General features: G+C 36.9%; 2 protein-coding genes and 3 pseudogenes across 2 annotated transcripts; 2 read left to right on the top strand and 3 right to left on the bottom strand.

The window, feature by feature from the left end:
• The window catches only part of LOC122147517, a 3,907-nt pseudogene extending 636 nt beyond the window's left edge, over positions 1–3,271 (top strand).
• A 23,527-nt stretch (positions 3,272–26,798) lies between these two features.
• On the top strand, positions 26,799–36,254 carry LOC109066221 (E3 ubiquitin-protein ligase RMND5A-like). Its single transcript, XM_042770001.1, has 10 exons — positions 26,799–26,903; positions 28,001–28,174; positions 28,893–29,035; positions 30,239–30,372; positions 30,544–30,648; positions 31,171–31,337; positions 31,541–31,706; positions 32,552–32,654; positions 33,058–33,212; positions 34,416–36,254. Exons 5-10 carry the CDS (start codon positions 30,569–30,571, stop codon positions 34,477–34,479), a joined length of 735 nt encoding a protein of 244 aa, XP_042625935.1. The 5' UTR covers positions 26,799–26,903; positions 28,001–28,174; positions 28,893–29,035; positions 30,239–30,372; positions 30,544–30,568; the 3' UTR covers positions 34,480–36,254.
• A 2,389-nt stretch (positions 36,255–38,643) lies between these two features.
• On the bottom strand, positions 38,644–54,539 carry LOC109066276 (NEDD4-binding protein 3-A-like). Its single transcript, XM_042770000.1, has 5 exons — positions 53,848–54,539; positions 43,612–44,055; positions 41,712–42,326; positions 40,880–41,143; positions 38,644–40,458 (listed from the first exon to the last, which is right to left on the bottom strand). Exons 2-5 carry the CDS (start codon positions 44,020–44,022, stop codon positions 39,886–39,888), a joined length of 1,863 nt encoding a protein of 620 aa, XP_042625934.1. The 5' UTR covers positions 44,023–44,055; positions 53,848–54,539; the 3' UTR covers positions 38,644–39,885.
• A 6,826-nt stretch (positions 54,540–61,365) lies between these two features.
• On the bottom strand, positions 61,366–64,182 carry LOC109066220 (annotated as a pseudogene).
• A 1,460-nt stretch (positions 64,183–65,642) lies between these two features.
• Positions 65,643–70,182, bottom strand: LOC122147516 (annotated as a pseudogene).
• Between the last annotated feature and the right edge of the window lie 1,907 nt (positions 70,183–72,089).

The following is a 72,089-nucleotide window of genomic DNA, read 5'->3' as shown; positions in this document are numbered from 1 at the left end:
TGCGATCCTCATTGGATGCTCAGTTTCTTTCGTGCAATTACCTTCCTCGTCCATTACGCGTTAAGTTCCTCAAATGCATTCAAGTAACGGATAATGCCCTAGAAAAAAATGTAAATAAATGACTCACAAAAACTAGGTTGCTTTAGGTGTTTTGCGCCGTCTGGGGGTTTGGCGTATCATGCCGTCCAAAGTACGTTTCTCATCAGTCCCAGTGTTAATATTAGCAGCCTGTTGACCGGTCCTATTACCTTGAAATACTTTAGGGCCAGCCAAAATAAACTAAAGCACGCCTGCCTTACTTTTTACTGCCCTCGAGAATAAATCGATGTAGTTACTGTTCTCTGCTAAGCAGTAAACGATTAAAAACGTACAGCCACTGAAAGCTCCTTGATTTCGACTCAGAGTCTGCGTTATATGATGATAGCGCAGCCCAGAGACGAAGAATCCGCCTCATGTAGGTTGACTGTCACCTAATCCGCATTCCCAAAAAATAACGGAATCCTACTACCGTGAAGGAGCCGGGCCCACTCCGCTGCGATAGGACGATCACACTTGAATGCTTTATGTCCTAATTAAGTATTTATACACACCAGGCGTCGCAGTGGGGCATGGCCCTGAGTCAATGAAACGCTCAAGCGTGACCTTATTAATATTGACATCCAGTTAAGTACTCTTCGCTAATAGTGAGCACTTTTCGCCAGATATTGTGCTTTGTCTCTTCTGAGAGCGTTTAGCTGCCGACCCAACTGAATGTACAAGGATGAATAACAGTTTTCATTTGTGAAACAGCCTACAGTGACCTTATTAGGTTTTAATAAATTAATTATATGAAATCAGATAATGATGATATTATATATCATTGGATAGTACTACTTACTTAATAATACTGATGATGATAATAATGACATTGATTAATGCATAATAATAATAATATTAACAATTGATTATTCATTAATTATGCCTCTGTTTTGCTGGTGAACTGTGATGCGCTCGGTTGTTCCCCTCGTGTGTTTCGTGTGATTTTGAATGTGAAGGAGTCAGAATTTATTTAACAGTGTTGTTTATTTAATATTGCCCTTATTCATATACTGCTTTAGCATATTTACCACTACATGCATTCCCCCCCCCCCCCCCAGTTATCCCAATAATTGTTTTCATGTTTCAAATAACATTATTTACTTTCCAAACGTGAAATATTATCCTAATTTTGCTAAGTCGACTTTGGTATAAAAGCTGTTTCTGTCTATTCAAACAATAAAAAATTAAATAACAAGATAAAGTTATTTCATTATTATTATTTATCATATCATGTTTACGATAATCCTAACTGAATGCCTTTTTTTCCCCCTGCGAAAGCTCTCATAATAAATAAGCTAATCATTTTAAACACGGTCCTCGGAAAATGTTACATAAATGGAAGAGCAATAATAATTTTAAAAGTCCAGAACATATACACATTCACGTACATGCGACATATTAATGGCATGGCTGTTTTCAAATAGTTCAAGCCAGCCCAACACTGAAATATATATTTAAAATGAATACATATGGAGGACAAAAGTAGGCGCGTGAGCTCGGAAACAAGGCCCCTTCTGGAGATTTGTGCTAAAGAATAGTATAAATTCCACCCACCCAGCTGACGCCATGCGTATTACAGGCCTATTCTTACTCCATTTTATTATTTTTTCTAGTGCGAAATGGCTGCCTGTGGTATCAGCTTTAAACCACAGCGACGTATCAGGGAAAAAAAAATATCCATCCCAGTAAACCAGAATTAGCACGCTCCAGTTTAGCGAACGAACAATCTTGACGGTTTCAAGGAACAGTGTCCATATGGACCTGCTGCTAAATAACATTATGCCTTTTGCTTTCAAGAATGGAAGATTAGAGCTGTGTTCCTATGTTTAACCCCATTATTATTTTCCGTGAAATCGCGTTCCTAGATGCAGGGTAAAGATAAATCACTACTTTCTTCATTGCCCATCGTTTAACGTAAAATTACATCTGCTTTCATATTAAAGTTAATTTTATCTCCATTAATTAAAAGAGATAATCTATTCTTACCCCCCGATGCGCAAATAAGAGCTGGGTCGGACAATGACTACAGAATATATAAGGACAAAGACGGACTTGCCATAAGTGATATTCCGCGACGTCGTTAGTACATTTTGTTTTGGTAACCAGACATTCTTTATTCAACTGTAAAAGTGATTGCCTGACGTACGTTAAGAGGTGTCAGATATTTACCATAGTTTATATTAGCAACGCCCTATCCTCTGCGTAACGTAACTTTCAGGTGGTTAATTGCACAGGCGCTGTTGTTTTCTTTTGATTGACGTCAGTCAATCAATCACTTTCGATGCAGTCGCGGGGTCGATGTAAGATGGTTTGAAAAGATTGCCTATGCCTCATATTCAGATTGTTTATTCCACAATACAAGAATATTCCTTTTTATATATCCACTTTATCTCATTCTGCTATAAAATTGTTTTTTTTACATATAGTTTATTTGAACAGAAAATCGATGCACCAAGATAGCAGCAACAGCACACGACCATCATGGTCCCGGCGTAGCATATGACGGGCATGATGGGCATAACACAACCATGCCAGTCACTTTGAAGTTGATGCAGTTCACAGTCCAACAAATTTTACCCCAACTCGCCCCCTGCAACTCGTCATTACAATAGCACCCTCCAAAATTGACCACCCTGCCACAGAGACCATGGATCAAGGCCCATGTCCTGTCAGATGCAGGACTCTCGAGAGAATGAATTTCACTCACAAACGTACCGAATGAGGGCTGCAGGATGCCAGAAGGCTCCAAGGAAAAAGAAAAGGGCCTCGCGAAAGTCGGGACGACGAGGCAAGCATAGCCCTCAGAGTACCACTCAAGTCTGCAGGCTACAGGACATGGCATCGGGACGACCACCTGGCACCACAGCAGAGCAAGCGGGTTTTAAAACCAGGTCCAGGACGGCCTACTGGCGCCACCTGCAAAGCTGCAGGCTACAAGGTAGAGCCCCAGGTAGGCCTCCAGGCAGCATTAAAAGGATCTGGCAAGCTTAACAAACTGGACTATGGCACATGCAATGGCCAAGTGCACCATTCCCTTACACCATGATGCAGAAGAGGGAGGGCCTTGTGTGAAGCCACTGTGGCAAAGAGGAAAGCATACTTACTACCACAGAGTGAAGAAAACAGTTTTTTATTTATTGCAAAAGGAGAACTCACTCGGGATGTGACGGTGCATGTCCCAAAGTCACAGTAGAATTGTGTTTGAGACGTCAAACTCTTGCAAGGAAAAGAAAAAAAAGATGGATTTTGATACTTCAACTCATGTGTGTATGTGCCAGTGTTCATCCTTTTGTGTATCTTTTCCAAAGACCATAGGCATTACCTATATCTCGGCTTTTGATGTTTGTTAACATACTGTATAGATGTGCATGATGGTGGTATTGTGAAATAAAGTTACAGATATTGAACGCATATTAATCTTTTCAGTCTCTTAGACTTTTTAGCTCTTTCAATTTGCTCTGTGGAATTGTAGAAAGAACTGCAATTGTGTTGTTCTTCTTACATTTAACTTTACCTTTACTTATAACTTTTGATGCATATAAATTTACTGCTGGGAACAGTCTTCTACCACTCATAGTTTGTCTCACTCTAGATTTTTAGGTACATTGCATTTGATCATCAACAAAAATCTGATACACCAGTAACAACAACTCTGTTCTTCCCTGATGTGTATGTGAATGTGCTCTGTAGTGGTTAATGTCCAAATGATATGTTTATCTTTTTTGTTGTTATTGTATTTATGAAATGTCTGCGTGCCCCTTTTCAGACAGAGGTGATGATGTTGAATTTTTGATAAAATGTCAAGTCACAGATTCTTGTGCAATGGTGCATAATCTTTACAAGCCATGCTCTTGTAAATATAACTGTGGAGTTTATACCAGCCTTGTTGTGCCTTTCTGGTTCAACACAGAATTGTTTTGCTGATAAATGATCCCCTCTAAAAATACCTTTGTTTTTAATCTCCCTGGCCACTAAAATCAAGTCTCAGTTTTGTGTAATTGAATACACTCTGATCTGATAAAATAAAAAGAAAAGAAAAAGAAACAGTTATGACTCCTCAAAAAGTAAAACTGTGTGGGCAGAAACTGCTAAAACCTTTTTTTTTTTGTTCAAATTTATTTATAAATGTATATTTTTTCTTTACAGATCCATTAACGTTGGATAAGGAAGATGGGCGTGGTCCAGTATATCAAGCATTAACATATTGAATCTGTTAATTGCTCTTAAATAAAAATAATGTATCCCCCCTCCCTCCCCCGCAAAATATGTAACAAACTCTTTTCCCCCTCCCTGCCCTCCCTGCCCGATAGGGCCCCCTCACATATACAAAATACATTATTTTATATGCTGTAACCTACTGCCACGATAAAAATCAAGTTTTAAGCCTCTGCGCCATTCCCCTCATCACTTTAGGAATCGCTCATTACACTTGTGTGATGAATAAATTAAATCAATTCTAAATAATTGAATGCAGATACGGCAAATATGGTCAAATTCCCTCAAAAAGGGAAAAGAGATGATGATTTAGAATAGCTTTAATTGCAAATGTAATTAAAATTCTATATTTATTTACAGTGTAATCTGAAAGAGATGATAAAAAAAAGTTAAGATTTTATCTCTTGACACAATGGAAGTTTTCGCATGCACATTGTGGTGCAAGCCATCTTAACATTTAATCTAACTGCCATCCGCTTCATATAGCAGTACATATTAGTGTTTTTAATGCTGCAGTCCATACAAAATCTTTTGCTTAAAACTTATCCAAATTTTGAGGTTAAAAATACAAGTTGCTTTTTTGGAAATCTTTGCTTTGAGGGCTAAAAGGTTTCTTTTTTTTCTATGATACTGAAATGGTATGATAATTAGAGATTGAACTGTACAGAAACTTGGATATGTGCATAGATAAAGCCAAAAGACTACATACGTGTAGTCATGACAAATGTTGATGTTCTTAACATTACTTAATTTAAGAAACAAAGGAATATAAATAAATAGTAATTTCCGGTATATTTGACGTGATCTGTTTCTCACCTTATATCATTAGATTTAATCAGCATTGTAGCGAATTTATTGCAAAATTCATTGGTCAGAACAAACTGGTAGACATACTTGTTCAGGTGGACATTTTCTCTCAAAGAAACTTAAAGAATATTCACACTGGTGTACTGACTGACAGGAGCTTATTAATACAATCCTTGCTAAAATCCATTAGATTCATCTCAGCTACGGAGGAGCTTGGCGTTGATGCACAAACTACGAAGAAGATAATCACAAATATCTGCAATTGCAGGTTTCAAAGCCAGAGATGCATGCAGCAAAGAAGCAAAAAATCTATGGACTGCAGCTTTAATTAATATTAACTACTCCTATAATGAAGAAGTATTTAATTTGATTTCTAATGTATTTTTTATTTAAGCATTTTAATTTTACCATTTACATGAATTTTTTAAAACTTATCCATTGAATATTAGCATTTATTTTCTGCCACTATCCCAATGACAATTAGTATTCCATACTATTCATTTCAGTTACAGAAATAAATTTAAAAAAAAAATCCCACCATTGCATTTTATGGTTAATATGTCAACCATTCACTAATATGCTTTGCAGTATCTATTCTAAGTTTAATAGTTAAGTAATAAACTTAATTATGTAGACAGGCCTACTAGTACCTATTTGAGACACTAGCTTCTATCAAATTTGTAATATTTCTTATCTCACTGGTTTTCTTGCTTTTTTACTTGTAATGTCACTGTCAGTGTGATTGATTTATAGGAATTAAAAAATCTTACTAGTAAGAATAAACATGTTAACCATTGGAGTACAGCCTAATGTCTAATAACAATAAATATGAGTAACATAAAAGGTACCACTAAAGCCTTCTACACACTGCACGATTTTAGCAATCCTATAAGATCATTGCTGGTCACACTGTGCAACATGGATCTAATAAACTTGGGTACAACATGCATGTAGATTGTATAACAATGACACCTATTGACTTGTAGCTACGGCACGTTCTTTAGAAGAATAAAATGTCATTAGCATGCGCTAGTGGTAAATAAAAGAGCATAATGAATCACATTTTGACAGTTGTAGTTTTTATGTGTGCTGAAAAAAAGTGGGAGTGGCAAAAGTGGAAGAAATAAGAGCCCGAGGTAAGCAGTTATATGTTTTAGCCATGTGCCATTGATTTCATGTCGCATTTTTACTGGTTGGTCAGCAAACGTGGGTCATAAATGCAAACACACTGTTCGATAAAGATGGTGAATTCTGACCTGATCTTTGGTTGCAAGACTGTGACAACAGCCATCTTTGAACCTCTCTCACTGTACAACATAGGACCACCAATTAGGAGCCCGTCACAGAAATCCCACGATTGTTTCACGCGTGCCAATCTTTTGTCTGGGACAGCCATAAATCGTGCAGTGTGTTTCGGGCTTAAGGCAGGGCTGGGCAACTTCAGTCCTGGAGACATTGATTCGCTTGTTCAGGTGTGTTTGATTAGGGTTTGAGCTAAACTCTGCAATACAGTGGCCCTCCAGAACCGAAGTTGCCTAGCCCTGTACTAAGGTTAATGTTAAACCCGCTTGCCATAATAGTCTGACATATTACACTTATGCGTGGCATGGCCTAATTTCCAACCCCCGCAAAACGCGCAAGAAAACAAACAAATCAAGCATATCGGAGCACGTGCCTGTTAACCCAGACCAATAAATTGTGTTTTCTGCTTCATACGACTTACTGTGGTCGGCTACCTTGCAAAGCTGAGCGGTCTCTCTAAAATGGAGGAAGTTAACGTTACGCCCTTTGTTAGGACAAGGGAAACAAATGGCGTGAGGGTTAAAAAGCAAATGCTCACTGTTGTGTCTTACATGCGCCCAAAAACGCACCACGTCAAGTGTACTGTATGCACGACGCGTTTGGGACAAAGTTAAACTTGCGCTTGCACATTGCCACTTGGATTTTGCGTAAGTGAGAGATGTACCTGGGAAACAGTGAATCGGGTTAAGTGGATGTATACTGGGGGTTGGGTGTGCTGTGCCGATTGGTCGCTCTCACCAGCATACACATAACAGGCAGGCAGTCAGGCTTGTTTTAATACACATATGAAACCAGGGGCACTCGGCAAGCGGGGCAAACAATCATGTATTTCAGTAGAATTCGTGGCCGCTGAAAACGTGCTTTCGATGCATTGACTTGGTGCTTCGAGGGAAAAATGACAGGCGCTCAGTTTCATTCTCGTTTATTATTACTCTCCATTTTTGATGTTGGAGAGAGAAATGAGTGCCGAGGCGGGCCTACTGGTGCAAATGCTGCTGGGATTTTGCAGATCCGCTTTCACAAATTGACAAAAAGTAACGCTACATGCTCGAATTTGAAGGGCTTTCCGGTGGTTTTGTCTTGACCGAGTCGTAAATGGTAAAAAAACCGGCGATTTCTCTCATGTACCTTTTGTATTTGGTGCGTTTTCATTTCCCCGTCGTGGGTGACTGTGTGTGAACTGTTGATGCCATGATGATAATGTAACATACTTTGCCAGCGTTTTCACACTGAAATCGCGGCAGAGGTCATTTTAAACAGCCCAGTAGGAGCATATCGAAGTGTCTTTGACATAGCGATTTACGTGAGTTTTTCAAGCTCTCTTATCTTTGTCTTGATGGATTCTTGACAAGACGGCCTACGAGGGTTGCGACTTAGACCCGAGTAGCCACTCTGTTTCAAAAACCAGTTTAAGATGCTAGCTATGTTTTGGAACACGGTAGCTGGTTTCTAGCCGGTTTGAGATGGTCATTAGTTGGTCGACCGGCTTTCCAGTCCAAAAACATTTGCCCACTTTAAGCGGGGCATTTTTTAGCGGTAAGATGGTTTTCCACTTGCCCCAAAAAACGCTAGCTTTTAAAGCTGTGTTCTCAGCGGGAACATACTCTGTGCATGTTGGTATTTTGCACATTTTTGCTGTTAAAAATGTCATGTTAAGTGGAATCAATGGGGTCTGCTTTTAAATTTTTTTAAATTTGATTGAAAGTGGCAAAATACACAACTCTTAGTGTTTTGGGGCCATTGCAAAAAAACCCCTTAGGATTAAGAAAAGCCTGAGTTTAATTCTTGGTTTCTCATAAAAAAATTTTCTAAAGCATTTCCATGTATTTTGTCGCAGGATGGAGCCATGAAACAAAATCATCCTACAAAGTGGCTGGCAGGGAGGGCTCGGAGGTGTGGCGTCACAGGAGCCCAAAGGCATTGAACCCTCAGTCCTGTGGATCCCAAAGCACAAAGCGGGGGGAACCCGGGGTCGCATGCTTTTTTTAAATTGGTAAAACCTCCCGAATGCCGTTCGGACAATCCGAGAAAATCCACCCCCAACTACAGCCCGCTGAGGAGACTTCGGCCCCTATACATGGTGAACCATGCTAAAATGATTTGCAGGACAAGGATTTTCACGGGGAAAAAAAATTTGGCCACACAACCCCCTGGGGAAGTATTGGGAAATGGCTTATCACTCCAATTCAAGGAAAACCTGACGGAGCTTTTCGGGATCGGCAAAAAGGGTTTTTTTCCCCAGTAACTCTGATAGTTTAAAACTTTTCCCCCATCCCAAATGAATTTTGCTTTTCGACCCCCGTTTGAAGTGGGGGACAGCAAGGATAATGATGGGGAGGACGTGATAGGGGGAGTGGTCAGTTTAAAGAACGCAAAGAATCCCAGAAACGAAATCTGGAAAAACACAAGGCCCCTAGCACCACAGGGGGCCTAAGAAAACAAACATGGAATTGTAACCCTTTGTTTCTAAAAATACGTGAATTGACCCCTGGTTTTATCCATTTGCCTTCGAGCATGAGGGAGGATTTTGACGATGGGTTTATTCCGTGACTTATCTGCCGCACTGAACCAGTGCTAAATATTAACCCCGGCTCTCAAAAAAGAAAAAATTTCCCCCAGTGCTCCCATTAAAACCTGTAGATGTTTTTGTGTTCATCAGTTTTTTTTCTTTGCGATTTTTTTTTTTGTGAATTTTATATTATTATGCCAAAAAACCATGGGGCCAAAAGGTTAAAAAACCACACAAAAATCTGTAATTAAAACCTGAAATAAGCTATTAAATAAAAAAAAAAAAAATGTTATGCCCTTCGATAAGATTTTGAAAAATTTTAAGTCACTAATCGGTAAACAAATTTGTGAAATTAATCATGTGAAGTCATATGTTTTGTTTCCAGAAGACAAGGGCTTTGGGATTTTTAAAATCTGGGGGAACAAAGATCAGGATTTACTCAAATTGTGGGCAGTAAAGGGCTTTTTTGATTAAAGCAAAAAAAATTTTTGTTTTTTTTTGGGAAATGGAGAATCAAAAATGTAAATATAAGCTTTCCCTAGAGATTTTGGCCCCACTGGGGTTTTTTTTTAAAATATTTTAGATGCATTTTTTTTAAACAAAATAAAAAATATCTGAAAGTCAAATGCGGTGAAAAAAGTTTTGGGTACATTTTTTTTTAAATTTACCCCAAATTTAGAATGTTTCGTCATTTTTGCCACGAAAAGGCTGAGCGGGAATTCCCCAAAATGAAATTTTTGGGTCCTCATAAAAAAGACTTTTTGTTTTTTTGAAAAGTGCTTAATAGAATAAGGGCTATAAGTGACTTATTTATTCCCCCGTAATGTGGTACCTTTTAGAAATTAAAAGGATTTTTTTTAATATCAAAAACCAAAAACACGGGCACTATAAAAACAGCTTCCACAACAACTTGGGAAAACCGTTTAGGGATGCCAATACAAACATTCAAAGTGGAATTTAATCTTTAAAAAGTCCATTTATGTTTTTCTGATCTTATTAAAAAATTATAATCTAGTTTCCTTTTTTATTTTTAAAAAAAAAACCAAACCCAAATGTTGTTGCCTTTAGGTTTAAAAAAGAAAAGCTATAAAGTTTTTCGCAAGGTTTTAGGTTTTTTATTTTCATCTAAAAAATTTGGATGGGGTTATTTAAAAAATGGTATTAACAATTCAATGTGAATTGTGAAAATTTGTAATAAAAACGCAAAACAATTAAAGGAAAAATCGCAATTATGTTTTTTTTTTTTTTTTTTTTTTTATCGGCACCCCCTAAGTTAGATTGTCACACACCCAAAACACTTTTTGGCAAGGGAAGTATCAATTTTAAATGGTAGCCTAAAAAAACAACTCCTGTCTTGCCCTTTTAAATGGTTTAAAGAATAGTAAACTGACAACTTTTTTTTTAAACCTACAGCCAACCCCCAAAGAAAAAGCAGCCCAGGTAAAAAGTCTCGCGAAGTGCGTGGGGGCCAAAATTAAACCCCGCAGCCCTGGTGGCCCGTATGTAACCATGACCAATTAATCCACACCAAATGAAAGGTAATAATTTTTTTTTGGGCCCTTTTGTATGATATTTTAGGGGTGCCTAACTTATGTGGCAGATGAATTCATGGGACATTCTTTTGAAATTGGTTTATCGATTTAGATTTTTTTTTATGCACCTTTAATTTTATTTAGATTTGAGTGTCTGAAAACCACCTTTTCCTAAAAGAAATGAAGTTTTTCCAATGTATTTTGCAAGACGATGACACACATTGGATTTTCTTTTTGCTGGTTCAGAAAGTAATGCCATTTTCAATTTATATTTTGTTTGACGTAACAAGATATTTTGCATTTTTATCATGGAAACCAAATGTTTATAAGTTAAAAACCCTTCTTGAAACTCTTGTTGTCATTTTTAAAGAAAATGGCTTTTTTTGCGACCCCCCGGCCGGGCCAGCCCTCTCTATTTTGTCAGGATTTCGGGGAGATATAGCCCCAAATTGGGCCCCGGGAAAAAGCAACTTTCCTTTTTAAAGGGGGTCATCTTTGAAAAGCTGTATTTGACGGGGGAAAGAAGAAGGACAAGTTACAAATACACGGGAAAGCTTTTTTGTTTTTTCAAACGAAATTTTTTGTTTTATTTTTAAAAATGAATGTTTATGATCAAATGACATTTTTGCTTTGATGAAAGTTAAGGTTTTGGGGATTCCACGGTTTCCCAAGCGGGCTAAGCCATCGGAAACAGGTCTTTGGGGGCGAGGCGCCGACAAGCGTAAAAGCGAACCTCATTGATGTAATTTTGTGTGCCATGCCCACCAGAAGACAAGGGACCAAAAAACCCGCTTTCAGACTCTACAAACCCTCCACTCTCAAACTCATTTTTTCCAAGGACAGATGACCGTTAAAACAAACAAAAACCCGGCAGGGGAAAAAAAAGAAGGGAAATAGAAGAACGTCCTGTAAAATCTCCGGAAACTAAAAAGAAAATCTTATCATTAAACCACCCCAAACCCCTTTTCAGACAGGGAAAAACCTTCCACAGCCTGAAAACACAAACCAACGCCCTGATAGTCGATTCGAATTTATTGTCCCCCGGTTTTTTGCCCCAAAAGTTCAGGGGTGCGCAGGAGGGGCACAAAAATTGGGCCCCAAATTAGAAATACAGCCAAGTAAAAAACGAAAAAACCCAATAGACAAACCGGTGAAAAAAACAAGGCTGCTTCAAAATGCAAACAAACAGTAAGCTAAAAAGTCAACGCCCAAAAAAAAAAAAACTTAGGGGTCAACACCAAAAGAAGGAAAGCATTCCCCAGGGGCCTCAAAGGCTTTTGCCATGCACTTATATTTGCCTCCCGCAGGGTTTTAAACTCAAGAGATTGCCCCCATGAAAAGGCCCCAGGGGAAAGATATGTGGACCAAATTCACTACCAGTGCGGCGATGAACACTTTTTTTTCAACAAGTGTATCCCCCCCCAACCATTCGATTGTCAAAAATCAATGGAGGTAAAAACGAGGCCTGAAAAGTCCACGGGTGATCTACCCCCACACCCCCAAAACCCCAAATTTATTTGTTTACCAGAATCCGAATGAGAAAAGGATTCATAATGGCCTCGACATAAAAATTCCAAACAATGTGATGCCTCCCCCAATTTTTAAAAACAAAAAACGGGATGATTTTTGGGCACTTCGCTTCTCCAAACCGTCTCCTCGTCTCTCCCATGGGTGCTTCCAGGAATGAAGGGATTTTTTTCGGTCTTTGTCAAGACAATGCATCAGGAGAACCTTCTTTTTTTCTCCCTGAAGTCCAGTTATAATGTTATTCAAGGTTTCTTGCACCTAAAACAGTCATAATTAAATTTTTTTAGTAATAATTATTTTCTTTTCCTTTCGTTTTAAAGTAAACATACTGTTTTTCTACTAAAGGAATATTTTACCCAAAAATGAAAATGATCATTTATTAAAATCAATTAAAAAAATTATATTATAAATATTTCTAAATGTATATTTATTTGTATAAATAAATTGTAAATTTGTAATTAAAAAAAATCTAAAATTATTTTATTCATAAATTTAAATGAATGTATTCACTCTCATATTGGATTTTTTTCTTCTTCCATGGAACCCAAAGAGATAATTTAATTGAAGTTCATGGTGTTCTTTTCTGTTCAACGAAAAAAGTGATTTCAAAAAGTATGTACCATAAAAGTAGTCCATATGACTCGTGCACTGTTGCAAGTTTTCTGAATCCATATAATGAAATATAAGCCATTAATACAGTTGTGACATCACATCCATGATGTCTGAATTACCCATTTTTGCTGTTCAGTTTCCATGCATGGTGGAAAATGTAGGTCTACACCAAAGAGCATGGAAAATCCAGTTGTTCACGCCTCCTTTTATAATATCATGCTTACGTCAGTAATTTTTTTTATTGATGCAATAACCTTCTTTAAACTGTATAAATGTGTACATAAGTAGTCAATATTCTGTGTGTTTTGTTTAGGCAGTGGAACAGCTCAACATCAAGACAAAGAGTTATAAAGACCTGTTGACAGATGAACCTTTTACTCGCCAGGATCTCATCACACTACAGGTGACAGGCACAGAGAGAGTGTGTTTACGACTGTTGAGTATGATTAAGCGATGTTACATGAGCGAGGGTGTTGTTATATCAGCATGGCTGTGATTTCATACAGATTTTAGTTACAGGTTTTAGCCAGTTACTTTGAAGTTTGTATATGGCTTTGTGTCAAAGCCTGTGCTTTTTGTGTGATTACAGTGTTATGAAATGGCAATGTACAGTCTGTTCACATCCACAGTGATTCTAGCTGTCGAGAGAGAGACAGACAGTCAGGCTAATTCTGTAGTATCTGTTTTAGTTAACTATAACAATACTGATCCTACAGTCATTTCATCGGGAGGAATGTTAAAATACTGTTTCCACATGAGCCACGTTAACATATTATTTGTATTTTTTAATTAAAATAAAAATCAAACTCCCATTAATAACTAACCTCCAAACAAACCAACAAACAAGGAAAAAAAAAGACAAAAAAAAAAAAAATGTTTGTAAATTTTTGAAGTCAAAAATGACGACTGCAGTAAAGCACTAGTTGAGGAACTGCACTGTTTATGAATTTACTCAGTGCAACAGATCTCTGTGCATACAAACTTATGAAAACTGAATTTTCCAAGTCTATGACATCTCATTTATTACCATAGAATATTTAAGAAAAAAAAAAGTTAATGTTTTTTTTTTTTTAATTTAGCCGTCATACAAACAATAAATGTGAAATCACTGTCAAATAATCATCTCAGACTCACGTAATTGATATTAATATCTTTAAATTTCAAACTATAGGCTAATATACACTACCATTTAAAAGTTTTTGAACAATAAGATTTTTAATGTTTTGAAAATATTATCTTCTGCTCACCAAGCCTGCATTTATTTGATCCAAAATACAGCAAAAACAGTAACATTCTGAGATATTTTTACTATCTAAAATAACTGTTTTATATTTGGAAATAATTTTAAAATGTAATTTATTCCTGTGATTTGAAATCTATATTTTAAGCATCATTACTCCAGACACATGATCCTTCAGAAATCATTCTTATATTCTGATTTGCTGCTCAAAAAAAAATTTATTATTATGTTGAAAACAGCTTAGTAGAATTTTTCAGGTTTATTTGATGAATAGAAAGTTCAGAAGAACAGCATTTATCTGAAATAGAAATTGTAACATTATAAATGCATTTATCATCACTTTTGATCAATTTAAAGCATCCTTTCTAAATAAAAAAATCTATAATTTCTTTCCAAAAAAAAAAAAAAAAAGAAGAAATCATACTGACTCAAAGCTTTTGAATGGAATAGTGTATAATGTTACAAAAGCTTTTTATTTCAGATAAATGCTGATCTTTGGAACTTTCTTTTCATCAAAGAATCCTGAAAAAAAAAAAATTTACTCAACTGTTTTAAATATTGATAATCAGCAAATCAGCATATTATAATATTTCTGGATCATATGACACTGAAGACTGGAATGATGATGCTGAAAATTCAGTTTTGATCTCAGTAATGAACTACATTTTAAAATAAAGCAGTTATTTTAAATAGTAAAAATATTTCAAAATGTAACTGTTTTTGCTGTACTTTGGATCAAATAAATGCAGGCTTGGTGAGCAGAAGAATTCTTTAAAAGAAAAACATTATACCACAACAACAACAACAAACAAAGAAAAAACATTTTAAAACCTTTAAAAGTCTTACTGTTCAAAAACTTTTGACTGGTAGTGTAAGCTTATTATTCTTATAGATTGAAACAAATGTACTTAGCAGTATAAAGAGTATGAAGAGTGCTCTGAGTTGCTTCCAGAGAGAAAAAAGCATGTTGCTGGAGACGGACTTGAATGCAAACAGATTGTCTGCCAACAAGATGCGCTGTGAGAGCGGTAGAACCATAGACTGTATAAAACAGGGTAGAACCAGCGGTTTCTCCGGTTACGGCTGTAATCAAAACTTTTCTGAAGACAGTCGGTTCCCTTCAGATATACATTCATATAAAACACCCACGACGTGTTTTGATTTTGAAACATGCAGTGCTCATGTTTATTCAACAAAATCAAACACCACAAATAAATCAATGTATGGGAAATACTGATAATGTATATCGAAATATCGAAAATGTGTTTAAAAATCATATCACCGCGTATTGAAAAAAAAAAATTATCTCCCTTGATACATATTGATATTGAATTATTGTCCAGCCGTTGGAGGGTGATTCTGTAAAGATCCCAAAAAAAGAGGTTAGTGTGAAATTTGTGGTCTCGATATGATTTCTGAAAAATTATGTATATCGGTATTTGTTTTTACTGTGTTTTTTTTTTACCTCTGGTAAATCAGGAGAGTAAACAACAACAGAAAACAGCCCAGATGAATCAGATGTCAAAGATTTGCAGGTAATGTTTTGGGGTGTGCATTATATGGAATGTTATTTTTAACAAAGCTGATTAAACAATAACAATTAGTAAGTATTACAGTGGCAATGAAGAACTCACTATTTGTACATGATCTACCATTTAGAAAACTGTTAATTCATCTAATAATAGATTTAAATGTACATAAGTAACTTAAAACTACTTTATTATTGTCTACTTTATATACCACTGGCACATTTTTTTTACTTTGAGTAAATATAAAAATAATTTTTTAACAGCAATTCAACCCATTATAAAATAGTTATAATAATTTTTTATATATATATATATATATCTATATATATATCTATATATTATATATATATATATATATATATATATATAACTATTTTATAATGGTGAATCTATATATATATATATATATATTATTTTTTTTTTATATATATATATATATATAATATAAATTTTTTTTCTATTTTTTTTTTATTTTTTACAGAAACAGGCAGAGGCCGGCACCATCAAGCCGGTGTCGCTGCATCGGGTTTGTTTTCTCATGTGTGACTCTTATCATGACATTCCCTGTCATGTATTTTGTTGTATTTAATTGAGAATATTGTGTTGATTTGATCCACCGCTCTCTATTTTCCAAAAAATGTAGAATGATGTTTATTTCTGTCAACCTTAGCAGCAGCTCAAAAGTGAGGATGAAATAAGAACATCATCCCAATCCAGCAGCAGACACCTCTCAGTGTCTGCCAGATCCAGCTTGAAGGAGAGCAGTGTGAGCATGCTGCAAAGCCTCAGGGCAAAGGAGTCAGACACAAATGGCGCAGGACTCCCTGATCTCTGAGGTCATTATTATTAGCTGCACATTTTTCATCAGCCTAAAATAAGATGATGTCATCACTCACTCACCCTCGTGATTCAAACCTTATGATATAGCTTCTTGTGTGTTTTGATCATTGATTCATCATGCTGAGATACATCTCTATAGTATAGTTGTTATAAATTGTTTTTTTGTTTAATTTTCAGGTTTTTGGTGCAGGACTCAATGACAGTGCTTTTTCAAGCAGAGATTCTTTATCAGGTGTATCGCAACAGGGTTCCTCGCACCAATAGAAAATCAGGGGAGAAAGGTGGAGGTGCCATTGAAGGAGAATACTTGCCAGGGTAAAAATCCGATGTATAAATATGTTACTATATATAAAATGCTGGATGCAAAAAAACATTATTAGATTTAGACAATATAATTTCACCTTCATTTATAAAGTGTTTAGTTTATGAGCTTTTATTTTTTTTTGATTGGTTATATATTGATAAATAATACAGTTTTGCCTTCACTGTGATTTGTTTATTTGTTTTATTTTTTTTAAAATGGATGCTTTTATTTAGTATAGATGGATTAAAATGATCAGAAAAAGATAAAAAGCCAATTCTAGAATGTTTTAAATAAATGTTGTTTTCTTTACCTTTCTGTTCAGTAAGGCAACCTTAAAAAAGACCGTAAGCTGTGGTCATCAGAAATGTTTCTTGAGCAGCAAGTCAGCATATTAGAATGATTTCTGAAGGATCATGTGACACTGAAGACTGGACTAATGACTGCTGAAAATTAGCTTTGCATCACAGGAATAAATTACATTTTTAAAATATATTGAATTAGAAAAAGTTATTTTAAATAGTAACAATATTACTGTTTTAACTGTTTTGATCAAATAAATGCATCCTTGTGAGTTTTTAAAACATCAAAATCTCACCAACCGCAAAAAATTTTTGAATGGTAGTTTTTGTCCTTAAAAAATCTCCTCAGCATTCGGTGGTAAAACTGTTTTTGGGACTATGTGTTGCAGTTTGTGAGAAAAAACGGGTGAACTGCTCCTCTGTGAGGGGCAGTGCTGTGGTGCCTTCCATCTGCAGTGCATCGGCCTCACTGAGACTCCTAAAGGCCGGTTTATCTGCCAAGAGTGTAAGACGGGTGAGTAACCAGCCATAAGCAATATATCAGCCAGGCTGCTTAATTGGCCCATATTTGGTCATTTTGAAATGGTCAGGATTGGTTGATAAGAGTCCTCTTAGCCAATTATCGAATATATTCTTCTTTGTGTAAGTTCAAAATCTACTGACAGCATTGCCAATGATTCAAATTGTTTTCTGTTTTTAGAATATTCTAGTGAAGTTTGAGTAAATAAGAATTAATTTCATTTTAGCAGTTATGTTTGTTAATTTTATATATATAGCATATATAAACTCCAGTTATGATATTGTGATGCATTGAAAAATCCAGTTGCAGTCAAGATATACAGGTTGAACACCTTCATTTCTTTGTATGTCTTTCCTGTTCTTCTCGCTGTAGGTGTGCACACATGTTTTTGTGTGTAAAACTCCTGACAAAGGGAAGTCAGGAGGTGTATGATCCCTGTGTGTGGGAAGTTTTATCACATAGGAGTGCATCATGAAGCATTATCCCACCGTCACTCAGAACCCTCCGGCTTCCGCTGCTCCCCTCCATCGTCTGTCTGGCCTGCTACATCACAAACCCCGCCAGCCCTAGTATTTCCAAAGGGTGACTATAATTCAGATATTACATTTGAAAAAGATTACTTAAGAAATAAAACATGTTTCATTGTATAACAAAAGCATGATTTTGCGTCATTGATCATAACTTGTTGCTCTCACAGGCCGTATATGCACACCTGGGGGTTCCTCACGGCTGCCCTGTGGCCTACCGACGCCAATGACTTATGTATGGCGTGTCGCAGTGTACCCATGGGCCAATAACAGCTTCCTCGTGCCCCAAACACTTCATCACTCAACGGAAAGGGTGCCAGTCCTTTTGGATCTCCTGTTTAATTATTAGTGGTGCTTGCTAAAGCTATAATTTTCGAAGCAAGCATACGCAGTAGTTTTTATGCCTGGTGCAGTGATAAAACAGACCCCCTATGACATCAACGCATCAATTGGCAAGTTAAAAGTGGAATGATGTCCCGATTTTCGATAATTTTGAGAACTGTTCGGAGATTTTTATCACCGTTATACTGGATCGCCTCACATGCCCGTTCTAGCCTTAACTCCTCTGGAAACTTGTTTCTGGGCAGCTTTTCATGCATTCATGTTTGATCTCTCCGCAGGGTGCAGATGCAGCGAAATAGACACTTTACAGTCAAACATGCACAAATTCAGTTGAGACGCTGCCAATACATTGCGTTGGCACTACTATTACCACTTAACTGAAAAAAATCTTTAATTGCGAATGAAACCGTCGGCCATTATTTTTCTAAAAGAGAAAATACAACATCAAGTCATTAATCCGGAATCGCGAATCCTATTGTTGATCAATTTCTACATTTTGGCAAAAATATATGAATCGTCAATTAAGTTTTGAACATGTACAAATCTAGTTTTGTGTTATAGTGGTTCAAGAGATCAGAGGCAAAGATTTTTACTATGGGGGGTAATTATTATGTCATGCTTGTTTTCTCTGTCCTCTCCCTATAGGGGAATTCTCTGCTTTGCTGTGAATCTTGCCCTGCTGGCCTTTCACCCGTGAGTGTCTGAACATTGACATTCCTCCGGGAAAGGCTGGTTCTGTAACGGACTGTCGAGACGGGAAGAAAGAAACCCCCAAAAAAAAAAAAAAAAAAAAAAAAAAAAAAAAAAAAACTCAAGAAGTAGGTAACAATTCTGTGGGGCAAAAGTGGGCCGCCGTGACCCGCTAAAGGTTTGTGTGGCGGTTCACCATCACATTCTGAATGAATTTGACAGTGCAATGTTCACTGATGTTATGCTGACTTTTTGGTTCCAGGTGGTGCCGATGAATGCTGAATCAACACCAAAAACGTTCCTGAAAACATTCACCGCTTGAGGCATGAGGTGGGGGGGATTTTCCTGTGCACTTCGTTGGCTCCAAAGGACTAACGTGGTGGACACATCAGGCTCGCTGTTTTCCACCTACATGAATGAATGCAACATGACTACGCAACAATACACAAATCAAAGGGGCATGCTGTGGAAAAACGCGTTGCAAGAGGCCATCTAGAAGAAGAGGGAGTTTTACGCACTAGAAGACAGACAGCCCATCTATATCACAGCGCAATCACCACGATACACTCTAAGTCGCTTCCATAGTGGCTATACTAAACAAGAGCGACGTTGGTCGCTTCACACAACGAGCTTTTAAGAACCTGGTTTGCTATCTAAAATACGCCTTTGTGGAGTGGGATGATTTTGGACCAATAAAATAATCTTATGACGTTTTGAACAGCGTTGTGTTGAGAAAAAACCTTGACATGGAATGTTATAACTTGGAGGGAAATCGTGATTAATCGTTCTGTTATCTTGACAAACGTGATCGACATTACGATGCGATTATGTTCACTATATGTTATCTAATTGAGGTTTAATTAATGTTATGCTGTTATGATGGCCACCTTAAAGCCTTCCAGTTGTAGCCAAACTATTGATTAGCCTTTTACAGTTTGGATTTCTATTCAATGTTAAGATTAAACTGCTTTTAAAGATCGAATTTTGTATTCTTTTTCTCAGCTTTAAAATGAAGCCGAAGCCGTTAAGATTCAGGGAACTGCCAGGAGGAGAAGGAGATGGAGAACCAGCTTCAAGACATCGACGATAAAAATGACAAGAAAACCTCCGCCAATAAAAAACACATCAAGGTAATAATGTGAACAAATAGCTCATATCGTGACACTGATCTCCTGGTTTGTTATCTCTTATAAAAAAAGCATAACCACATGATCGACTTTTCACTAAACATCAGGTGAACAGACCGATTAGGGAAGGTGCAAATCTCCACATGCAGATCTGTCTGAGATCCCACGCTGCAGAACTGCAACGGTCTCAGATTGGAAACCGTGTGGCATTGACCTATCGGATGGCATCAACGCCGCAGATGCGTAAATGTACGACGTGACATCCCTCAATGTGTTGGGCCAGCAGAGGAACGCTTGTCAGAACCAATGCTGTTGCACACAAACGGCAGTGCGACAACGTGAGGTGGAGATCGTCAGGAAGCATGTCAGAGCGTGGTTGGGTTTACGCAGTGGGGTCTGACATCAAGAGGTGGGGGCTATTTTTTTACACCCACAGTATTATGTCTCTCTTCTCCCATTTTAATTTGCCTATATTGTTCTACTGCACCCCATAGGGAGCTTTGTGCATGAGTAGGGTGGAGAGGGCATTGACGAAGAGGAGGGTCGAGCCAGGATCCAAACACACGCACAGGAAAACACACATCGGGTAACGTTCTACATGCGTCACACTGGATAAGGTCAGTCAACCTGGGGTGATGCTCAGTCCTGATTAATCCTGATATACATGTTCCCCACTTACCTTGACACTGGACTCTGTGTGTCTGGGTATGGCAGCGATTTCGGATAATAGATGCCGGGCCGAACCGAAGGGGAAACCAGTTTCACTTTTTAAATGAACCACAGCTGCCACCAGAACTGATACCCCCCAAAGAACACCGAGAAGTGGACTGGTGAGGGAGACACCAGAGTCGGGCTTATTTGACATTAGAGGACATTCCTACAGGTGAGTTTTTGAATCTGAACCAGATAATATGGTGCTAAGAAAGTGGGTGAATGTTTGTTTAATAGATTTGTTGTGCTGTTCTCAGGCGTTGAACTCACTTTTAATTATAACTTGGAGTGTCTTGGTAATGGGAATACGGTGTGTAAATGTGGGAGCGCCCAACTGCAGCAGATTCCTGTGTAGACAGACCAAAGGTATGGGCATGCAGTGTGTATTTTATTTAGGTTTACGTTGGTTGTATCTCGCATTATTCAAAATTCTGTCATACTCAATGTTATAACACTTTCTTTTCAGAATCAGCCCTCATACTAAGCGACAGGTGCGGAACTGAAGAAGAAGGTTGCGGTGCGTGAAGCGTATCAGAAAGTTCGTGTAGAGTCCACCAAGGAGCGGGAGGATATGAATGTTTTCTCACATGTGTTGCGTGATGGAGGCAAGATTGTGTCTTGTATCAAGAGGCTCGTCGCACTGGTTATGCCCGGGTCGATGAATTGGTTCTGTACAAGACTCGGCGGTCCCAGAGGTTGCTATCATGCTTGTCTGAATCTGTCCAAGAGACCTGCAGGTGAATGACTCAAGGAGCACAAGTCTCTTGTATCTAATTCTTGTTTTAAGAAGTTTTTGTTGTCTTAAAGGGATAGTGCACCCAAAAAATGAAAATTCTGTCATTAATTACTCACCCTCAAGTTGTTCCAACCTGTAAGACCTTCATTCATCTTCGGAGCACACAATGAAGATATTTTTGATGAAATCCAACAGTTTTCTGACCCTGCATAGACCGCAACACAACCTGAAAACATTCAAGGCCCAGAAAGGCAAAAGGACATGGTTTAAATAGTCCATGTGTCATCAGTGGTTCAACAATAATTTTAAAACATATGATGTTTTATGTACAGCGTGCATCTTTTTCTGCTTGTAAACAAGGCGCGCAGCACATCTGATCGCCCGGTTTTATGCGTTATCAGGACCACATGTATTGCTTCGTTGTACTCTTGTAAACACACGTCGACTGACACGGAAGAGAAGAAAATTGTTAAAATGCACACATAACTAGTAGTTTAATAAACATTACGGTTGAATCGTGATGTCACATGAACTATTTTGTCGATGTCCGTTACTACCTTTCTGGGCCATAAAACATTTTTAAGTTGCGTTGCTGTCTATGCAGGACGTCAGAAAGCTTGAAGCTTTAAAAGAAGTTTGTTATGCTTACCAAGGTTGCAATTATTTGAACAGAAATATAGTAAAAACACTAATATATTGTGAAGTATTTGTTACAAAACTAAAACGGTTTTTTAAATCTTTTTCCTTTTAATATAAAGTTTTATTTATTCCTGTGATGGCTATTTTGAATTTTCAGTGGTCATTTCTCCAGTCTTCAGTGTCATGTGATTTTTCAGACAATCATTCTAATATGCTGATTTGCTGCACATGAAACATTTCTATGTATTTACCACTATTGTTCCGCTTAATATTTGTGTGGAAATTGAAAGTTCAATTCTGGTTAAAAACTATCAATAGAGGACAATAAATCACAATTAGTCTCCTGATTTCTGACCAGTCTATAGAGGCCAGCATTAAATGGTAATATAATATTTGAAAGGTTTTTAATAAACTAAAATATTAATATATATTAAAATTTTAAAGCACACATATATATTTTTCAGCACTTTAAATTAATTTCCTTGGTTTTTTATTTTTATGTTTAAATAATGGAATAACGCTCCCATTATTGGCTATTTGGTCAGCTCAGGATTTTTGTTCAATCTGAATCATAACTGAAGCTGCACTATAATGCATATTTTTTTTTCAGGCCGCTGGGAGTGTCCGTGGCATCAGGTAATGAGTGCGGGAAGGGAGGCAGCATCCTACTGCGAGATGTGTCCTAACTCCTTACTGCAAACAGCACCCGCGAGGGAATGCTGTTCATATCTAAACTGGACGGCAAGCTGTCCTGCAGCTAACATGACCCGTGTGGCCCCGATCCTCTTGGAACCGGGTGGTGAATTCGAGAGTATGTGCCCGGTACGCCTATCCTACCCCCTCCGGCCAATATGTCATGTGTCAGGTAGAATACCCCTGCCTGCCCTACCAGCCTGCTGCCCCGCTCTTCATTCAGCAAAACCCGCCCCCAACAGACATGCGTTCCAAGCCCAAAGACACCCGTATGCAGACGTAGTGGTGGACACAACATAGTTTTCCCACCCTCTTCTTCTTCTAAGGACATCAAGGAGGAAGATATGAGTGATGAAGGTGAGGTTTAGTGGAAGGGGTTGATCGTGGAGACGGGAATGAAGGAGAAGAAGAAGGCCCTTGAGGTTGTGGATGATGATGAGAAAACGTGGACTACGGAGGGATGGGATTCAAAGTTGAGGAGGAAGAAAACAAACGGTGGACAGAGGCGAGTCAAAAAGAAGAGGACTGGGGGAGATGAATTTTGTGGATGATGACTTCGAAGACACTGAGGATTTAGGGGAATGTGGAGGAGGAAGACCAGGAATCATCATGGATGAGGTTTGTCGAAGGAGAAAAGTGAGCTCTCCTGGATTTCTGCTAGACGTGTACCTCTCACACAAAAACTCTCACTCTGATAGGCAACAGAAGGTGACCTGTAGGGAAAGTCAACTGCCTTTTTTTCCGGTCGGTTGCTCAAGCTGAATGCAAAACAACTTTTGAGAATGATGGACATGTGCAACATTCCGAAGTTGGTGATGGTATCAGCTTGCCTTTTCAACCCAAGTCCTCTTGGAAAAGTCCATAATTAGAGGGTTTGACCTGGTTGCTGTGGGACTGTGATTCTATTTTCAGTCCTTTTGTTGGTATATAATTAGTGTCTGGTGCTCTTTTGTGGGCTTTTTTTTTTTTCCCTCCTCAACAAAGTTTACATTGTTTGATCCAAACAGAAAGATGACCTCACGGAGGGTTTGAAATGGGGGCCACCACAAACCCATAAAGTTGTGTCTTGCTTACGAAATCAGAGGAAAGAGAATGGCAATAAAAAGCAGCAGATAACTAATGTTCAAGTCCCTTCACGGGTGATTACACTGACATAGCCACATCATTAGGCCAAAAATGGCTTAAAGCTCGACGGGTCACGGTACTTGAAATGATTTCTTCATGTCTGTCTGTTTGTATCATAGAGTGGCTACAAGAGAATGAGTAATAGGAGTCCTAGTATATATTTTCAGCTGATTTGTGAATAAAAAAAAAAGAGTGCTGCTACTAGAGAAAGGACAAGGAAGTATGACATTCCCAGCATCATCCTGCTTGATTTCAAAACATGCACTTTTTGTTGCATTTGTGTTTCTGTCATTTTACTTCACTTCTATGTCAAGACAATATGTCAAGACTGAAGAAACTTAGTAGTTTTTGTAAAGTCTAGAGGAGTGATTGTATCACCTTTCATTCTCCATGCTTGTGGCCTTTGAGTCTTGAAAGCTTTTAGGAACGATGAGTTTGTACTTCTTAGATGAGATGGATGTTGCATAAGGCCTAATTGTACTTTCCCCTAGTTACTTGAATTCAGCCACCACCTCAGAATACTGTTAAAAAATCCCCAGATGCCTCACTGCAGTAACCCCCCACCCCACCCCACGTTGTGTTACAAATCTGCGGGTTTCTGTTTTTCCTTCTGTTTGTGTTTGTATGTGTCTATGAGCAGGTTAACTTTAAAAGGGTGCCTCTGAATGTTTTGCACTCTTTCAGACTCAGAGATAAGGAGAAATTTCAAAGCGTCATTTATATTCATGATGCCCATAACTTTTTGCCATTGATCGATTCCAAGCTGTTCATTAAACATACTGTGTAGATCTGCCTGAGGAAAACTTAATGGCAATTCATTGTAGCTGCTTTGTCATCCTCCATTAGATTTTGCGTTTAATATTTAAGGGATGCAGATGACCCCTTAAAAATACATATTTAGACAAAAAAATCTTGCCCCAAATGATTTTTTATTTTGATTAAAAATATTATAATACTGGAGCTCATCTTTGTTTCCAGTAGACATATTATGGTTTAATTTTGCAACATTTTGATTTATGAGCCTAGGTTAAAATTTCTCTCACCATCACTTGAATCTCAAAAATTATGTTGTTTGCAACATCATTGTGCATCAGGTACAACCCCTGATTGAAAAACTGCCTCATGTAATGAAGTAATGTTTCCATCACTGATATTGTACCATATGTTTTCAATGCCCTTTAGGCCTTACACTCATTTTTGTGGGTTCTGTAACTCTTTGCAACCTAATCACATGGATGCTTTTTTAAAAAGTTTTTTTTTTTATCATCATCATCAACCTTAGTTCTTTTTTTAGCTCTGTGTTACTTTTAAAGACATACTTTTTGTCTCTTTGTATTTATGGTCTTTGTATAATCTTTCTCACTCATTTTTGTGTTCCTTGTTTCTTGTATGTTTGTTAAATCTGCTGCTGTGTTTCAGCGCTATGGCTCCTTGACATCATGAACAAGACGAAGTGTAGATGACAGTTTCCTGAGGACATTTGGGCAAAAAGTTTGCTGCCGTGTTAGAGACCCATGATTTTGTACTGTACCTTGTGCATAATAAATATTATAAGTAAAATTTTTACAAATACAGCAGTTTTCTTTCTTCTGTTTTTTTTTTTTTTTATCAACTGTCCTTACAAGTTATATGTAAATCGAACCAGATATAGTAAATAAATGCTGAGCTTTTAAATTAAAATGCAAAAACAATAATTGCTGACAATTAATGTTTCCTTGATCAAATAATTACACAATCAATAGAGCATTGCATATTTGTATACAAATGCTATCTTAGACACTTTCCTTGTTTTTAACATGACGTGTTATTGAAGACCAGCGTGCATTTTCATACCACAAATAAAACTAGTGTTATAGTTGTAAAAACCTGTTATACGTTACAATATAGTAGTAGTAGTAGTACCAACATAGCTACAAAAAAAAAAAAAAAAACAATCCCTTAAACTAATTCCTGAGACCCGCTCAGTTTAAAAAAAAGGCTCTTTCACTGCCTGTGGTAGGTTTTAAGAAACACTGGAATTCTAAAATCTTCCACCTGAAGGCAAAAGTTTAAACTCGTCATACAGTGGGCGCCTATGATCAGACGTAATTTTCATAACTTTACAAAGGCATCTAGTTTGATAAATTTGTTCTAGGTATAACATAGAATTTGCTCACAACTTTTAACTTTCCTCAGCCAACTGTTTTTGTCCACCATTGCATTTCCCAAACCAGCAAGAGACACAAAAAGTGAAAACACTTTCAATAAAAGAATTCTAAAAATACTTTTAATGTGGAAGGCTTGCATTAAATTACACCAATGAACGTATAGTCTTTTCTGACCCCTTTTGTTCACAGCTAGTTAACCCAAGGTATTTATACTCCTCAACACTCTGAACGGTCACTCGCTGAGGATTCTTTCCTAAAATCAATACACATCTATCTCTCTCGTAGGGCCCTTGGAATGGTTTCTAACCTCCCACCCCCACACAGGGCCTTGTATAGGGCCTTGTTTACATTCATTTACCTTTTAACTTGTCTTTGAATGTCCCTTTGAGTTAGGACGTCATTATTATAATAAGCTACCTTCTTATTTAACAGTTGTTTTAATAACCTTTGTTTGTTTTGAACTAGATTTCTTATGGTGTGCTGGTCTTAGCTGGTTCACAGCCTGTTGACTGGTTTTATAGACACTTTTCAACTAGTAAGACTTGGAAACCACCTAAACCAGCTAAGACCATTAAAACTGGCCCATGTGTCACTTGTACTTACCGTAAGTACAAATGACACATGGGCCGGTTTCATTTTTGTAACTTACGTCTCAAACGTGTTTGTGCTTTGTCGATCTTACCATTGAGGTAAAACCATGTAGTCCTCCGAGCCGCAGGTGGCAGCAGAGCGTCGAGCAGTTAGTGCATCGCTTCAGGGACGTCTGCTGGTGAAGCGGTGTCAAAAACAGGCAAGAACATAATGTATTATTTAATTTACGCGTTTGATATAGTCTTCTAAAAATCGTTCGAGGTCAGTACTAGACTGACATGATTTTAATAGCGTCGTTTGTGTCAAAATACATGCTGAATTTCCGAGTTTTAGACTCGTTGTTATGGCTAGATGGATTCCCGGTTATGCTAACAAGCTAACTGATTGTTTTGATCAAACAGTTTCTCATTTCAAGTCACATTTTTAGTGATTTTTACAGTTTTCTTTAGTTAGACATAAATGTAATTGCAGTGTATTATTTAAACCGTTAAAACAAGTTGAGAATAATAGCTGTAGCTGTTGTAACTTACAGTTTTGCTGTGTTTAGGCTGCATAGCCCTGATCCTGGCAGAGGCTTTTATACATTTGTTTTAAACTAAATTCAAAGGAGTGTATTCATATTTTTTTCATTCAGAGTTCTTTATGACTAATTAATTATGCGATTATACAGTAATGCTTTTTAGAGTGACATTTTATTTCAGTTAAGGTTAGGTGGGTACAAAGCATTTCAGTCTTTTTAGGCTCTTTATTTTTATGACAACGGGCCTGCAAACCTAAATCCTTGACATTATATTTTTGAGTGATCTGCTTATTTTGAAACGACACTTTTAGGTGTTGTCTATAATCAAGAAACCATAAGACTAGATTCTATTATTATTATTATTATTATTATTTGTTTGTTTTATGAGTCAGACTTTGGCTCAGATTTTTAGTCAGATCTTGTTATCCCTGGAAATCATTCACTGACCCATTGGCTTGACTTAATCAGCACTCAGTCATGCAAACAAGTTGTCAGCTTTGGAGATTATTCATATGGTGATGATTCATATCATTCAAACATATGACACTAACAAATTAATTTGAAAAACAAGCTCTTCTGAAGAGCTTGAAAAAAATCAAGCCATTTATAAAAAACATAATTATTAAACTACTATTCTGCTGTAATTCTTTGTGTGTCATGATTGACCAAACCACACTGTTCGCACAGTTTGACAAGTTTATATTATTATTTTTTTTTTCTAGTAATACCTGGAACGGACAAACTATAGAACACAAGATCTATGCAGGGTTTATAAAGAAGTAGGTTTTTAATCTTTATATGAGGTTGATTTATTATTTTTTTTTTTACTGTTTTGCAGGACTTTGTGTGCGTATAAGCTGTAACGCTGTGCTGATGGAGCAGTGTGCGTGTGTGGAACGGGAGCTCGAGAAGGTGCTACACAGGTTTGTCACATATGGACATCAGTCAGAGGAAAGGCTGGATGAACTCCTGAGGAACGTCTGTGAGCTGAGGAGTCGATTGGTTGCCTATGGTGAGTTTAGAATTCCTTTGGATACCAAAATTTTTGCTTTGGTACAATATGAGCATCTAGTAGTTCGGTATCTGTACCTTAGGCAATAAAACAGCCATGGGTAATTGATGAAATTAAGGCATGGTGACTCATCTGAATGACTCACATGGCAGAAAATATGTGAATAAGTATAGAGACACTGTGCAATATGAAATCTTGTTTCTGCCATAGGATAAAAAAGGTAATTGCAACTTTATCTAACAAATCTTGAATTTTTTTTCTGTAAATTCTGAGATTTGTAAGTTTATTCAGACTTTTCTTCTCAGAATTTTGAGTTCATATCTTGCATTTAATAAAAAACAGTGTTGTGAGTTATCAATTTGTGTGATAGAGGGATTCATATGTCAGTGTGTGTACATGAAAACAAGTCTAAAGAGGAGGAGGACAAAGTCAACCAAGTGCTTTTAAAGCTTTGAAAAAAGCCAATTCAGTGACGTTAAGTCATGAACAATAGGTGTACTTTAGATGCCTGCATAAATAATAGCCTGCAGTGCAAACAAACATACAAAAACACAGGAAAAACTGCATTTAGCTGTATAACCTCTAGCCCACACGTTAGATTTGTAGATGGTTATATAAGCATAACTCTGTTATAGAGCTGAGTCACAGTAGCATATGTCTGTTTTGATCAAAGTTCACCGAGTTGTTATATTTCATCATCACTCCGTTTCAACTCTAGGTGTTCAAGATGCAGATTTGTCAGTGCTCCATCAAACAATGGCCCAGTGCTGCAAGGAAATCAAAGAAACTGTGCAGATGCTTGCTTCAAGGCACAAAGACATCCATGGTAGTGTGTCGAAAGTGGGGAAAGCAATTGACCGAGTAAGAATTTGCAGTCTTAATTGTTTACGCTGTTGTTCAGTTTAATTCAATCAAATATTAAAAGAATATTACATTTAAAGGGATACTCCACCCCAAAATGAAAATTTTGTCATTAATCACCCCCATAATTACCCCCATGTCGTTCCAAAACCCTTAAATGTTCTGCCAGACTTCACAACTCAATATAACAAAAAATTCAATAAAACCGTGAGGCTTGAGACTGTCCCATAGACTGACAAAGAAATAACAGTGTCAAGATCCAGAAAAGATATGAAAGTCATCATCAGAATACTCCATCTGCCATCAGACGTGCAATCTGGGTTATATGAAGCGACGGGAACACGTTTTGTAAGCGAAGAAAACAAAAATAAAATGTTTTATTTCAAATCAAAGCTAAATGCACGTAGAAACCGTGCATCCTTGTGGCGCAGATGACACAGAAGAGTATACGCAGCATACGGTGATATGGAGAGACACAAAGGAGACTGTCGACAAAGGAATTGTTGAATAAAGTCATTATTTTTGTTTTCTTCGCTTACAAAAAGTGTGCCCGTCGCTTCATATAACCCAGATTGCACGTCTGATGGCAGATGGAGTATTCTGATGATGACATTCATAACTTTTCTGGACCTTGACACCGCTATTTACTTGGCAGTCTATGGGACAGTCTCAAGCCTCCCGGTTTTCATCCAAAATATCTTAAATTGTGTTCTGAAGATGAACAAAGCTTTAAAGGGTTTGGAATGACATGGGGGTAAGGGATTAATGACAAAATGTTCATTTTGGGGTGGAGTATCCCGTAAACAACAGTTTATCAGTCAGGGTCTCCCAAACTGGGGGTTGTTTATGAAATGTTGAGGAAAAGTGAATAAATATTTAAATTGTAGAAATGTAAAATTCAAATAAATAATTTTTAAATAAAAACAAAATAAAACGTACTAAAGAAAGATAAAATATATTATGTTTGTCTGAATAAATTTCATCGAATAAATACAGGTGACATTCCCAATCCTGTTCTTCTTCTCTTTTCCCAGTCGTTTGTGGTTGCTTTCTACATTTTCTGTTTGTTAAAAGTGAAAAATCTGTACCTATTTGATGATAAAATTAGACTTGTTGTTTAATTTACTTTAGTACATCAATCACCTCAAAGTATTGTGTTATGTGGTTTAATATGTTTGTTTTAAATGCTGTTCTCTTGCACAGAATTTTGATGCGGAGGTGAGTGCAGTTGTAGCTGAGAATGTCTGGGACTCTCCAGAGAGGCAGAAATACCTCAGTGAAACCATCGTAGAACATCTGTATCGACAAGGCATGTTGAGTGTTGCAGAGGACCTCTGCCGGATTTCTTTTTTTTTTTTGTATTATTATTAAATACTAGAAAAATTTGTCTGCATTTCTGTAAACATTGCTGTAATTCACATTTAGGTTCATAAGTTATGAGATTTTCAGATAGAATTTTATTGACATTTTATTCCTAGCACTAACATGTAGTGTTTTAATCTGACTTCACAGGAGTCTGGTGTAGTTATTGACATGAGCATGAAACAGCCATTTCTGGAGCTCAACCGCATTTTAGAGGCTTTAAGAACACAAGGTCTCAGACCAGCTTTAGAGTATGTGTCGCATCCTGTTTTCTACTTCCCACTTTTATTTGTTAATTTTTTTTTCCCTCATGTGCATGGCCTTTCAAAAGTTTGGGGACCGTAATTAAAAGTGACAGATATATATAGCAGTATTTATAATGTCACAAAATATTTCTGTAATAATAATAAGCAGCATAACTGTTTTCAACTTTGATAAGAATTTTTTTTTTTGCTAACAAGTCAGAATGTTAGAATAATTTCTGAAGGATCATGTGACACTGAATACTGGAGTAATAGCTGCTGAAAATCCTGCCATCACAGGAATAAATCATTTTTGATCAAATAAATACAGCCTTGGTTAACATAATTGACTTCTTTCAGAAACATTAATTATCATGCTGACCCTAAACCTTTGGATGGGTAGTGTATCTATCCGTAACTGTTTTGGGTGTGGCTTGAATATGTGGATTGTAGATTTAAGATTACTAGTTGTAACTTTAATTTAAGATTACTAGTTGTAATTTTTGTTTGGTTTTATGATTGCTGTGGTAGGTGGGCGGTGACAAACCGTCAGCGGCTGCTGGATCTGAACAGCACCCTTGAGTTCAAGCTTCACAGACTCTATTTCATCAGCCTGCTCAACGGGGGCATCAGCAAACAGCAGGAAGCTTTACAGTACGCACGGCATTTCCAACCGTTTGCCTCGCAGCATCAGAGAGGTGAGGAAAGGTTCAGTCCAGAATTCATGGAAAAAACACTCTTGAACCACTATTAGGCTTTTGTTTTGTAAACATATGGGTGGAACTGAAGCACTTTTGAGGCTGTTTTACCAGTAACATCACTGATGCAATTATTTTGTTCTGTATTACACTACCCGACCCGTGTTGATGATATTTGACCCTTGTTTGTGTGTGCTTTCTAGATATTCAGATCTTAATGGGTAGTCTAGTGTACCTCCGCCATGGGATCGAGAACTCTCCGTACCGCAGTCTGCTGGAGACCGATCAGTGGGCAGAGATCTGTAACATCTTCACACGAGATGCTTGCGCCCTGCTTGGACTCTCTGTGGAGTCCCCACTCAGTGTCAGGTCCGAAAAAAGTCCTTAAAATTTCTACACTTCCTGTAGGATTTGCAATATGGCCCCTAACCAATAATTAGATGTCTACTGAATTAATGAATTCATGTCTACTGAATTCATTAATCTCTGCAAATTTTACATTGTGCTCAATAGAATGGAATAAAAACGCATGTGTCTCAAGGCATGTTTTTAAAATGTAAACATTACAAAGTTTTAACTTGTTCTTTTTCTAATGTCTATTCACTGCTTTACTTGTCTGCATAATGCACCATTTAAAAGTTTGGGGTTAGTAAGATTTTTAAACGAATTTGAAAAAAGGGCTCTTGTGCTTACTAAAACTGAATTTATTAGTAAAGTTATCAAAAATAACTGTTTTCAGTTTTTAAATGTTTTATTTCCTGTGATGGCAAAGCTGAATTTTCAGCAGCCATTACTCTAACCTTCAGTAGAATTGCAGAATTCTTTGATGAAAGTTAAAAAGAACAGCATTTATTTGAAATAGAAATCTTTTGCAACATTATGACAGTCCTTTATTTCACTTTTAATCAAATTAATGCATCTTTGTTGAATAAAATGATTAATTGCTTTAAAAAATGCACTGACTCCAAACCTTTGAATGGTAATGTAGATTATCTTCATGGGTGGCTTTCCTCATCATATACTGACGTATATGTTTAACTGTAGTTATTTGGGATATCATATAATTAATTATATTTCAATTCATCGATTGACAGACCTATTCTGTTTTAGGCTTACATGTTTTGAACTTTGTATTGACAGTAAAACCTTTTCGTAGACTGAATGATTGATGTTTCATTACTAAATCCTGTTTTGATTCTTTGACTCTCCATCAGTTTTGCGTCCGGCTGTATGGCACTGCCTGTGCTCATGAACATCAAACAGGTTATTGAACAGAGACAGTGCAGTGGTGTTTGGACACATAAGGATGAGTTGCCAGTAGGTCTCTCTCTTTCCCTTTAAGGTTTTTTATACAGTGATATGCCTTTTTCTGAAGGTTTCAAATGTTTCTAAAAGTTTTTGTTGAAATCTGTTTCTTACATGAATTGTTTTTACGCTTACATTTAAATAATGGATGCACCAATTACTAATTAGACCATTTCTGTTAATCTCCCTATTCAGACTGTTCAGTTATTATAAATGGAAAACTGAAACACAAATGAGTCAAGATTTTGATTACAGCTGACTTGACTAATTGCTCTGTCTGATAGGTGCAAGATACTACTTTTATTGGCCAAGAATTGGCTGATATAGCTGTTAATTATAATTATTAATAAATAACAGCTGTAATTTCAAACACATGAATGCTTTATCTGTTCATCCCTGCTGTGTGTGTGTTTAGATTGAAATAGATCTGGGGAAGAAGTGCTGGTATCACTCTGTGTTTGCCTGTCCTATCCTGAGGCAGCAGACATCAGAGAGCAATCCACCCATGAAGCTCATCTGTGGGCATGTCATATCCAGAGATGCGCTTAACAAACTCACCAATGCTGGAAAGTAAGACTCTGATACATGCATTACATTCTACATTACATTTAAAGTTTCATCAAACAGACCCCGGACCTAATGGTTATTTAACAAGGGTTAAAGTGCAGTCTGCAGTTCTTGTTAACAGCAGTAGTTGATTGACAGATTATTGCAAATCATTTTTAAGTTTTTAAGACTGTATGAACAGGATCCCAGCTATAAAGCATGTCACACTCTGAGATCTCTGTTGTCATTAATGTCAGACTCATTAAAAATGTACATATGCAAAAAGACTTACCCGGAGTTTTACATCATCAATCATGACACGGTCGGTGAAGGTGAGCCACATTCACGCGCATAATTGAAATGGTGGCTAGCAAATAAAAACTCAAACAAAATCTCTAGAGTTAACTTCGATCATGGCTTGTCTTGAAAGAAAAAAATGAAACAAAGAGAGTGTATGTAGAGCAATTGGTGATTTGTTGTCGCATTAATTGCGTCATCACTTTCTTTGCTCCTAATGTTTCTTGATTTCACGATTGTCGTATGAGAAAACCTCAACTTCTGACATGGGAAGAAACTCATTGGAGGACAGAATTTTTTGCAGTGGGCATTAATTAGCTGTTGGCAAACATGTCAGACTAGTGATCAAAGACTACAGGTTTTGGCCTAGAATTTTAGGATTTGCAAAATCCATCTTAGATGGCCAAAGTGTGCCACTGTATTCATGATTATACTGACACATTCTCATGTCAGTTTAATGTGCAGAGACAACAGGGATTTGATGATCTCGTAAGATTCAGGAGTGGGCCTTTTTGACTTGGGACCACCCTAGCAACAAATTATGCAGATCACTTTAGCAACCACATAGCAGTGCCCTGGTATCCATTTTTTGTGATATAACTTACTCAGAAATGTACACTTCACCTTTAAAACTAATTTCAAGGGCTTCATTCATTGATGTTCTTCAATGTTGTTTTCAGTTAAAAATAAAATAAAGGTTACACTTTAGATTAAGGTGACATGGTTACAGTGTAATTGCACAAATAAGTACTAAGGGTAAGGGCTTGGTTTAAGGTTAGTTACTTGCAGTTATGCAAATTTTACTGTTTACTATAGTTACTAGGTCACCGTAAAAAAGTGTTACCAAAATAAATGTATAGAAATTAACCTTTTATGCAGTATTGATACTGATATTCCTTGCTTACAATGTCTTAAACTCTCTCTTCTCAGGCTTAAATGCCCATATTGTCCAATGGAGCAGAATCCCTCAGATGCCAAACAGATCTTCTTCTGATGTCTTTTTTTGGAGCGTAGCCGAATGTTGTGTTGAAGGCCTCTTGGAGCCGCTTTTTGAATGATCCTCATTCACAGGCATGACAAGCCTTCTGTGGCGGCTTCTCCCCCGCAACGCCACCTCCCTCTCCAAAGCTTTTAGTTTACAGAGGCCGGTGGCCACGGCAACATACCTGTAGAACCCGAGTCAGTAAGTGTACCTAATGAGGAAACGATCTTTGCGGATCATTCATTTGTTAACACAGCCTAGTATAAACAGGCTTTTACAAGTACATGTGTGTGTGCACATTTTGCTTCCTCTACATTTGTTTTAATTGCAGAGTATTTTTAAGTTTCCATGGTAGAACGCCTCTCTTTTTCTTTCGTTGTGACTTTTATTAAGCAAATGGGCGTGATGCATCTGTGTGGGTGACTTCTTGACAGAATATATTCACGGTTTCCTCTTTTGAGATCACATTTAAATACAAGAACGGGGGTTCTTTGCACGTGTACATGATAGAAGTGGCTTTTCAGTATGTATATTAACAATGATATAAGGACTGGTGGACGGGTGCCTGTTGATTATAAATGAATCACGTCTCTCTTTCCAATATAATAAAGGCTTAATTGGATTGAATGGCATTTTGATTACTGCATATTCATCTGAGGATTTGTTTGTGCAGATTGTGATCTTGTTCCTTGCGCCGGTCTGATGTCTGAGAAAACCTCCTTGTCCAAGCCATGTGTCTTGCTCTGTGTATTTAAAAAAAAACAAAAAAACAAGTTGAATTAATATACAGCAGTGATTTGTGGTGGTACAACTTTTCATTAGTATAATTACATATGTAATGTATTTAAATGCACACACGAGTTGTTTTATCACAGAGTTGACTGGACTTGCTGAATTAGCTCTCACAGCTCCAGGCTTTTCTGCTTACAAAATCAAAACAGGTCTACGCGTTGATTCGAGAAAGCGTTTGAACCTTTGCCAGCGAAACGGACTGAAACTATATGTCCATTAATGTACAGTTGATGGTAGACTGACTGTGTTTTAATTTTCCTCATCAAGATGAGAGTTTCCAGATGTTTCTCATCATCCCTGAATGTAAAGCTCACTCTGTTTATCTCTGTATAGGTGAATGGAGACGGTGGAATAATATTCAACCCTCAGGATGTTCTTTAAATGCTCCCTGGCTTTAACACACTGTAATTGCTAATTGTTCCCATTCCACTTTAGGAATCAATATCTCAAAATGTGCATGCCGAAGTGGAATGTGTGGTTTGTAAATTGCCCTTTTGCAGTGATTGAATGGAAATGAAATTTCGAAACCTTGTCCACAACAAGCTTTTCTGACGGATGTGATCCAGACCTGAGACCCAGAGAAAGAAAACCTTTACCAGTGCTCTTTGACATTCTCGAAGGGCAGGCATGTACCAGCACAGCTACATTCTTAGCGAATGATGTCTGAATAATTTTAATTATAATTTAAACCTTCAATAGGTGTTTGGTAGTGCTGTGTGGCCACTGACGTGCTGATAATAAACGTTGTCTGTTTTTACTTTTAGTAGACAATCCTTTATTACCTCCCGGAAATTTGTAAGATCAAAGCAGAGTACTGTGTGTTGTAACATGAGTTTAAGGAAGTGCTTTTTTGTTTTAGTTTTCATTCAGTGATTGAGGAATGACTCTGCTTTCTCCACTAACAACTGCAAGGCAACTATTGTAAATATTTATCTTCTAACAGTACAATATGTTTATTATACTTGCATCTAAATAATAAAAAAAATTTATACTCATCTTTTGAGTTTGCCATCTCCATCTACATACACAGTTCACTCTACAACAAATTTTTAACCATTAAAAGTGTTAAAAATGGCTGAAGTGGTGAAGCATTAAGTACCTAATTTTTTTTTTTTTTTTTATCATATTTTACTATGCAATATTACATATGCAATTTCAATGCTTCCTAAAATTAAGATGTTAAAACATTTTTGCAAAATCTTCCCATTTCAAATATATGCTGTTTTTATACTTCCTATTCATAAAATAATAATAAAAAATGTGTCATGGTTTCCACAAAAATATTAAGAAGCACATCGTTTTCAGTATTGATAATAGTAAACACTGAATACTTAAGTGATTGCTGCTGAAAATCAGTGGAAAGTGTTCCTTTGTAGTCACAAGAATAAATTATTGAAAACAGTTATTAGGGCCCAAGCCACTAAGGTGCAGGGCCCACTTGTTTTTCTATGGATTTTTTCCCCCCATCTTTCGGGCTTTTTGGGGGCCTTAACATGATCAAAAACTCTTGAAAATTGGCACACACACTGGAATCACCTGCCATTAGGCCGCAGCTGAGGCTGGTACCCGGTCGTGACACAGGGGCACTTTGGCGCCCCCTGGAACGCAGTCAGAAAACTTGATGTATATCTCACACATACTTCGACTTATTCATATGAAACTCAATACACATAGATCTCATTGAGCTGAACAACATTAAGCACTGTATGCCATAGGCTCCGCCCAACAAGAAGTTGGCTATTCAGGGCTGTGTAAAAAGCACATTCTCTGGAATTTGATATACTAGATTTTTTACCCGATTGGCACCAAACTCGGTCAACGTGATCTCAAAAAACTGGTGGTGATTGCGCTGATGGCTTGGGCCTGCCATCATTGCTTGCAGCTATATTTTAAATTGTAATACTATTTTACAATATTACTGTTTTACTGTATGTGATCACATAAATGCAGCCATGATGAGCATAAGAGACTTCTTTCGAAAACATAAAAAAAAATTACCGACCCCGAACCTTTGAATGATAGTGTGTTCCTAACAATTGTTATAGGTAAATGATTTAGGGCATATTCTATGCTTTGTGTTGAAATTATGCTGACATAAAAATTGTAGAATTATGGACAGGAAAATACCTCCATGCTGAAACTATTGAAAATAATATTAAGCAAAATGTTTTAAATGAGATGTTGACCCTTTACTCCCACAAGAGGGAAACCTCAGTGCACTGGGGAAACTGCAAGAGCTCAAACGGACACAAAGACCATACAGCAATTTATATAAATAGCAATATATTGGAAGACTTTTTAAATTAGTCATTGTAATAAAACTTTGACAGTCTGTCAAAATTGCCTTTGAAACTGTGATCACAGTGAAGAGCAAAGTTAATGTTTCTCTCTATTTTCTCACTCTACAACTCTACATCTCACAAACATTTGTTAAAAGTTACAGGTTTTCACCTTTCAAGATATCAGTTTGGCCACTGAGTTTCCATGGAAACACCTGTTTCTTGAATGAAAATGAGACCCTCCTATGATTGCACACTAAGTTAGATGACCTCTGACCTGCTTTAAAAAGAGTTTGACTATATAATGAACACTATAGGGAGCAAAGACATGCATTCAAGAACATGATTAAACAGCAGGATTTTTTTTTTTCTTTTTGAAAACAAGTTCCATGTTTTATGTAAGTTTTAAAAAAAGTAAACAAAAATAGTTTCAATAAAAAATAAAATAAAAAAATAGGCATCTAATGACTAACTGACCCTGTTGGCCTTTTCTCAAACTTGATTTACTTCTTGCTTCTAAGTAAGCAACTTAAGTTTCTACCTGGAGACAGAATAGACTCCTTATTGTCCATGTGACAATGGCCCATTCTGGTCTATCAAGCACAGAATTCCTCTCCGTAAAGCTGGATCTGATGTGCAGGGGCTCATGGAGTCACATTCTTTCTCTGAGAGGAGCAGACCCACATGGATTTGCAAAACTGCCCCTTACATGTTTGTTTAATTTTTTTTTTTGGCTATTTTTATATTTTATTATACTTTCAGCTACACTACTAGATTACCTTTTTTTTTTGTTTTTTACTTTTCCAAAAAATCTAAGTCCCTTTAAGTTTAAATGCAGTGCATATAATTTTACAGATTCTCAGCCAAATCAGATCATAAAAGTAAAGTAAACGTTTTTATGAGGCTGGACCAGTAATCTCTATAATAGGTAAATTAATCTATATAAGAGATCAGTGGCTGGATTAGACGAAATGTGCATATTTTTGTTTTCTGCGTCCAGCCCAGTAAATACACTAATTAAGGTTATAAATAAAGTTAGATTCGGTATGACTTTAATTAACATAATCAAATATGGTGCATGTGAAAGAAACCACTAATTGGAAGACACATTTTAAACTTTTATTTTGCACTAACCGGAAGACATTGGATAACACCTTATTTTTCCCGTAAGAGCGGGTGCGGCCATTTTTCAATTTTATGTCTGGCTTCCGGTGTCATTGGCTTCCAGCTATTTTAAGCTGTACAGCTCGTTTGCTGCTTGATATTGCAAACTGGTGTGTCTTACCATATATTTGAATGTATTATCTTAATTATGAACACTGGTTTGTAGTGCAAAAAGTTTTACCGTTTACTGTACATTGTTATTCTTCTTGTTATTTCCCTACAGCGGCCAATGAACCGGAAGTCTCGCACATTCACAGAAAACTTACGCATTGAAAAATAAGGTGGATAGAGCTGTTTTTACAGAACAAGGGAAATAGTCTTAAGTAAACATAAGGGAAAAGTTCAAGGTTTATGCGACTTTGAGGTAAAGAACACCATACCTGTATAGTACAAATCTATACAATTAATACATGAAATGGAAGATGAAATTCAGTAGTTTTTAACAAGTCACAGTATAGTTTGCTATATGAAGATATAATAACGTGGGATCTAATGTTATCCTTACGATCAATGACTTTTCAACAGTTCTATGCACACATTGGCATTAAACTTTACAGAATTTTGATTTCACATTCATGCAGTTATAAACATCTTGGGTCAAAAGAACAGAAAAGCCCACCAGAGCACATCAATACATAGTAGCAGAAATGCTTCTATATGGATCTGCTGTTTAAATAAAAAAAAATTCTAACGCAAAGGACAACTTATAAGTTGTGTGCTTTTAAAGTGCAACATGCATTTTAGGGAATGCACACTTCTCATATCAGTCTTTAAAGAATGGCAGCATAAAAAAAATATGATGTTTGGATTTGTGATTTATCGACCGCTGGAACTGTCATGATGAACAATATTCAGTACCTAAAGCATGAATATACCACTGAATCAATGAAAATAAAAAATAGTACTAGAACACTCATTGTGACTGTTTTAGAATCTAAAAACAAATATAATTTATCATCCCAGACACAATTTGGGATGAGTCGATGTTTTGATGATTCAAATTTATTAAAGCAAAACAACCCATAATCAGCTTGCTCCTCTGTTTTGTACACTTTTTGGTCAAACTTATATAGTATAGTTTATTTATTTGGTTTAAAACATTGTCTCAGAAGAGAAAAGTGGGTTGAGGAGACAAAGCTGTTGGCATCAAGCTAATCTCCGATGCAAAAGAACATTTGCAAAGTCAAATTTCAGAAGACTCAATCCTCTCTATCCATGGCAGACCAGTGGGCGGCTTCACTTCTTGTAAAGCCCCGCCCTCATCTCCGCCCCCTGATCCCACCTCTTCAACTCTTGCCCTGCCCACCCTCAGAGCTGCCAGTTCTCTCTCTAAGGCCTCATTCTTGTGGTACATCACCAGGTAGCTGGCCTGCAGCTCCTTCTGGTAGCGTATCACCTTCTCTTTCTCATTCTGCCACGTGCTCCTCTCCATTTCAAAAGCTGAAGCCTGCGCCTCATTCTGCCGCCTTTCCAGCAGCAGTTCAGCTCTGAGACGCTCCTCAGTAACACTGGCTCCATCAGTCTCACCCGTATCAGCTCGATGGTCCTCGAAAGCAGGCAAGGGGCATTTCCGTCGGGCACCCTGTAGGGCCATCTGTAGCATGTCGATCTGACTGTCCTTACTCCGGATCTTATTGCGTGCCTCATGCAGCTGAGTCTTTAAGAGGAAGATTTCACTCAGCTTCTGTGTAACCTCTGCCTGAGAGTTCCGAAACTGTTGCTTCAGTAAAGAGATTTCTCCAGACTTTTGGCAGACCTATCAAAGCAATACAGTTTAGTTATTTATTACAGCTTATACTATACACAAAGACAAGATATGATTTGAAAAGATTATTCATAACAAGGCTTTCAGGGATGGTTGCTATCCTTTGTTTAAGCCACACAGCACTTTGTTCAGACAGGCAACTAATTTGTTTTTTTTTCAAACCATTTTTTAAACAAATTTCTGATTTAAATCCATTTAGTTGTCTGTAGTCCGAACTGTGGAAACTGCATCCATATGTGGTTTGAAATCTGATAAATGTACCAAACTACCAAGTATGTAAATGTAAATGTAAAACTACCAAGTATGCATGATATGTTTTTCTTGCAACTAAAATCTATTTCTTTTTTTATCTTTTGCAAACTTTTGTGAAATCCCTGGAGCTCTGGACAGATAGCTCTGACTTGATGCATACCTCCCATTGGGTCTCTTCCAGCTGGGGATTAATGTTCTGGCTTTGTGTCGCTGGGCTTTGACTTTTCAGGGTCTGGCACTCCAGCCTGACAGAATCCAGCTCCTCCTGCAGCCGGTTACGTTCCTGCTTTTCCTTATAGAGCTGCAGCTGCAGGTTTCGTTGTGAACGCTGGGACTGCTGGGATACCTGGCGCAGTTTGGCATTGTACAGGTGTTTCAGTTCTGTCACTTCCTTCTCCCAGATCCGCTGTTTCTCTTCAAAAACCTACAGCAGGACAAAAGGAGTTTTGAATTTTAATGTAGTTTTTGTTTTGTAAGAATGGTAATGTAGCGATTTATTTTCAGTTTGTCTTTCATTTTTCAGGTTTTCTTAATTTTTTCTGTGTATTTTCTTTTTATTTTTTAGTTGTACTATTTGTTTATGGTCTATGTTTAAAATTATTTAAATGTATTGTTTTATAAGGAATTGAACTTTTTTGAAAAAACAAAAACAAAGCTCAATTACTCATCAAAGAATCCTGGAAAAATGTATTATGGTTCCCAAGAAAATAATAAGCAGCATAACTCATCTCTATATTATTAATAAGAAGACATGTTTCTTTAGCAACAAATCAGCATATTTCTGAAGAATCATGTGACACTAAAGACTGAAGTAATGATGCTTTGCCATTACAGGAATAAATTACATTTTAAAATGTATTCAAATAGGAAACATTTTAAATTGTAATAATATTTCACAATATTACTGTAAATTTTAATTTAAAAATATGCAGCACTGGTGAGCATAAGAGATATTAAAAACATTTTTAAAAATCATTCTTATAGATGCTGACCTGTGCAACAGCATCTTCGCTCTCATCCAGGTTCCTCCTCATCTGATGTAGCTCGTGCTCTTTTTCCTGCAGACGGTCCTCCAGGTCCCTCACCATGTCCTCCATAGAGTGCGACAGTTCGTAGGGTGGCGGGGCCTCGCTTCCATAGCACTGCAGGCGGTTCAGCGTAGCCATACTCTGACAGGACATGTCTGTGACTGCAGAAGCGGCTCCCTTGGAGCCCAGCGAGGTGCGATCTAGTGAGCCGATGTGGTTGATGTGACCCATAGAGGCACTGATTTGTCCCAAGTGAGGACGGAACGGTGGCCGATACGGCGGCAGGCTGTTCATAGAATTGTGCCCTGAGTCAGACATGTTCTCCTCTTCCTGGCTGAGGCCCCGGGCTGCTGCTAGCACGCCTTTGTTGACAATCGTGCCTGGCCGTGAAGGGGAGGAGGACGAGGAAGAGGTGGACAGTGATTTGGACAGTGATTTGGCCACTGCTTTGGCGTAGGACAGATGCATGCCGTTGGTTAAGCCACTCTCTGACTCCTCCGACTTGGAGGGGTAGAGATTCTGCATTGAACTGAAGTTTTTCGGGGTGACTGGTTTAAAGGCAGAAGGCCTGAAACGTGGCTGTGAAATGAAAAGGATAAGTCAACTGCAGCATGTGCATCAGGAGAATAGATCTCCACTTAAATACTGGAGCCATGCCAAACAACAAAGTAATTTAATGTAGACCACTTTTACTTCCATATTTCTTCGGTCTCGCTGAATTTCCTGCACAATAATATCACCTGAGGGGGCCCATATTTGATTACAGAGATAAATTTAGCCAGCAGAGGCTAGTCAGTTAGTCTACCTGCTGCTGGCCTGAACAGTTTACAATATTAAACTCCATTTAACACTCCTATCAACAAACCAATCAATAAATTACACTGCCTTTATGGAGTCGGACTGGAAACATTGTCACGATTTCTGCATTTCATTGACAGGCCTTGAAGCCAAAACGAGGAACCTATTTATCTTGTTTTAATACAGTCGTTGTAAAGTGTGTTTTTAACACCTGCTGTTTCCGAGATTTGTTGAATACTTAGTGAAAGTAAATGCTGATGAGCAAAAAAGTCAGTAATTATAATAAATTCATCCTTGCTTTCCTACAAAGTGGTAAACAACTACTGAACAGTGTTTATTCTTCTTACATTCCTTAATGAAATTATATAAATTTTTATATTAATAAAATGCTGCTTCCAGGTCATGTCCGAATTACCATATTACTGTTATTTTTTTTTAAATGACAACTCTGTTGTCACAGTCAAGCAGTTGATTTATTTATTTTTCCTAAAAATTGCTTAAATTCATAATAAATAAATAAATAAAAACAAAAATTTATAAATACTATTATAAATAATTATTTATAAATAAATAAATAAATTACTACCACTATTATTTTTATTAAATAATGTATTTTTTTTTTTTATTAACTTATCTATATGGTGTTGATGACAGCAAAATACTACATTAATTTCAGATTTTTATTTGCTGGGTTTACATAAAATGAGAAGAAATTGATGTTGATTTAAGTTTATAAATATTCTGTAATATAAAGATATACAATAAAATAAAATATAAATAGTAGTTTGGTAGTGGTTTTCAACTTTAAATAAATGTACATGTCAATTCACTTCCATCTGCTCCTATAAAACATATAAAGCTGAAGTATGTAATTTCTGCACCACTCTAAACTTTAAACACAGTAGCAAAACTAATAACTATTTTAAGCCAGGTTTCCCAAACACTCCCTGCGTCTGCCACTAGCCAGAGGTTCAAACCAGTAATTTTGAGCACGACAAACATGGAAAATTGTAATTACTGTAACTGACATGGCATGGATGAAGCATAACTCATGACAGTTGTGTACCTTGTCAAACTTGCCACCTATGGGAAGTGAGTTCTTTCCCAAATCAACCTCCTTTCCGTCCCTGTGGTAGACCTTAGTGTAGTCGTCGTCCTCCGCTCTCCTGTGCTCTCTCTTGATAGAGGATGTCCCAGAGATGATGTGTTTGCTGCCCTTTGCTTCCTTCTTGGTTATGTTCAGATAGTTAAGCAGCTCTCTTTGGTTGAAACCCTTCTTGAGCAGGCCGTGGTTCTGCCGTCCTGGCACTTGTGGAACTGCTCTGTTGCTATTGGTTGGTGACACGTCTGGTTTCTCGATTAGGCTGCCTACACTTCCCATGACGCAGCGGCCTGATGCCAAAGTGGACGCTGGATAACCGGCACAGATGCTTTTGCTGGGGTCCTGGTTCAAGGACAGGGCCTGGACTGTTGCCATTAGTTACAGGATCAAATGGCTCCACTGGGATCTCTAAATTGAAAGAAACATTGAAATTAAAAACAATGAAAACCCCTTCAGAAGATCAAATAAGAAACCTGAATATTCTGACATTTCAAAAAAGATCTGGTTGCATACATCTTTGTGTTACCCATCAAGAAATAAGACATTTTAAAATAAAACAATAATTACATCATTTCTTAATTTGATGATGTCATACTGCTGGACCCTGCTGTCACTGCTTCACATGCCAGCTACTCATAAGCACATGTTCATATATGTAGTCTAATAAAAACCATTTCATGTAAGACCACGACATGAAAATAGGTCAAAAGCTTCTGCTTTCCTTTTAGAAATGAGAAATAGTGTACACACAGAAGTTCACAAGTATGTTATATAACTGAGATGATACAAGCTGGGAATTGTCTCATGAGCCAAATACCCTGAAAATGAGGGCAGATGCCTCTGGAACGCAAAAAAACCCACTTTTAATTTACACTGCAATACTGCTGCATTAATAAATGTCCTCTGGTAATCACTAATCCTTCCCTACAAAAAACCCTAAGTTGTGAACATTTCCTCTCCTTCAAAGTGAAGTTGATCTACTTATACGCTCAGTGCTGCCCTGCTTCTGAGCAGGTCTGGTATATCAGTGTGTCTGTTTAGTAGTGCCTCACTCTTTCTTTTTCTGTTTCTCTCTAACTCCTTCTCAATCAATTTTCTTTTTCCAGAGCACCTCATTAAGAGCCTGTATTGATTTCACCTCCATGACCTTCTCTCTCATTGCTATAAATGTAGGCCACTGGCCTCGAACACCCGTAAAGACAAATGCACTCAAGAGTTTCTGCTTGTGTATATACACCGATCTACAAGTACATCCAAATATATATACTCTCTGTCTTATATACATGTAGGACGCATTTCTGTAACTAAAGAATAACCAGATTAAAAACGAGCCAGTGCACTCTGAAAAAGTCATAAATAATACAATGACCTTGTTTCAACAACACTTAGGCCTAATTGTGAACTGCAGTGAAGCTGATGCAGAGAAATGGATCTGCTTGAAGGCCTAAAATATTCTAGCACTTCACCAGATCACTACTCAGCACCTCTGGGTCACGCTGAGAGCGTCTCTGAGTGTTTCCTTTATCCTTGCGCATCTTCACCTCTGGCATCTCACCCAAAGCAAACATTTACTCACTGTGACCTTCCCCCTGTGACCATGGATCTGGCATTAAAAGGAGCCATTTTTTAAAATCTATTATTACTATACATTTTTATTATCTAACGTGTTTTTTGCTGTTTTTGGTTTGTTTTCCCAGAACACTAATGAACTTCTACCCTCTTTGTGAGCATGTGCATTTTGTGCTTCTGTGCCATCTACGCAGATGAGAGAGGTATTCCTCTGTCCACGAAGTTACAGAATAATTTTATAGTGCATTAAACAGTTTTATTCCAAAAGTTAAATTTCTTATGATATTTCCTGGATGGATACCAAAGTAGAGTTGCCAGTGAAAATCATTTTTTGAAGCTCGCAGCATCTCTGGGGCTTTCATTTTCAATGAATGCTGAAGCACGATTAAAGTCCTGGTAATTAAAATTCAGAGAACTAATTTATTCCACTGATATTCCAGTATTATTATATATAGTAAAATCATTTTATAAATCAATAATTGTCTTGTTTTCCATTAAAAATATCTAAACATCTTGAAAACAATGTCCTTTTTCTAGACTCTTAAGGGAATTTATCTTTATTTTTTTCTATTCAGTTTTGTTTTTACTTAATATTGTTTATACTTAAAAACATTGGAGTAAAAATTCTTAAGATGTCTTTAATGAAAAATTAGATAAAATACAGCTTGTTAAAACCTCAACTAATTTTGTTATACCTCACTTAATTTTATTTATACTTAATATGAGAGCTTAAAACAAGAAAAAAACAATTTGCAAATGGAGAAAGAAAAATAAGATACAAGTAAATAAGATATGCACAGCATCCCCTCCAGGCTCTTCCTTATATCAACATAATTATCATTTACCAAATTCAGCCTTTCGCTACTGGAGTGATTATGCAAATAGTTTGAGAAGAGGCAAAAAAGTGTGGCATTTAAGTTCAGGCTTTTACCCACAGAAAGATCAAAATTGCACCTCATGATTTTATGCATGAGATGTGGCTGAGATCTCCTCAGTTTTCTGCCATCACAGCACTCAGCTAACTACAACACTTACTGTACAAGACCTGCATCTGCGCAAGCCTCCATTACAAATATGCCATGACTAATAAAGTATTCTAATGCGGGGACTTACAGAAATAAGTGACTGCTCCCTCAATGTGAAAGGAAGTGGGCGTGTTGGGAAATAATTTTATGAGTATGCTGAGTTGAGGTCATTTCAGGGTTGATATGCATGATGGGGCTTTGTATCACAACATGAGTAAACACTGACTGTTATGCTTATATCTCTTATGCTTATAAGTGTATAGGACTCTGTGGCAGCCACGATTATGTTCAGATAATACTTCCTCTTAAAAGTCAAATGAACCAAAGTGATGTTATCACAGAAAAACCAGGAAACTGATGTCTAGCTTGATTAGACAGAATATTAAAGTGTTTTTATGAAGTGAGATGAGGAATTGGAGGAAGGGTTAGCAAAGGTTCAAAACCCTTTTAAAAGTGGCCACAAATCTTGAAGGACAGGGAAAATGTTGCATCCAGTCTTTTTCCTTAATTGCTTCAGACATTGAACGGCCGTAGTGAGTTGAGAGACCAGGCTTGATTTACTGCCTAGTTGGGCCCTTCATAGCCAGTGGCCCTTTCACACATTTCTCATTTACATTCCCCCCACGGAAAAGCTTTAATAAGACGCCTGTCTCCCTCACAGTGGAAGTTTAAACAGCACTTGAAATGTTTTATTTCCTCCTTCTGATGCTGTTTTAAATGTCTTTATTTGCATTAATGATTGTAAATTTAACAAAAGACATCCATAAGTCGAAATCTGATGTTTTCTGTGAGGAGTCAAATTTACCTGGGAGTCTGGATAAAAGTTAAAACATTTCCCAGTGAGAGGAAGTCAGAGCTTCTCAATGTAATATTAATAATGATAAGGGGTGCCCCCTAATAGTCGACTACCATTAGTTGATAAAAATTTTATTAGTTGCTTATTTATTAAGTTTGCATTTAACTTAAAATACTGTGTCATTTTTGCTCATATAAAGAGTAATACATCTTTTGAATTTGTAAAAGGTTTACTTTTATATGTGTGGACTCTAAATAAATTACAGAAACACCGTGCTTGCCTCACAGACATGAAAAATCTATCTATAAAAAGCAAAATGTCTCCTTGTATATTAATCAATTCAAATGGAAAACAAATATTTTTTATATTATGTAATCTGTATGAACATCCACTGTGGAGATGCAGAATCAGTTTCGTCGACTTCAGCACTGCAGCTGAAAATACAGAAAACACTAGATATTAATGAATTATTATAACGTTAAGGCAGTCCTTGACACATTCATAACCATTACTTCTGCCAGTGTGCTGTGGCAAGTTTTATACATTTTATGCATAGGCTATAGGCAATTAAAGGCTCATTATTATGAATTATATGGTTTATTAATTTAAACGTGTGATTAGTTGACTAATTGCTAAAAATGAATGACTACTAGTTGACTAGAAAAATCTTTAGTTGAGGTCAGCCCTAATAGCAATAAAGTAAATTCTGCAACTTTTACTAATGTAACCACTTTTGAACCAATATACTTTCTTTTATTATTTGACCCAGATATTTACATTAGAGTATAATGTCTTGGCCTAAAAACATATACATTGGCTAAATAGCTTTTTTAAAGAAGTGCACATGTAAGGCATATAAAGCTTAAGCAGGTCTCAAAGATCCGTCAAATTCCAAACATACTTCTAAAAATCAAGTATAGACCTGTAGTCTCTCTCATCAATACAGTTCCCTGTCTAACATGATGTAGCTCTAAAAATATTAGACATTTACTTCCTTCTTTGGCTCTTAACATTCATACTGCCTTATTCTTGCTTTGTTGCACATTCTTTTGCACAGACCAGCACAACCTTGTTCCAGCACAGACAAGCAGGTGATGTTTGGAAAAGCATACTTAACATACTTCTCTTACTATTTCTGCGATATGCAGCATGGATTTTCCTGGGTGACTACATTTGCCAGATACCTGCTGTACAGAATATGCTGTGTGTAATGCATCCCACAGTGCAGTAAGCTCAAAATATTATTAAAAAAAGTGATATATTGATTATAATCCTAACATCAGCCTAATATTATTTTTAACATCAATATAAATATTTAAAGAAATAATATAGTGTATACTATGCAGTAAGTAGTATACTAGTATTCCATTCTGGACAATGAGTTTACACTTAAAAATGAATTTCGTGTCCCATTAATTGTTGAATTTAAGGACTGATCTGCTGGCACTGTCACAGGAAATGACACATTTCGTTCCACAAGGCATTTCCAGTCAGCTTTCCTTTATGTATCATCAGTCAAAAAACAACACACAGGGATATTTATTCACTCATAGCTTTCTGGTCAATGATTTCTGTTAACATCATAGGCGCCATGTCGTGATTACTATCATTTAGCCAGAGGCCATGGACAAACCTAGACAAACCCTTCTGCATATGATTGCATTAATGAACATGACCAGTTTGCCCTGAGGACACAAACTCTGTTCCAAAGCCTGGTAAGCTGCCTCAATGTCTACTAACTACTCTCCCAACCGGAAAGTGCTTCATAGACAGCAACTCTATAGGAAAAAGAAAAATGGATAAAATTTATATTTAATATTTACATTTTAAAATGTAAATTTATATATAACTTTTTGTCATCTAATGCTCACTTTTTAGAATGCTACCAATGCTATATAAACACTACCACTACTATATGTAATTATAAGCCAATCTATAGGGTGAATATGATTTTTTTTTAATACTATACAATGTTGTTACCTAAATTCACTTAAAATGACTGATTTGAAATTTTAGTGTTTATTTAAAAAAAAATGTATTTAAACAAATCACTTAAACATCAACCATTGGTTTTCCATCCAACAAAACATAAAAATAATTATAATCTTTTTTGTACTGGTCAGAATTTTAATATCAGTGTCCATAGTCTGCCATTCTTTTTTTTTCTCTCTGCAAAGGATACATATCGTAATACCTTAGAATTTACCTTTCGCAGTGACTCTCCCCCCTTAGTTACTGTTGCTACTGTTACTGCAGAAAAGATAGAGCAGGTTACTTTTGGTATGAAACAAAGTCTCAGCTTTCAAATTTTATCATTTTTTTTAGGAAATTCAAACAATAAATACCCCTTTGTGGCTCTTTCAATGTGTTGTGACAGATTGCTGTAGCGCTTTAGTTCAAGTGGCATTTGAACCGATCATCTCTTCCTCTTTACTTGTTATAGCACAAATTAAATATGAATGAACATCAGAAGATATCTTATTTCAACTGCGGAAAGACGTCAGTACACACAAGTACACACAGTCCGACAAAATGGCAGATTTGGCATTATGATTGGTCAGATCGCCTGTCAATCAAACTTCTGGTAAAGGGTCAATTGTGACAAAATGTATAAGGGAACAATTATTCTGCCTACTTTTTCGGAAAAAGGCATCTGTGTTTATGATGCCTTAAAATTCTGCCTCTATACGCAGCTCACTTAATTGTGGGAATATAACAACAGCCTCTTTTCAGGTTAAACTACTGGGAATCATGAATCATGAGTTTGTAGGACCCAAGGTGACATTAGGCCCCCTGTCATTATTCACCAATTTAAAGTCATTTGGCTGAATATGAGTCTTTGTGAAATATGACAAGTCTAATGGTAGCGACTTCATTCATTGAAAAGGCCCTAACTTAACACTAGCTTTCTTTATAGGGATTGCATCACATTTGTTAGAGGTCTTATTTTGGCATAGAAGCACCATTCATTTTTCACAGGCACGCACACTGGAGACATTCTCTTAAGTGAGTACAGGGCCGTTCAGTCAGGCCATAGGGAAAGCGCCATAAACTTGCCTCTTCGGGGTTAGAAGCTAAGGGTCAGACAGAGAGGGCAAAGGGGAAAGTGAATGTCTTATCACAAAATAATGGCCTGAGGGCCCCACAGAAAGTTCTCTCTCTCGCAATGGTGCTAATATTTAGAGTTAATAAGCTGAAAAGCTGAATATGTCAACCAGAGTGATTTTTAAGATTATGAACGATTCCCGATGACCAATGCTACTTATATCAGTTTCTAAATAAAGTTGTTTTAAAAAAAAAAAATAAATAAATAAATAAATAAATTCAGCAAGAGTGCATTAAATTAAGAAACAAATGTATTGTATGCTCATGCATGCAAGAAAATTAGGAAATGTGGTCTGGATCAGAACCAAGCCATGTGAAGGTGTGTCAAATCCCGCACGTGCGTTAATGTAGTGAAGATTAGCTTGCGAGGAGGCTTTGTGGAGGTCACTCTGGGAGTGTTATATCGTATTAGCTCTAATGCTGTGAAGTGCCCAGCACAGACCTAAGCCGTTTGTTTTAACAGAGCAAATCCTTGTCCCCCGCCTGCTGAGTGCAGTCAATACTGACCTAAAGCACTTTTTCAAACAACTACATGAGAAATTAGTGCAACAAGAGATTCAGATGTTCCATTATTCAACTGCAACGTGCAACTTAAAGGGCACTTGTCTGTGTTTTATGGACGCATTTTTAACAGTCTCTATGGCAACTGAATGGAAACTTCACACCTACCTTTAGAAACTTTCAGTAAATATAGCCAGGATGTGCTTTGCCTGTTAACACAAACAAAGCCTTTTATGCACGATACATTGCTTTTAAATTATGCAGCAGGGTTGATTAGCATTCAGAGGGCTGTGGAAAAGAAGTATCTACAAATATATTCCAGCAATCTGGCTTATGTAATTAATTGCACTAAAAATAAATGAAAATGTCCCTGTTTACAGTCAAAAATGTAGATCAGGGTTGCCACACTTTTTCATCAATGAACTTCCATGACTTTTCCAGGTTGTGATTACTAAATGAGGATTTTAATTTTATAGAGATCATAAACAAAGGACAATATATGAATTATTTCAGAAAGGAAATATTTTATAGCTGAGTGTTTTTTAGACCTGGGATTCCCTAAATTTATTTTTTCCAGTTTTCCCTAACCATAGGAACCCTGTATGGTTGTCTGAAACCAGTCAATATGTTATACATTTTAAGACTAAATCATTTTCTGCTCTTATTTTTAGGCAAAATAACATGGTATGGAATTTAAATCATGCTTCTGAAAGCAGCCTACATTTCACATGTACCAACTGACATTTCAAAATGAACTAGTTGCACAGTCCAGGTGTAATGTCGTAAAAGGTCAGTGGTGAGGAGGGGCATCAGGTTCTATTGTTTAACCAGGTCTTTTTCTGTGTACTTTTCTCATTGAGCTAATATGAGCCAGTCCTTCTCTTTATCTGACCCTTTTCAGTGCGATGCCTGTGCACTGAGCCGAATGGGACATTCTTTCGGGGAAATAAGTTAGATAAGAGGGTAAACATTTCTGTGGAGGTAATAATTAATATGAGATTTATGTCTGTCTTCACTGGGGTGCTGATATAAGACCAAAAGAAATAGAAAGTGCAGAGAAAGACCAACCCAAATCTACACAAGTTATGGGAAATGGCATCTGCTGTTTTAGAAATAAACATCAATGAATAAATTATCAGACTTAGAGCTGGGCAGTAGTGCAGAAATAGTAAAGCTTTATGAAATAATATTATATGAGAAATACAATCTGATTTAGAGAAACTGCATTGGATTTCTTAGAAAAAAGCATTTGAAGTATTTTTTTTTTTTTGTACTACTTCAGAGCTTCACTGTGCAATCAGTTTTGCTTACAAGTTCATGACATCAACTTGGGTTATTATTAAAGTAATGTTCCGGGTTAATTGCAAGTTAAAGGGATACTCCACCCCAAAATGAAAATTTTGTCATTAATCACTTACTCCCATGTCATTCCAAACCCGTTATTAGAATCATCTTCAGAACACAATTTAAGATATTTTGGATGAAAACCAGGAGGCCTGTGACTGTCCCATAGACTGGCAAGTAAATAACACTGTCAAGGTCCATAAAAAGTATGAAAGTCATCATCAGAATACTCCATCTGCCATCAGATGTGCAATCTGAGTTATATGAAGCGACGGGAACACTTTTTGTAAGCGAAGAAAACAAAAATGACTTTGTTCAATAATTCTTTTGTCAACAGTCTCCTCTCTGTCTCTATATCACCGTATGCTGCATATGCTCTTCTGTATCATCCCCGCCACAAGAAAGCGCTGTTTTCTTTCAAATCAAAGCTAAATACACGTAGAAACAGCGCATCCTTGTGGCGCAGATGATACAAAAGAGCATACGCAGCATACGGTGATATAGAGACAGAGAGGAGACTATTGACAAAGGAATTGTTGAATAAAGTTGTTATTTTTGTTTTCTTTGCTTACAAAAAGTGTTCCCGTCGCTTCATATAAACCAGATTGTACGTCTGATGGCAGATGGAGTATTCTGACAATGACTTTCATACTTTTCTGGACCTTGACACTTTATTTGGCAGTCTATGGGACAGTCACAAGCCTCCTGGTTTTCATCCAAAATATCTTAAATTGTGTTCTGGAGATGAATGGAGCTTTTAAGCCTTTAAAAAGACACCTCATTAAGGGATTAATGACAAAATTTTCATTTTGGGGTGGAGTATCCCTTTAAGCTTTATTGTAAAATAATAAATAAAATAAAGTATTTTTTTTCAGATTGTTATAATATCTTGTAGTATTACTATTTTCACTATTTTCACTGTAAGAGACTTATTAAAAACATTTTAAAAAATCATAACACTCCCAAACTTTGAAATGTCAGTGTATGTTACAAAAAAATAGCATAACAATTATACATACATATATATATATATATATATATATATATATATATATATCTATATATATATATATATATATATATATATATAATATATATATTCCAATCATGGTGTCCAGTCATTGATAATGACATGTATGATGTTTTGCAAACAGTGGAAATTTTTTGACTTTTATTCTAGTATGATACCTTGCCCCATAGACTGTTATTACAAGTGCATTATTGTAAACATGATTTTGGTTTGTTTTTACAGATTGAAGGATGAGTCAGAATAATTTTTTGTTTTGTCATAACAACATGTCAAAGAGCTTGTATTTAGCCTAGAACTTTCCTTTAATCATGACATCACACATCTGTCACACCATGATTGGAAGATTTAAACCTTGTCAGTGGTCTCTGAACACAAAGCATGGATCTGAACAATGCCACCCTAGCGCATTAGGTTTTTTTTTTAAATTACAATGTTGTCCCTGCAGGGAATGAGGATGTAACTTGTACTGGCAAAAAAAACAATGTGAATCCTGTGTTTTCATTTGACATCCGTATTAAAAAAAATCGGTGCAGTGTATTTCAATTGCAAATAAGCTTCCCAAAGGCTACAAAGAGTCTCACTTCACAACTTTCTTGACAGTAAATAGAATGGAAGTTAATCAGCCCGAACCATAATAGGTTTGTATGCTGTGAGGATCTTTTATGATGCAGAGAGCCTTCTGTGAGGCAGAGAGAGTTGAATATCACAGTGAGGCAGTATTTGGAGACAAACGTCCTGTCCAGTTCTTATTTAATGAAGCTACAAACACTAGAGAAAAGCACACAATGAAATGCGGCTACATAAAAGAAAATGCAAAACAAGATGTTCACCTGAAAAAAACTTGCTGCTGCTGCTCTATTGTCTTCCAGTCAATGCACATATATTTGATTTCCTCCTAATGCCACTGCGGACAGATCCAAATTACCCATCAGCATTTCTTCCTTAACTCTTATGGTCCTGCTGCCAAACTACGGCCAGGAAAACCCCTGGGAATGTCTCTGGTTACTCTCTTCTGCCACCGGTACACTGATCACCCCTCTCTCCCTTTTGTAAAGAAAGCACGTCTTTCTATGGTGCCGGTGTGGAAGAACCTGTTCTGCTTGTTCTGTGACAAATGTGAAGGACACTACTTGTGCCACAGGCAGTGATATTGAATGCTGCTAATGCATAACCAACTAGCTGCCAGAATACAGTATAAGTGAAAATCGTTTGGTTTGCTTTAGGCCAAAGAATGTTGTGATGGAGAAGTTCATCGCAGAACCTGGTCTCCAGTGGGAAACAAGTTGTGTTGTCATGCAATGTGTCTAAAACAACAGGCTTAGTCTTGCAGGCTACATCATGCAGTCTTGGCAAGCTCTCCAGAGCATCAGATTACATCATGCTGGTGGGAGACACTTGAAAAATGAGGGGATTGTTCTACAGGAGAATTTTACAGAGCAAATTAGTCTGTTTCTTGTGGTATCCATGTGACTAGAGACCCAGTTGGTTTGACTGATTTTTTTATTCTTTTTTTTTTTGATCATTGACTATTGATTATAGTTATTATAGTTTTTTATTTGATTATTACACAATTTTTATTTATTGATTTTATATATATATATATATATATATATATATATATATATATATATATATATATATATATATATATATATATATATATATATATATATATATCAGCTATTGATACTAAAAGTGACAGTTATTAGCTATAGATACTTAACAGTTAAATATATATCTATATACACATATGTATTGTATACATATATAGTATATAATGAATACCTGAAAAGTAATATATGTCTATGATAAATTAATATTGACAATAGTAGTAACTGTGCTAATTTTCATAATATATTATTTGTAATGTGTTATACTATCTATCTATCTAATCTATATATATATATATATATATATATATATATATATATATATATATATATATAATATATAATATATATATATATATAAAGACACATATATATGTCTTTACTCTCAGTATTAATTTCTTTTTAAAACAACAAATTTTACTGGACCCAAACTTTTAGATATTTATGTATATTCACAATGCATCTTTATATTGTTTCACTCTAATGATATTTGTGCCAAAAGCTGAAGGAATACAATAATTATTGGCATACTGGTTATCTAAGACTTCAAAAAAAAAAAAAGATTCTGGTATCGGTTGATACATTATCAGTCAATCTCTTCACATGATCATGAGGGAACTTGTTACAGGTGTCAGAAAGGGCCAGTCTCACCTCCGGAATGCCTCAGCTGACTTTTATGATACACTTTAACCAAAGTACAGTACGTCACTTTTGGCCAGGGATCAAGCAGGCAAACACATTCTTTCTGGGAGGGAGGTTTTTGGAAAGGCCATATTTACATATGGGTTATTTCACTTGCAGGCTGGCAGAGAGATCAAACAGAAAAAATAAATAGCTACTGAAGGACGAAGCAGACTTTATAATGAGTTCCCCAGTCATGTCTCTTAAATACAGTGTTGCATATTCTCTTCCCTTCAGGCAAGTCAGTCTAGAAGATTCCATAAGTTCAACCATCGCCTATTATCGAAGCCTGCTCACAGTTATCTGACTTCAGATGAGAAACAACTGAACCGGGCCTGTTTCCTCAACCTCTGTCCATCACAAAAGCTAATTATTACATTCCATTGAAGAAATGTAATCTTAACATCACAAACCAGGTGTTTATTTTTCATTGTGAGTGGAAAAACACTCTACCCAAACCAACACTACTTGTTCTATAGTGGCAGCATGTTCAGGAAAAATAAAAAATACACAACCCTGTACATTTCTGGAGAGCAGCCATTATCCAGCTATAAAAAGAAACAATAAGTACAAGAGTTGGATCCTCTTCTATACTGCAGACCAAAAGACCTTCAGAGAAAAACGGCAAACTGATTCCAGGTAGTTTAGAATTACAACCTGTTTAATGCTATGAGAAACATGTGAGAGAGGCAAACAAAGGGCTGTAATTGATATCATTCTGTTGCTTATGATTTGCTGGAAATTTGATGAGGAGGAAATGAACCCATGTCAACTAAGGGCAGCACAATTTATTTCTTCCTGATTGGTGTAGATATTTCATCAAAAACAACATGCAGCATACTTATTGCAGGGAATCCCCCCCTGGGGTTACCTAGGGTTAAATGATTTGCACTTTTACATATTTTTATTTTTAAAAACACGCTAGTAAATTTCATAAACAGTTACAAAGTAAGTCTAGTAACACACCGAATCAAACATTTTGAAGTAGAAAGACTGAAATAGTATTTTCTTGTGAAACATATTCCAGTTTTTTAAATAACATGTAGATTTAAAATATTGACAGCCTTGGTAGTTGTATTTGTAAGTGATGTTTTAGGTATAAGAATTCATTCAAATCAAACTTTCTAATAACAATTTATTTTGAGTCACCTCTACTTGGGAATGAAAGCGATCCTTTCTATTAGCAAGAGCATTATTTGCCTTGCCTACCTCATTATGTCAATCCACCAGCCACAAAAAACTGCATTCTACATTCTGTTCAATACACAATAGACCCACATACAAATGTTCCTAGCTGAAACCTGATATAAACATTGGCAGTCAAGACTATTTTACGCTGTTCTTTTTTGCCATCAAACTTTAACAAAACCTCTAAGAAAGCAATGTTAAAGAAAGCAGCCCCGCAGTGAAAGAAAGAGTCCGATTCTCTAAGCAGCAGACTGCTAGACATGATGAAATGTTTCATACTGTCAGCGAAACCAAAAGATTGCTGTGGAACCACTTTGTAAGGGCACACTCAGCACTTGGTTTGTTTAGTATGATATCAAAAGAATCACATGAATCAGGTCAATCAGCACACAGCTACAGTATGTGCTTGAAGGCATACACAGTCCAGAATGATTGAATACATTACTGAAACAGGAAATTTAATTATTTTGTAGTTATGTTGCAGGATCAGAGCTTCTATTAGTTCTCCATCGTCACAAATCTTTAATTAGAACGACAGACGCGTCTCTCAACGGTAAAAGGTTCTGAAGGCAAAAGGAGAATCTGAGTGGTGAGTTTGAGCGCGTGTGTGTGTTGTTGTCCTGAGAAAGAAAGCTGACTAATCCTAATCCTACACGAGACATTCTATGCAGTGTCAGAAAGGGGTTCATGGGACCGAGGGCCAGCAAGCAGAGGTGAAGAAGAGGAGCAGGATGATTAGAGCGATTAGCTTGTCTTCCCTAGGTTAAAAGCCCACTGTGTTCACTAAGGTCCTGTGACTAGGGTATATCTACAGTTATGAGCAACCTGAAATACCCTGTTGGGGAAGCTACTAAGAAACTTTAGCTATTTGTAATTTTAAGTATTTATTTGTTTTTTGTTTTAATGTTTGATTTAATTGTTATTTTATACTGTGGGGCTGTTGAATGCTTGAATCTGATCGGCTGATGAACGTTCTAAGGTGTGCAGTTAACTTCACCAAAAATCACCACTAAATTAAAACCACTCAACAACTTACAACAGCAAAAAACCACATACATATCACTTCGCCAAATGATTTTAGTTATTTCAAAGGTCCTTACAGCCTTACGACAGCAAATGAACCAAAACTTACAACAATGAGGAAGCAAATAAATATAGAAAACAATATGATAAAAAAACTAATTATTTCCATGTTTTTGCCGCAAAATCTCTCCCATACAAATGCACACACAAACAGTACTGACACACATTCACACACACACACACACACACACACACACACACACACACACACACACACAAACATACATGCACACAGAAACAGTATTGTTAGCGCTGTTCTGATGATTTTATCAGTAAATAGTTTAGCAACCGCTACACGTTATATCTCACTTATAACTGCACTCTTCTTGAAGCAGAGGAACTTTAAGTTTCACTAATAGTATATGCTGTTGCCGAACACTGATGAGAGATGCACAGACTAATCTCTCTCTCTCTCTCTCTCTCTCTCTCATTATTAACTGTATTAGTCTGCTATCAACGGCTGTTATCAAGCATCTGTTACTAGGTCTAAAATGATGTCTGGAATTAGCAACAAAGGCATGAGATGAGATGCGTACGAAATTAATCCTATGCTCAAGAGCGTTTTAATGATGAATGTCTTGAAATACAATATCTGAACAATGTTGTGAGGTGTGGTAACCATAGTATAAGTAGAATAATTGACTCCGGGCCATTGGATTATTAGAAAATGATGCACACCTACGGTGTAACAACCACTATTCGCACCGTGGGTACATCAACGGCCCATCATCCTTTATTCCTCTCTAATTTATTTCTTTACTTACTAAAGACAACTAGCAAAAAGTAGCTAACTGCATTGCAGCTACTTTTTCTGGCACAAAAACAAGGAAGACATTTGAAGTAATGACTGACAACTCGAACAGAGGAACTTGAACAGAAACAAATACTAGAACACACCCTTATGTATGGAAATAAACACTGCACAACATCGCTAAAGGTAACTTGATTCTGGATAATCTACAGTATTTTAAAAATAAGTATGGTCACTACTGAAATCTGGTGTTACTTTTAATTTGTTATTTCCTAACACTGCTAATGACTTGAGCAAATGTTTGAAAAAGTTTCCAGGTTTCAGATACTCAAAGCAGGTATTAAGTGGCCTATAAAAAAAATACAGGGATACAGCACAGAAGTAATAACAGGTGAAGTGACTGCATGCTAATGCATGGTTCAGTTTGCTGAGCCAAAGCCCTGCAGGGACCAGCTTTAAAGGTGTATTTTCTGATAACGTGGAATGAGATGCCTTCCGTGCCGCACACCTGCTCTCTTGATGCTTACACCAAATTAGCATTACTCACTGTTGGTTTGTGTCTCTTTTGCAAGTTAATAAATTATACATTACTGTTATAATATTGTTCAAAAGTTTTGTTTTTGAAGGAAGTCTCTTCTACTGCTAGTCTCATCTGTCAGTTGTCGTGTACATTTTCTGCAAGGTGACAACCAAACAGAACAGCTGAAAACCCTAAAAATAAAGCCAATCTGTTGCTCTGGTTGCATGTGCACTAAGAACATTCAGTGAATTGCACAAGAAGCAATCCGTTGTCAGCCATCCAACTGCCTGGTCTAAAAGCCACCCCAAGTGTGGTTTCATGTTGTAAGATTCTGTGCAACTGAAAGGAGATGTGAGACCCGCGGAGGAGCTTCATGCCCTCTGACCAGCTCCACTTGAGAGCCACTCCCACAATGGGCAGTGACTCCATAGGTCAGGGGTCCTGTTTTGGCCCCTTGTTTCCAAGGTTACTGCCTAGTGGAGAAGAACGCTACTCTGTTCCCCTTTGTCCCCTAAAATCAGGGCATCAAAAGCAGAGCCGAGCTGGAGTCTGGAGTAAGGACTCCCACCCAAACACTTCAAAACAGTCTCCCGCAAATACATGTACACACTGTGCAAAGTGAGTGAGATGGGGGTCCGAGCGCTCTGTGACCACCAAGGCAGATGACAGGAACAGGCAGGCTGCACTCCAACTATGCAAATGGCCTTTTTATGGTTTGTTGCCACCTATTAAGTGCTGAGAAAACTTCTTAGTGACCTTACTTTAATGGAACTGACCTGCCAGGAATGCAATGCAATTGTTTTTCAAACAAGAGCGCACTGATCTTTATGCATAGGCTACACTGTATATGGATTATTTTCTCTTTATATTCATAGTAGTATGTTAATATATACTTTATATATATATTTATAACATTTTATTTCTATATAACATTTTTTGTTGCTATCCACTAGCTACTATTATATAACAAGTGTTTTTGCATACGCGTGTACTATGTGAAATTATTTTGCAGCTCTTTAGTGTATTTAACTGAAAGACACCTGTGAACTCAGTTTCAGATCAAAGGCAGTAAAAAATAAAGTTAAATTAATTAAAGTTCAGTGATGTGCACCGTTGAGCTATGTTTACGGATAGATCAGACTTAATTCTATATGTGGCGGTCTAAATAGAGACACTGCAGCAAGTGCAAACAGACAGATTTATGAAGTCACAGCGGACTCCCCCTTTATTGCCTCAATCACAAAACAGATGAGACAGACGTCTGGGTCGCTAGAGATGTTTTAGATTGTTTAAGAAGAAAACAATAGAGAGATAGTCCTCGACGCCGATGGGGATCTGTAGAGACGCGGTGGAGATGATCTGATGTCGGAGTCCTGCACCACGTAATGTTGCGCCTCGGTTTCCCTCTCTGAGATTTGAACTAATCTGCACTGGAGCGGCTTCAGTGATTTTTCACAACGACTCTACAGCGACACCTGGCGATTACATAGAGGAACTGCTGGATGTGTTGAATACATATTGTGAAAAATATATTAAATTAGTGAAATATTTATTACTACATTATATAGACAAATAGAACTGGTGAACTCTCCTTCATTTCTGCTGTTTATCTGGAAGTAATTTGGAGTACAGATGAGACCTGAAGCTGTACTGTGTAAGAGCTGCATCAGCTTTATAAAATCTTTATATAGATACCATATTTCCAATGGGAACTAACAAAATAAAATGAACAAAGAGGTGTATCCTATGCTATGACACATCCGGTTGTTTTAATTATTCACAGAACTCTTACAAAATCAGATGCATCTAGACACAGACTCATATCTGGCCCCCAGACCTTCTTCTACTGAATAAGACTGACAGCACCCTGTCATTACCGCTCCACTCCACTAATACTCTGATGACTGTAGCCTCTGGGCACACACCTGAGTGCACTACAAACGTCCTGCCCTTTGAGGAGAGGAGAGGTATCCTGAATGGTTTCGTTTCAGGAACAGTGAATGAGTGAAAAGGAATTAGCTTCTGAGAATCTGGTGCATTAAGACCTTTTAACCCTTAGAGCCCCACTGTATGTGTTCAAAGGAGTAGTTCACCCAAAAATTGCTGAAATGTACTCTCATGTATTTTCATCAGAGAAGATTTTGACAAAATAACATTACATCATTTGTTCACCAATGGATACACTGCAGTGCATGGGTGCCGTCAGAATGAGAGTAAAAATAGCTGAAAAAAAAACCCATCACAATAATAAACAAGTAATTCACATGACTCCAATCTATCAATTAACGTCTTTTGAAATGACAAGCTGCATGTTTGTAAGAAACAAATCCATTTAATCATATGCATAAAACCAATGTTTTAGTCAATTTCTAATACATTATGAATGTCAATACTTGAGGGTTAAGGCAGTGTAATGGCTGAGGTTTTTGTAATATGAAAACATTGCTTTTGTTTTTTTCCACATCTTTTCAGTAGCACAAATATGTCGCCCCCTGCTGGTAATGTTAAAGCTGTGGCATTTCTGGGATTCAGTGGGTGTCACAAACACTTTGGCTTTATTAATAATAACAGCAATAGTTTAAATTGTTATAAAGAACACAGCAAACAGAAGCTGACATGAATATAATGTTTTATTGCATATTATGAGAAAATAGCATGTAAACTGCACAATATTAGAAATGTATAAAAAGCCTACGGTAAAATGTTGTTACAGAGACTAAGACAGACATAACCCTCTTTCCATTTTTTGTTTATCCATTTATGCCAGCATTTCTATAGTTGCATATTTGATTGTCATATTTAAATTTCATCTGGTCAAATGACATTTATATTCTCACATATACTGTATACAATCCCCTTTCTTGTTGTAGGTGTCAGTAAAACAATGCAAATGCACATACTGTGTAATCTAAGCACTATTTACACTTTGCTCTGTTCCACCTGACTTGTGTCTTCTCCAAAGAAAGAAAGAAAGAAAAAAAAAAGAAAAAGAAAAAACAGTGTTCTGTGAAGATTGTTCTGGTTATTGTATAGCCATTTAGTATAGCATGTATAGCTAAGACAATCTGACTGGCATGATCCAGGTTTTCAGGTTTCTATAGGATTTCTCTGAATAGGACTTTTTGGCTTCTTAGGCTTGGTGGTGGTTTGTGCTGAGTGCACTTTGACAGTGGTTGATGCAGACCTTGAACCCTCTAGGTTTTGAGCTGTGCAGGTGTATGTGCCTTGGTCAATCTCTCTGACCTCGTCCACCAACAGTATTGTCTGAGATCGCTGTCGGTTCTGCCCATCCACTTGCACTGTCTGCACACTGTCCTGGGTGTACGACGGGCGCCCAATCTGATAATGAAAACTTAGGTTTATTGGTTATCCATACATTATTTTTTGTATGTTTCATGTTAAAATGTGAGTATCAAATATGATACATCAAGCTTTTGAGGAGTGTTATTTGTCCATAATCTCTCAATCATCATGTGTATTGAATTACAGTATATGATTGCTTTTAACAATAAAAACTATAGCACTTTGATCATAAAACTTAGAATTTAAATATCATCTTGCATATTAAGATCTCTTTGATTTTCATTACAAGTTATCAGAATTTCATCTTACTTTTGGGACATATAAATATTAGAAACGGTACCTGGTTGCATATTATTGCTCATTTTGGCCCTCTGTATAAAATCAAGGTGTTTCTATTCTTTCTTTTAGATTTTGTCTAAAACTGCTCTATTTCAACAAAATTTTCATGTCACTGTTATTTCATATGTCAGGATTTATAGGGTTAATGCTGTAATGCTAGTTCTATTTAAAAATCTTTTTAAATACCAAATTTGTCTTTTTAATGTGCTTAAATATTGTGATATATATTATTACGTGCACCCTCTGGTCTAACCTTTTGTCCAGGATATTCCCAGCTAAAGTCCACCACCACGTCCTGCTCTCCTATCACAGTGCATGTCACCTGAAGATTCTTTCCCACTGCCACGGTGTCAGAGGAGGTCTGGATCGCAGGAAACGGAGGGGCGGTTTGGATCTACCAGGGTAGACAATTCTAAAATCATTTCTGAGATTTTTTGCAGTCTGATTTTTATGGTCACATGCTTGTGCTACTGCATTCAGTTTGCTGTTGTGTTAACTAAATACTCACAGTTGACATAGATGAGCATGTATTTGGTTGAGCTCTGGCGAAGGTTCCCTAGGCTTGCCACACAGTACAGAGATCCAGCATGATACTGCTTCGGTCTGTGGATGGTGAAACCCTTCTTGACATCAAAGGAGATTTCTCGTCCATCCACCTTTACCTCACTGAAGGAAAATTCCCGGTGTTAAAGACACCTTTGCTTGCGGAGAAGTCACCTGACAGGGCAGGACGGTGGGCCAGTTAGTGCGAAGCTGGATAACCTTGTAATAGTCAGCAGAAGGTACAAACAACTCCTGAGGGTCTAAGAGAGAAATGGCAATGGGCAATTGTAATTGTAATTGTAATGTAGTTCATCACATTACATTCTCATATTACCTGAGAAAAAGATGAAGACTTTGACGCCTTTGTCATACTGTTTTCTGCAGTCTTGATCCTCACAGTACATGGGATAGCAGGTGAACTCCCCTGTATCTGCCGCTGTTGTATTTGCCAAAATCAGTGTACCATAACGTTCATGCTGAACTGTCCTGAAAATACAGACAAAACTAAATGAATGCAATCTAATGCGATGACAGATTTAATGTCTCTATTAACTCATACCTAAGTCGTCCTTCATCATCCTCTTCTAGATATGCAGGAACAGCCCACTGGACAGGATTTCCTTTACACCTCAGCTCTAACGTATCACCTGCTCGGACAGTCAGCGTATCCTCCACTTTCTGAAACCTTCCCTTGTTTACCACCTGAGTGAGGTATGTCTGAGCTTCTTTAGGGGGTTCAGGGGTGGTTTTCACTTTAGTTTTGGAAGCAGGAGTCTTTCCTGATCCCTTCCCAGACTTGGACTTGCCGTTTCTCTTCTCAGTCTGTATACATTTGGTAGACACTTTTATACAAAGTGACTTTGGACTGAATTAAAAGTAAATTTTATCAGTTCATGTAGTCCCTGAGAACTGAACCCATAAATTTGGGTTTCATGCAAAACAAAAGCATTTTCTATGCAACTTTTGATAAATGTTTTACATGCATTGCGTTAATACCTGCTTTGTAGAGTTATGTTGTTTTTCATTGTTTGTATTACTGAGAATCGTATCTACATACAATATGGTCTCTTAAGAGGTAAGATACTCACCGAACTGAATGATCAAATGAGAAACAAGAAGAACAAATAGCACCCACCCTCCACTTCATGGCGGAGAATATTCACAGCCAACCACCAAACAATATTAGTTCACTCTGGTATACCTTCCCAGGTCTTAAGGATATGTGCAGAGAAGGGAGAAATAGGAACCGAGTGTGTAGAGTGAGAGGTTAGATGTTTACCAGAGTCACACGAGCACCCTAAATTCCTCTAGTTACACTCAATGGGTCCTTTCTGTGTTCATTCTACCAATCAGGGTCTGAGGAGAGCTGGCCGTCCAACTGAAAAAGCAGCCAGTGTTTATTAGCTGTAAAAAACCTCTCTGTCCTGCTCTGTGAAAACATATTGTCAAAAGGCAATTTGTAATCACTGAAGAACACATGGTAAATGTAAAATTGATCCACAGATATGTACATGACAGTGTTATGCATGATTACTATGTTTCTACATTATATTACATTTACTTTGGATATTTTTTTTTTTGGTGCATAAAAACAGTGGAGCTAAAAAATCCCAAAGATACTAGTGGAGTATAAACTCATTGCCGGTATTTGCTGTGGAATGACCCAGTTTTCAGAATTTTCTGTTTGATTTAATAGTTCAGATCTGATTAGTGTGGCACAGGTAGGATCTTGTGAATGGTACTATTGTTCTTTTGTGGCACTCACAGTGGAAAGTAAGATTAAAGTCCCTTAAGAGCACATCAGTTCGCTCTCAGAGCAACTATTTCTAGTCATGCAAGTCCCTATATACTTTACCAAATCTTTTTTTCCAAGCTTGCATTCTTCGTCAAATAAAAAATGAACTCTGACAATGTCAGATGTTCATGCTTAACTAATATTTCAAATCTTGATACTTTAACTTTTTCGCCTTTGGTCTAGCTAATACACTTTTGGGACCTTTTTTTAAAATTATTGAAGCATTTTTCTCTCCCAACATAAAGTATCGTTCAAATGTTTTGGATAGATATGCTGCTTTTTATACTTTTATTCAGAAAGAATGTATTAAATTGATCAAAAGGGACAGTCTAGACATTTATAATGTTAGGACGTAGTTTCGTAAAAGACTGGAGTAATGGTTGCTGAAAATTCAGTTTTGCCATCACTGGAATAAATTTACATTTTAGAATATCTTAAAATAGAAAACAAATATTTTGGATTGTAATATAATTTCACAAAATTTGCTATTTTTTTAATCAAAATAAAACACAGCCTAGGTGAGCCTAAGAGACTTCCTTCAAAAAAAAAAACATTTAAAAAAATTTACAGACCCTAAAATTTTAATAAATAGTGTGTTATTTAATAAACACAATGTCATGGTCCAACTTGAAGATTCAGAATTATTTATTTCATTTATTATAAAAATTATAAAAATGACAGAGATTATTTTCACTGCAAATATGATAAAAACGAACTCTCAGTAAAAAAAAAATAAAAAAGTTCTAGAAAGAGCTCTTGCTGAACTGGCATCTACTTGATAGAAATGAATCAATTTATTTTTTTGATGATGTTTACTTTGAATCAGATTTGGTTTCAATGGTTTCAATGGTGACCTGACTGCGTGCGAGTAACCTTTGCCTCTGGATGCTGTTCCTCACTCCATATCCAAAGTAGATAAGGAATCCCGAGCAGAAAAAAAGACCTTTACACATTTTATATATATTTATATTATAGGTTTGGACTTTCAACAACATTTCATATTTTGCATTGCATACCCCCAGCCATCCACACAGCATAACGAATCCAGGTGTCTCCTCCCGTTGAACCATTAAGTAAATGTTGATGAACACACTCACCACAGGGAGTAAAGGCCAAGAACCATGGTACCTGTGGTCACAAAAAAATATGAGATATGAATCTTTTAATTAATAACTTTTTTGCTTTCATAAATAAGGTGCTATTGTATTGTATTGATTGTATTGTATTGTATGTATTGGTAAAAAAGTCCTGTGCTCACCATGAAGGAGGGCTTTGGTGGTTGGTTTTGGGGTTGCCTCCAGATAAGGAAGACTGTGAGTAACATTATGATCAGGATCACAGTTACACTCACAACACTCCCAGATTCCTCCAGAAAAAACAACAGATCTGATAGCTTTGCTCATCAGCAGTGACCGATCTAAGCACCAGCACAACTGCAAAATCAAGATATGAAAGAAATTTGCTGATATTGCTGTAGTGGTCATATTTTTTGGTATTTCTGTGGAATTTACTAAGGTTTTGTTCTGCATATACAAGAAAAAACTGGCAGGTTGTAACAGTGTTTGAAGGTTCACTGGTAGGGTATGAAGGGGGTTTCAAAAATCCAAACATCGAAGTTGTGGGTGTGTGCAAATCACTTCCTCTGAAGCTGTCTCTTGATACACTTGAAAGAAACCAGTTTAGCTTCAAAGATTGGCATCATGGTGTTAGAAGGGAAGTGTGGAGCTGGGAATAAATACCTTAGTATGAGATACAAATATGGCCACAAGTGTGTAGGAGAAGAGGGTTCCAATCGACATCATATCAACCAATGCCTTCAGGTCAAATAAAAGAGCCATTATTGCTGGAAATAAAGCAGAGCACATGATTTCCAGGGCTTTTGTATTTTGCACAAAAGCTGCAGATTATTTACCCTTCATCTTATAGAGAGAAAAAAAAAGCCCTAGTCTTATGATCTGGCTTAGTCTGTCATATGGGAGAGATGAAAAAGGGGCCGAATTAATTGATCCAATATGTAGATAATTTTCAACAAATCGATTTTAATACACTTACCCGCCACCAGTTGCCAGAGGATAGTGTGGCCACCACTGGGGGGGACTCTGCCGTAAGCCTGACTTTATACAAGGATTTGAACATGAGTCCATTCTATGGCCATGGCAAACAGCACACCGGGGCATTGGGACCATGGGGACCCCAAGGCAGACTGCAGATGAATTAACCTGTCTGTAACATGAACCCAATACATAACAGAGATTCAGATCTCAATCTGTGACTCCTTTACCTTGTTGACAGAGCGCACAGGGACCCGACTGCCACAACGTACTTTGCAGCAGCCCAGCCAATGTAAGCAAAGGCCACAGGCAAAGGACTCTCTGAACGCTGAGTAGGTAGTATGGGCATCATCAAAGTGAGAGCAGCCGAAACGCCAAAGTACGCCAGGAAACAGATGAGCAGAGACACCACGATACCCACTCCAGGTATAGACTTCTGAGGGTTCTTCACCTCCTCACCTGGAAAATCAGTGTAAAAGCATGACTAAAGATAATATACACTAAAGTTTTAAAAGTTTGGGATGAACAAGATTTTATTTAACAAGTTATATATTTATTCAGCAAGGATGCACTGAATTGATTAAAACGTGACAGTAATCAATTTTATATGTTAGAAAATATTATAATTTAAAATAAATGCAGCTCTTGTTGATCATTCTATTCATCAAAGAATCCTGAAAAAAAAAAACATTCAAATTATAATATTAAACATGATTTCAACATCGATAATAAAACGGAATGTTTCTTGAGCACCAAATCAGCATATTAGAATGATTTCTGAAGAATTATGTGACACTGAAGACTGAAATAATGGCTGCTGAAAATGCAAAAAACATTATTAATGTTTTCAGATTTACCGTAGTTGCAATGCAGTCAAAGCCAACAAATGCATAGTAAAACATGTAGCTGCTCCTGCCAGAGTCCCTTCAAAATCCAAATGGGAAAAAATCCCCACCTACTCCGTACTTCAGTGGTGACATTGTGCCGGTGGATGTTAGGTTTCTTAAAAAATTAAATAAAATAAAATAAAATGATCAGTTTTAGAAAAAAAAGACCTGAGGATATGGCTGAATTTGGAATAGCACATTTAGCACACTAATTTTAGATTATGCTATTTGGTATAGAATATATAGATTTGCATTTTTATCTATTTTGTGTAAAAATGTTTTGGCAAACTTATGTCAGTCCAACAAATAATGAGTCAAGAAAGGAAAGACATTCAAATTGCAACGGATTTTATTTTATAAAATCACTTTACTTACTTTATTTCCCCAAATGCAGTAGGTTGTGTTGGATTCTGCTTAAATTTGCCTAACTGTGTATGCACAATGTATGTTCTATATACTGCATCAGGTAGTATGCTAGTATTCCAAAACGCTGAACACATACACATGGCTGATAATTTTAATGGTTCTAGACTGAAAGGATTACACTCAATAGATACTGCATTGAAAATTTCAATAAATTATAAATGTTTGAATGTTCTTACTCATGCTTTGCTGTTGCATTCAGGGATGATTTCTTCAGTGATAAACCAGTTCTGTAGGTTTCCCTGATGAAGCCAGCGATGATGACAAAAACCAACACCAGTATATTAACACTTGTAAATATCTTGTTGACCGTGGTTGATTCTTTCCACTCCATATGCAAGAAGTCCTGTGAGAAAAAATACTGGTCCGTTGTGTCTAAGCCTTTGCCATAGATGCTAAAATATAGAATAATGAACTAGACAGTGTATGATTAGTAAAGTCAGATACCAGAGGAATCATTTATTATGAGACCAGCTGCAAAGAAGTCTGGTAGGCTGCCAGGCCAGCAGCCAGGTCCAGGCTGTGTATTTCTCAGAAAGAATTAGGCCATCACGTAATTCCAATAATCTCACTCGATTGTGCCACTCCCTGCCCTGGAAACACTTGATGTGCCTAAACCAAGAGAAAGCTCTAGTTAGTACTGGACATTGACTCTATCTATCTATCTATATATCTATCTATACTATTATCTATATCTATCTATCTATCTATATATCTATCTATCTATCTATCTATCTATCCATTCATCCAATCATCCATCCATCTATCTATCTATATATCTAGTCCAGTCCATCCATCACATCCTCATATATCTATCTATCTATCCTGTCTATCGGTCTAGATGTCTGTCTGTCTGTCTGTCTAATCACCGTTAGGCTGAAACTAAATTTTCATAAGCCTATAATTTTGCTTATTTCCGATGACATAAGCCAGTAGTAACATAGCCATCTGTGATGAAGGCCCGCACCATCTTCTTACCAGTCAGTAGCTGATACAGATAGCGCAGAGAGGGGTCTTAGGAAACCCTTGCGCCAAACTTCAGCATAGCCAGAGCCACAGCAAATAGGGCCTAAGAAGCTAATCTTTAGCAGCAATGAAGAAGGAATGATTAATATTGGTCCTAGCCAGGCGTCCGGGGCCACCTCTCCGAAAAGCACGTAAACACCGGCCCCCAAAGTGCTTGCCCACTCCTAAAGCCACTAGGATCGAAAAGTTGTAGCGCACGAGCGCACGCGAAAAGTGGAGACCTCTCCCTCCGGTTCCCAGGGGCTGTCTGCGGCACAGGGCCCCTCAGGAAAGACCGTATCGATTGCATAATTGGCTGTAGAGGTGAGTAAAATTTAAAATGTTTACTTTGAATTGAGCTTGTTTGTGAGTGTTACAAATATAGGAAATTTTATTTAAAACAAAAGGGTAATGCTATATACAATTTTTTGTTAAAGGGACTGTAGTACCCCAAAACGAAAAAGTTGCTGAAAATGTACTCAATGTCTACAGCCATCTAGCATATGGAATAGTTGTTGGTTGGGCTTTGTTTCTTACAAAACACACTTTCTGTTCACAGTTAAATTGACAGGACTTGAGTGGTGGGGATTCACTTGTGGAACAATTGATGTTTTAGCACTTTCATTCTGAACGGCACCCATTGCACTGCAGTGGATTCCCAAGTGGCGAGCAAGTGATTGTACATGACTCAATTTTTCCAAATCGTTCAGATGAAGAAACAAACCCAGATCTTGATGTGGTGTAAGCGGTGTGCTAAATCTTCAGCAAATTTTGTTCATTGGGGTCAATATTTCTTTTAAAAAACTAATTATATTTATTCTGCATTTTTATTTATAGGTAAAATTAATTTGTTTATCAATTTTCGATCATCCTCAGTTTTACTAATAATGTTCCATGCTCTTGTGTCATTTGACAACTAATTGGAGTATGTTCAAGTACTCACCCTGAAACAAGTAATAGTTTCGTAATCCTTGCATGTTGGTCATTATCTTTGGTCAAAACCTTTTCCCTCTTTATTTAGCATTTATCACAAAGCTTGCTTGTACTCACAAGGTACTGAGATGTTTTGTGTTTGTCTTCTTTCCTTTGAAACCTTACAATAAAAAGTACAACAACAACAGATCTCTAATTATGAATGACCAGATCACTGAAATTATCATCACTAACCAATAGCATTTGGTGATGCCACAAATTCTTTTTAAATAAAAAAAAAATTAAAGAGTAAAAAACACGGGCCTAATGGAATCCCATTACTAAATAATTCATCAAGGTCCTTTTTTTTAAAATTTATTTACAGTTGTTGGCCGTATGTCCGCCTAACAAAATTGTCTGCTATGTGATTTTTTTGAATGAACATTGTGGCTGTTGTTTGTCTATGAATCTGATAACCAAAATTAATCTTCTCATTGGTGTATTGGTTTCAGAAACAGGAATTGATGCAGGCAGGTGCGGGTGTCCTCCACTTTCTACTGCATTCACATATCCTCTTCTAGAAATCCAGGACAGAAAGCCTGTTCTGTGGCTCCAGTGAGACTAGTAATGTAGACAGAGATGATAGACAAAAACTGTCTTCACGACTTGGCTAGTGGGTCGGCTGGCACCAAGTTCTATTGGGTGGTGGCTTTCATAAAAACATGCCAACAGGCAGATTTGAATATCCATGCTAATCCTGCCAGGAATCTACTGCTGCAATATGCATTCTATAGCACTGAATCAGTGTGCCAGGCCAACATGAAAACACATAGACGTACGTGACTGAAGAGTTGTACTATTCTATTAATTGTTACTTTTTTCTTGCAAACTATTTTATAGTAAGAAAGATTGTTACTTGTTATAATTACAAGATAGAAGGATTTGTAAGTATTTTTTTTATTAAAGAATTTATTTTCGAATGTATTTCACACCGGTTGATTGCACTGAAAATATGCACTGCATGAATGCACTGAAAGTAACGGCACAAAAAAAAAGCAATTAAATAAAAAAGCCAAAACTTAAAATGTAATAACTGTAGGAGTATGTAAAATGTTACAATCTATACATGATAAAAGCAGCTTGCAAAGACATTTCTAATGCATCTAAATTGCAAGTGAATGTTTGTTTCTTTACCCGTAATTGTGGTCCAGAGAAGTTTCGCGGTCTTATATCTTCGTAATAAACTGTCGAAATATATCCGTCCCTTTCACACCAATGAGGCTAAATGCATTTTACAACATATATACAAGAGTGGTCATCCTCGTTTTGACCCACCACTCCCATGGCAATTAGCAACGCAAAGTAGCACCTGTCTTTGCACATTTCTCAGTGGCCCAATCAGGCCGTGCTCATAATTGCAAGCCAAGGGCACAGGGTTGAGGAGTAAAAAATTCATGTGTAAAAACCAATAGCAAGATTTGTATTGTAATGTGCCTGTTGAGGTTATAAACAGATACGTATACTCAGCAAATACTTGCACGATAAAACAGAACATTGTTTCTATACAAGAAAGAAATAGGTGGCCATATTATTTATTGAAACAATTTCAGCTTTGGTCAACAAGCTTTTTAGTAAATTCACTTTTGACTAACTAGATGGACAAGCAGCTTTGTAATACCTGTGCTATTACTTTAAAGAGGGGCTTACATTCATGATTTATAGAGCACAGTGTAACACATTTAATAAGGTTCACTCTGTCCAGGAATTCGAGCTGCGTCAGGGAAACGCTTGGGGGACACACCCACAGCGTGACAGTGAATCTGAAATAACGTGTGTAATCAGTACAATGTGATGGGCGAAACGTACAAGGCGGGTGACGTCAGAGCACCAGGAAGCTTAAAAGCAGCAAGAGGGAACGACCTTCACGAGTTAGGTTCACCATGGCGCTGGTCTGCTTCAGACGAGGCAGAGATGGCTCGTA

The sequence above is a fragment of the Cyprinus carpio genome, chromosome A14 (genome assembly GCF_018340385.1).
Source record: "Cyprinus carpio isolate SPL01 chromosome A14, ASM1834038v1, whole genome shotgun sequence".
NCBI classification, from domain to species: domain Eukaryota; kingdom Metazoa; phylum Chordata; class Actinopteri; order Cypriniformes; family Cyprinidae; genus Cyprinus; species Cyprinus carpio.
Note: the sequence above shows the minus strand (reverse complement) of the source record. Positions and strands in the feature narration are given on the sequence as shown.

Bases quoted from the DNA above. Each gene is read 5' to 3' on its own strand.
- LOC109066276 (XM_042770000.1), bottom strand. From the start codon at position 44,022: ATGGCAACAGTCCAGGCCCTGTCCTTGAACCAGGACCCCAGCAAAAGC. The intron at 41,144-41,711 runs GTCAGCATCTAT...GTCCTGCTGTAG, and splicing joins GCGAAGATGCTGTTGCACAG to GTTTTTGAAGAGAAACAGCG. The intron at 40,459-40,879 runs GTATGCATCAAG...TTGCTTTGATAG, and splicing joins TGGAAGAGACCCAATGGGAG to GTCTGCCAAAAGTCTGGAGA.
- LOC109066221 (XM_042770001.1), top strand. From the start codon at position 30,569: ATGAGCATGAAACAGCCATTTCTGGAGCTCAACCGCATTTTAGAGGCT. The intron at 31,338-31,540 runs GTGAGGAAAGGT...TGTGCTTTCTAG, and splicing joins TGCCTCGCAGCATCAGAGAG to ATATTCAGATCTTAATGGGT. The intron at 31,707-32,551 runs GTCCGAAAAAAG...ACTCTCCATCAG, and splicing joins GAGTCCCCACTCAGTGTCAG to TTTTGCGTCCGGCTGTATGG.